The 68,393-nt window shown below is 54.0% G+C and overlaps 3 protein-coding genes across 9 annotated transcripts; all 3 read left to right on the top strand.

Moving 5' to 3' along the window:
* The first annotated feature begins 9,375 nt into the window (after positions 1–9,375).
* On the top strand, positions 9,376–17,264 carry ZP3 (zona pellucida glycoprotein 3). The gene is made up of 8 exons (XM_022588643.2): positions 9,376–10,180; positions 12,438–12,556; positions 13,268–13,371; positions 13,448–13,625; positions 13,721–13,838; positions 16,356–16,447; positions 16,584–16,711; positions 17,047–17,264. The coding sequence occupies exons 1-8, from the start codon at positions 9,872–9,874 to the stop codon at positions 17,262–17,264; spliced, it is 1,266 nt and encodes a 421-aa protein (XP_022444351.2). The 5' UTR covers positions 9,376–9,871.
* Positions 17,265–27,572: 10,308 nt separating this feature from the next.
* DTX2 (deltex E3 ubiquitin ligase 2) lies at positions 27,573–61,413 on the top strand. 6 transcript variants are annotated; one of them, XM_022588018.3, is made up of 11 exons: positions 27,573–27,707; positions 28,889–29,053; positions 39,982–40,338; positions 42,260–42,896; positions 49,221–49,321; positions 54,179–54,319; positions 56,689–56,762; positions 57,897–58,055; positions 58,743–58,904; positions 60,132–60,221; positions 60,870–61,413. In XM_022588018.3, the coding sequence occupies exons 3-11, from the start codon at positions 40,071–40,073 to the stop codon at positions 61,095–61,097; spliced, it is 1,860 nt and encodes a 619-aa protein (XP_022443726.1). In that variant the 5' UTR covers positions 27,573–27,707; positions 28,889–29,053; positions 39,982–40,070; the 3' UTR covers positions 61,098–61,413. The 6 variants fall into 6 exon arrangements, with proteins under 6 accessions (XP_022443726.1, XP_022443728.1, XP_030619559.1 ...); XM_022588020.2 differs by lacking the exon at positions 28,889–29,053; XM_030763699.2 differs by lacking the exons at positions 27,573–27,707; positions 28,889–29,053 and adding an exon at positions 29,101–29,746.
* A 2,865-nt stretch (positions 61,414–64,278) lies between these two features.
* On the top strand, positions 64,279–68,271 carry UPK3B (uroplakin 3B). Of its 2 annotated transcripts, XM_022588023.3 has the most exons (6): positions 64,461–64,593; positions 64,744–64,893; positions 65,131–65,368; positions 66,599–66,678; positions 67,417–67,546; positions 68,013–68,271. In XM_022588023.3, the coding sequence occupies exons 1-6, from the start codon at positions 64,512–64,514 to the stop codon at positions 68,170–68,172; spliced, it is 840 nt and encodes a 279-aa protein (XP_022443731.1). In that variant the 5' UTR covers positions 64,461–64,511; the 3' UTR covers positions 68,173–68,271. The 2 variants fall into 2 exon arrangements, with proteins under 2 accessions (XP_089751880.1, XP_022443731.1); XM_089895754.1 differs by having other exon boundaries at positions 64,279–64,893.
* Positions 68,272–68,393: the final 122 nt, after the last annotated feature.

The following is a 68,393-nucleotide window of genomic DNA, read 5'->3' as shown; positions in this document are numbered from 1 at the left end:
TTTATCCATTCCTCTGCTGATGGACATTTAGGTTGCTTTTGGTGTGTTTATCTAGGCAAGACGGCTGAAGTGGGAATCCGTTGCAACCCATTGTTGGGAAACGAAAGTCTCATTGTGAGATACATTTGCGCTACGACAAAATGCGGTTCCCACAGAACATGCAAAAGTGAAATTAGAGCATAGAAGAGAAGTGCCCAATATTTCCCCTAGAGTCACTGAAACTTCATTCTTTGATCTTCTTGTAGACAACGGCAGGGAGCATGTTTGGGGAAGCACAGGTGTTGAGGGAGAGTTTGGTATGACCAGAACTTTGGACCATTATGTTTGTCCAGCACTTTCTTTCAGAAGCAGCCTAAGGCCTAAGGGCTGCCAAGGCAGAAGCCTCCCAAGGGATGTGCCTTGTATTGGGAAACCAATGGCCCAGAGGAAACTTCTGGCAGCAGCTGCCACATTCTGAGAATCAAGCAGACCCTCTTGGGCAAAAACTGAACTCTTTTTCTTATGCAATATTTAAAGTTATTTTATTGTGACTTCCCTGGTGGTCCAGTAGCATGTTCCCAATTCAGGGGGCCCGGTTTCGATCCCTGGTCAGGGAACTAGATCCCACATGCCACAACTAGAGATCCCACATGCCGCAACTAAGACCTGGCACAGCCAAATACATAAATAAATATTTTTAAGAGTTATCTTATTTTATTTTTAAGTGGCAAAATACATTTAACAGAAAATTGACCATCTTAACTAGTTCTTAAGTCTACCGTTCAGCAGTGTTAATTATATTAACATTATTGTGAAACAGATCTCCAGAACTTTTTATCTCCCCAAAGTAACACTCTGTCCCCATTAAATAATAACTCCCCATTCCCCCTCCCCCAGCCCCTGGTACCCACCATTTTACTTTTTTAGGGCCTGTGAATGTGACTACTCTAGGTGCCTCGTATAAGTGGAATCATACAGTATTTGTCTTTTTGTGACTGGATTATTTCACTCAGCATAATGTCCTCAAGGTCCATCCATGTTGTAGCCTGTGTCAGAACTGCCTTCCTTTTTCATGCTTTTTTTTTTGGCCGCACCATGAGGCATGCGGGATCTTAGTTCCCTGACCAGGGATCGAACCCGTGTCCCCTGCAGTGGAAGCACGGATTCTTAGCCAATGGACCACCAGGGAAGTCCAGAATTTCCGTCCTTTTAAAGCTGAATCATTCCATTGTATGGATGGGCCACATTTTATTTATTCATTGAAGTCATCCTTGATTCTTCTTTTTCTTGCATTGTACCATCAGCATCCATTCCATCAGCAAATCTTTCCAGCCCTACCTTCAAAATATATCTGGAGCTCAACCTGTTCTTACCTTCTCCAAGTCACTCTAATACAATATGAATACAAGTCTCAACCAGAATGATTTCGCCCCCTAGGGGGCATGTGGCAACTTCTAGACATGTTTTTGGTTGTCACAACTGTGTAGATGCTGCTAAACATCCTATAAGGCAAAGGACAGGTCTCCACAACGAAGAATTATTTGGCCTAAAATGTCAGTAGTTCTGGGGTTGGGTAACTCTGCTCTGATACATGCCACCATCATATCTTGCCTGGACCACTGCAGTAGCCTAATTGTTTCCATGCTTGCCCCTCTAAATGTATTATCCGCATAGTGACTATCCGCATCGTTTTGACAGGTAAATCACATCCAGTGTTCTCCTGCTTGAATGACTCCCCATTAGAATATGATCTAAAATCTCACAAGGTCCTTCATGAATTGGTCTTTCTAAGCTCACCTCCTACCACTTCCTCCTTCATTCATTAGGCTTCAGCCCCTCCAGTCTCCTTGCCATTCCTGGAACATACCAAACCTGCTCCTGCCTCAGGGCCTTTGCACTTGCTCTTGGCCTGGAGCTGTCTCCCCCCAGATATCTGCACGACTCACTCCCTCACCTCATTCAAGCCTCTGCTCAAATGTACCTCCCTTGCGAATGTCCTTTCCTGATCACCCTCTCCAATTCAGCAGTCCTCCCATCACTCTCCACCCCCATGATCCTGTTTGAAAAGTCTGATGATCCTGTAACTCCAGTACCACCTCCCTGATTGTAGAAGGCGAGTAGGTGGTCTAAACACCAGTCAGTCAAGCATACACAGCCTCTTGGAAAGTGTTCAGTCTTTTTCTTCTGGTTCAAGGAACATAGTCTGGGTAACATGACCACTGAGAAAGGAAGACAGTATAAAGCCTTTGACCTAAGATCTCAGTGTCGGCAACGCAGCCATACCCAGAGCTGGCAGAGAATGTGCCCCACACGGGACCTGCTGGATAAGGAATAGAACATGGATTATAGTCCCCCCGCCCTTGCTGGTTTAGTGTGGACATCAGGGGTAAAAAGTCTAAAGGCCAGGTGTGGAGGAGACAGGCATATCCACAGAAGGTTGCTGGGCTCGAGAGCAGTAGCTATGAAAAGTGTCAACACACATACCTTTTTTTTTTTTTTTTTTTTTTTGGCCACACCATGTGGCATATGGGATCTTAGTTCCCTGACCAGGGATCTAACCTGCACCCCCTGCATTGGAAACGAGGAGTCTTCACCACTGGACTGCCAGGGAAGTCCCAACACAGATACTTTTTGATCCACAAATCCACTTCTAAGAATTGATCCTACAGAAATATCGAAGCAGGAATGGAAAGATAGATGGACAAGGAAGTTCTAGTTTGTAGCAGTGAAAAAAAAATTGCAATCACCTACATGTTCAGCACGAGGACTTTAGTTGCATAAACTGTGGCAGCTCCATATATGGTTCTATTCAGCCACCAGAAAGAACGAAGTGATTTTCAGCATTAAAGATGTCCTCTGCTTCTTACGAGAAAAAGCAGGTTGCGGAACAGTGTAGAATATGACCCCCATTTTAAGTGCATTTTTAAAATAACCTTTTTCTTTTGGAATAATTTTAGGTTTACAGAAAAATTGCCCCAATAGTACACAGAGTTCCTATAAATTCTTCACCTAGTTTTCCCCTAATATATATATATATATATTTTTTTGCGGTACACGGGCCTCTCACTGTTGTGGCCTCTTCCGTTGCGGAGCACAGGCTCCGGACGCGCAGGCTCAGCGGCCATGGCTCACGGGCCCAGCCGCTCCGGGGCATGGGGGATCTTCCCGTACCGGCGCACGAACCCGCGTCCCCTGCACCGGCAGGCGGACTCTCAACCACTGCACCACCGGGGAAGCCCTTCTCCTAATACTAACAAGAATCTTATACAACCACAATACATTTGTCAAAACTGAGAAATTAACGTTGATACCTTAATATTAACCAAACTCCAGACCTTATCTGGATACTACCAGTTTTCCCACTAATGTCTCTTTTTCTGTTCCAGGATCCAATCCAGGATACCACATTGCATTTAGTAAGTGTATTTTTAAGTGATTTTATATGCATATAAAAATTGTCTGGAAGGATTCACCACAAACTGTTAACAATAGGTGGGGGTGGGAGGGAGTGGATTTCATTATCCCTTTAGACACTTTTTTTTTTTTTTTGGCTGTGCCACGCAGCTTATGGGGTCTTAGTTCCCCGACCAGGGATCGAGGCTGGGCCCTGGCAGTGACAGCGCGGAGTCCTAACCACTGGACTGCCAGGGAATTCCCAACAATTGATTTTTTAAGGTAATTTTTAACACTCTGTAAGTAAAAGCCAGAAACATTGTACAAAATATTCATTTTCCTTAGCTGTAATCAAAGTCACGTACTAAGTCAAGAGGGCTGTAAATTTTGTATACCATTTGACGTTTAATAATGAAATAGTGAAAAGTTTCCCAGAGCTGCTTTCCTTTTATACCCCTAAATCTCTTTTCATCTCTTTCACTGCACAAAAAACGTGCCAAATCTCACCCCATCGTGGTCCCTCCAGCTAAAGTCTGGCTACAGAATTAACGCCATAGCTGTAGCGTCAGCGGCTTGTTTGTGGGTGCGTCTGGCAAATTCCATCTGTCCCACCATTTTGGTTCCTTATTCTTAATCACACACCAGCTATTTTGTCTTCCCAGGGTGATAGGAAGAAAGTCCTATTTTTAAAGCACCTGTTGAATATCTGATATGAATAGCTGGGGGAGAGGCATGTAAATCCTAACACTTGTTTGTATTAGAGTTATTGAGATGGGTATACCTCGCCGCCAACACACCCAACTGGTATTATTAACTTTACTATAAAGTGTCAGAGAGACAGTAAGGGTTAGAGACAAAAGACCAGGAGCTAGAGTCTGATAGATCTGGGATTGAACTTGGTTTGGGTGTTCACTGGTACATTGTGACCTTGGGTACAACTTCTCTTGAGTCCTAGTTTGCACATCTGTAAAATGCGGTCAGTGACACTTCCCTAGGTGAGTATTAGGGTTAGGGTACTCAGCCTAGTCCCTGTGTATTGTGAGTAAATGATGAATGGTAATTATTATTATTATAGCTATTTTATCATTATTTATGAAAGTGCCCTAAAAAGTCACCTTTCTTTTACGATTTGTGCTTTTTTGTTGGGGGAGGGCATGGGGGTCATATTTAGCAAATACCCTTCACCTCACTCTGCCCTGGGAGGTTGTATTTCCTTCTAAAAGTTTTAAAGTTTTGTTCTTTCACATTCAGCTCTTTAATCTCTCTAGAATTCATTTTTATGTATGAAGTAGAAATCCAGGTTTTTTTCCCATATGGATAATACTTGTCACAGCTTCTCTTACTGAGTTGTCCATCTGTTCCTTCTGTCATGTATCATATTTCCACTTATGCAAGTGGCTGTTTTGGGGCTCTCTCGTCTATTCCACTGTATTTTTTTCTTGTCCTACCAGCACCCTGCTTTCACTACCATGGCTCTATAATATGTCTTAGTATCTGTTAGGGTGTGTCTCTCACATTGTTCTTTTTCTTCAAAAGTCTTGGTTTCCCTGGCCCTTAGCCCTTCCATATAAATTTTTGAATCGTTTTGTCAAGTTCCACACACACACACAACCTGTTGAGATTTTGATAGAACTTATAAATTAATTTTGGGAGAATTGATATCTTTGAGGTTGCATTTCCCATCCATGAATATGGAATCTCTCTCTGTTTAGGTATTCTCTGATGACTTTCAGTAAAGTTTCATAAATTATTTCTCAAAGATCTTACGCATCTTTTTGTTTCCTACCTATAACCTCATACTTTGTTTCAGCCACTGCTTTTGGAAACTGGTTAACAGCCTTCTTCTGAGAACGAATCCCTTTGTCCTCTCACTTGAATCTGACCTAGAAAGGGTTTATTTTTAACCTTTTATTTTGAAATCCTCTTTACCCTTTACCCAGATATAGCAAATATGAACATTTTGCTACATATGCTTTTTCTATCTCTGTATGTATGTAATATGTATACACAAGTAATTTTATATATATATACCCATACATATATATACCCATACACATATATAACCATACACATATACACACATATGATACACACACATGTGTGTTACACACACACACATATTTACACATACATAACTTTTTTCTAAACCCTGGGTATCATCTCCTCACATCAGGAAGTATGTGATGTCCTTTTATCCCACCAAATAAATAATAATGTTTATTCAATTAATAGTTAGTTTGACAATGTGGCTAAAGTGCTATTTGCCAGATTTATCCACTGTAAAGTGGCCACTTATTCCTTTGTAATTTTTTTGCGGTACGCGGGCCTCTCATTGCTGTGGCCTCTTCCGTTGCGGAGCACAGGCTGCGGACGCGCAGGCTCAGCGGCCATGGCTCACGGGCCCAGCCGCTCCGCGGCGTGTGGGATCCTCCCGGACCGGGGCACGAACCCGTGTCCCCTGCATCGGCAGGCGGACTCTCAACCACTGCGCCACCAGGGAAGCCCTGTAATTTTTTAAAAAATTAATTTTCTTTCTTTCTTTATTTTTGGCTGCGTTGGGTCTTCGTTGCAGCGTGCGGGCTTTCTCTAGTTGCGGCGAGTGGGGGCTACTCCTCGTTGCGGTGCGCAGGCTTCTTGTTGTGGAGCACGGGCTGTAGGCGTGTAGCTTCAGTAGTTGTGGCACGCGGGTTCAGTAGTTGTGGCTTGCGGGCTTTAGAGTGAAAGCTCAGTAGTTGTGGCACACGGACTTAGTTGCTTTGCAGCATGTGGGATCTTCCCGGACCAGAGCTCGAACCCGTGTCCCCTGCATTGGCAGGCAGATTCCCAAACACTGCACCACTAGGGAAGCCTTTATTCTTTTGTAATTAATAAAGAATCCTTAAGGAGAAACTTCGAGACTATGTATTCTAACTTCTATCAACTAGTTTTGCTTTGTTTTTATTGTTTTTATTGTGGTGAAATATCCATAACATAAAATTGACCGTTTTAACCATTTTTAAGTGTACAGTTCAATAGCATTCAGTATAGTTGTGTAACCATCACCACCATACATCTCCAGAGCTTCCCCCCCAGCTTTATCAATATATAATTGACATAAAACATTGTATAAGTTTAAGGTGTACAGCACGTTGATTTGACTTTATACTGCAAAATGATTATAGGGTTAGCTAACATCTTCATCACAGCATCAGCTAATTTTTTTGGTTTATCATGGGATATATATATTTTAAATTTTTAATAGGTGATAGCGAACATTTTAGAAGAGTTAACTTTGGCTGCGCCGTGTGGCTTGCAGGATTTTAGTTCCCCAACCAGGGATTGAACCCGGGCCTTCAGCAGTAAAAGGGCGGAGTCCTAACCACTAGACCACCAGGGAATTGAATATAGTTCCCTGCGCTACACAGTAGGCCCTTGTTGTTTACCCTTATTTTTTTTTTAGTCGCGCTGAGCGCCTTGCGGGATCTTAGTCCTGACGGGTATATAATAGTTTGCATCTGCTAATCCCAAACTCCCCATCCATCCTTCCCCTACCCACCATCAGCTGATCTTTAACAGGCTCTAATGCTTCTTGCCTGAATCTATTAGTACCATGATGATTGCAAATGGTTATTTTCTGAATCTATCTTCCTTCCACGATCATTTGTTGGCATTGTATCGTAAGGAAGTTTCCCTTTTATGGGAAAAGTTTTCTCATTCGTGGGTTTTTATGTTTGTGTTTAGCATCAGCATGGACACTCACGAATTCTTTTTTTTTTTTTTTGCGGTACGTGGGCCTCTCACTGCTGTGGCCTCTCCCGCTGCGGAGCACAGGCTCCGGACGCGCAGGCTCAGCGGCCATGGCTCACGGGCCCAGCCACTCTGCGGCATGTGGGATATTCCTGGACCGGGGCACGAACCCACGTACCCTACATCGGCAGGCGGACTCTCAACCACTGCGCCACCAGGGAAGCCCAGGAATTCTTATTTTATTCAATGTGTAGTCCTTACTGTCCTTATTCATTCTGATGTACAGTTGTCCCCAATTTGGCCAGTCACCCCCCACCCCATTAATTTGACTCCTGTGTTCTTTTGACACGTTCTCATCATTTTGCGAGCATTTTAAAAATTTTATTTATTTATTTATTTTATTTTTGGCTGTGCTGGGTCTTCGTTGCTGCGCGCGGGCTTTCTCTAGTGGCGGCAAGCAGGGGCTACCCTTCATTGCAGTGCGAGGGCTTCTCACTGCGGTGGCTTCTCTTCTTGCGGAGCACAGGCTCCAGGCATGCGGGCTTCAGTAGTTGTGGCGCACAGGCTCAGTAGCTGTGGCTCGCGGGGGGTGCTTAGTTGCTCCACGGCATGTGGGATCTTCCCAGGCCAGGAATCGAACCCGTGTCCCCTGCATTGGCAGGCAGATCCTTAACCACTTGTGGGCATTTTCTGGCATGACAAGGTGTTCCAGATTCACCCTGTCTTTCCTGGCCCTAGCCCTGGAATCAGCCATTTCTCCCAGAAGAGCTGGGTCCTGCTTTTAAAGAGGAATAGTGTTTAGAAACCACTATCTGGGCTTTCAAGAATTTTAAAGAAAATGCTCTGAGCGGGTGGCCGTGCTTTGGTGCATTATGGACACCAGGGGGCAGCACTTCTCAGAAAAATGTAAAAGACCCAGAATCCGGTCTGGGTTGGGTTCCTGGGGGCTGGACTGGCCATGCTCCCTGATGGAGGTGTCTCTAGTCCTCCTTCTGGACAAGGGGAACACACATGCTCACCACCACCTCGTGTGCGTCCAGACTCTCCCCCATCCTCACCCAGATTCCCCCTAGCAGTACATGCCTCACCCCCGCCCCCGCACAAATTTCTGTCTTGTTTTTCCTGAAGCCCTCTAAGGGGGGGTTAACTCCAAGGCAGAGAGGGAGAGAGGCTGACGGATGTGAGGCTTCAGGGAGGCTCATCCCCAGCCCACCACAACCAACCCACGGCTGTGGGTAACAAGTTCTGAGGGGTCCCTTCCCCTCTCTCCAGCTGTCTGTCCCTCAGGGGCCTCAGGCCACAGCTGGCTCCCTCCCTCTGGGCCTGCTGGGCAGGAAACCCAGGTGGGAGGGTTTCTGCTGCCCTAGGCCACTCAGGCGAGCTTGGAGCCTGACCTCTCACCTGCTTCTCTCTGCTGGCTTCCTCCCCCCTCCCCCTCCCCCTCCCCCCACCCGTGTTGATCAGGTCAGAAGTTGTGCGGGCAGTCTCTCCCCTGCATTTATTTATTTTTCCACAAGTAGAGTATTAAAAAAAAAACACCAAGGAAGTACAGTTAAGCGACTTAGACGTATGGTTCAGTCACATTAGAAGCAAGCATTTGCTGGAGAGTACACACTTCTGCCCCTGGCAATTCAGTGCCGTGAATTTTTTTGTATTCTTTCTCCCCTCCTGAAGGAGTCTCACCCAGGCCTGGCACAGAGTAGGCCATGAGTACAGGCTGACCTTGTCTGTCAGTCCTTCTCTACCTCCTCCGCCAGGACTGGTGCAGTAGCCCCCTGACCCTTGTCTCCAGTCCTACCCCTCCCCAGCCAGAGCTCGCCAGATGGCGCATCTGCTTCAGTACCCTTCTGTGGCCTTCCCCGCCCCGCCCCCCAGAGCAAAGTCCAGCATCTCAGCCCAGCACCTTCATGATCCTGCCCCACCCACCTCCCCAGCTCCCTAAGCTGCCACTCTTGCCCCCTGGGGACCTGAGGCTCCAGCATCTCTGAGTTCCTGGGGTTTTCCCCCAAGCCCACCCAGTGCCCCATCTACACCTTTGTTCACACAGCTGCCTCTGCCTGAACCGCCCTTCCCTCCTACCTCCCATAAAGTTAAGCAGCGGCTCACAACATACCCTGGTCTCCTAATGATGCCTCCGATTCTCTCCTCTGAAAGAGCTCCCATCTCTGATAAAATTCTCCTCATCCTTCAATCAAGGCCTTTCTCCAGGTCCCCCCACCCCGCCCCAGCAATCCAGGATATCTCTTAGCTCCCTCTCTAGGCAATGAGGGCAAGGCCTTGCAAAGGGTGGACGCCTAGGGGTGGGAGTAGGGAAGGGGTGAGAAGTTATGACTGACCAGGCTGCCAAACCTTAATGTGAATACACGTCACTTGGGGAGATAGCAAACAATCAGATCCTGGCTCAGTCATCCTGGGCTGTGGCTGAGACTCTGCATTTCTTTTTTTTTGAGGGGGGGGAGCGTGCCACGCGACTTGCAGAATCTTCATTCCCCAGCTAGGGATCGAACCTGCCCCCCCCCCCGCAGTGGAAGCGTGGGGTCCTAACCACTGGACAGCCAGGGAAGTCCCAGAGTCTGCATTTCTAACAAACTCCCAGGTGATGCCGATGCTGCAGGACCGGGAACCACTTTGAGCAGCAGAGGCCTAGCCCACTGGATTGGCTGGGGAAGGGAGGCAACTGGGAGCCCAGGTGTGAGTAACCATCATCCGGGGTATAAGATGGCGGGGTGGTGCCTGCCCCGGAGTTGCCAGTGGGAGTGGCTTCGTAGGCACCATGAGGCCGAGCTATAGACTCTTTGTCTGCCTTCTGCTCTGGGGGAGTCTGGAGCTGTGCAACCCCCGGCCCGTCTGGCATGATGAATCCCAACATCTCATGCCATCGAAGCCACCCGCCGTGATGGTGGAGTGTCAGGAGGACCAGCTGGTGGTTACTGTCAGCAAAGACCTTTTTGGCACCGGGAAGCTCATCAGGCCTGCAGACCTTACCCTGGGCCCTGACAACTGTGAGCCGCTGTTCTCTATGGACACAGATACCATGGTCAGGTTTGAGGTTGGGCTGCACGCATGCGGCAACAGTGTGCAGGTGAGGCTTGGGCCCCCTCGGCAGCCCCGGCCTCGGTGGGATGACATGGGAGGGGGCCGGTGATGGGGAGTGTGGATGCAGAGCTGGTGTCAGGCGGGGCTGGGGTGAATTCCTTTCATTTGTGGGGTCGGGTGGCTGGAGTAGTTGAGGCCTGAAGCTGGGCCTCAGTGGCATGGGGATGCGGGGGAGTTCCTGCCTCTAGTTGCCTAAGCTGGGGAGGTGGGGTGCAGTCCAGAGGTGGCAGTGCACTTTGGGCCAGACTGGGCACTCCCGCTCCGATTCCTGAGGATTTATGAACCCCTGGAGGGCATCCAGGAGAGATGTAGCTGATGTAGGGGAGGAGGGTGTGATAGGATCCCCTGTGGGTAGCCCAGCACTTGTGAGGGGCCCTAGAAACTTGTATGGAAGAGATGAACTTTGACACCTCAGAAAGCTCGGAAGTCATCTCAGAAAAAAAACACACCAGAATTTTGGCATCCCTCATTCATGTTTAATGGCTTTGAAGGCTTGAACTAAAAGTGATGTTGAGGGAGGGGGCAAAGGGCATCGTGTTCATCTGTGTTGAAGAGGCTCAAAGTGGGTCGCATAGGAGCAGTCTCAAGTAGGGGGCATGTACAGGAAGAGAGCTGAGTAATATTCGGGCCAGATGCCTCCCAAGGAGAGTGGGGAGGGGCAGAGCCTCAGACTAGAGGAGGGGCCTTTCAGCAAGGCAGGGCCGGACCGGGCCCAGCTGGTGCACGATTCCCTGGACCGACTTCTGCTCCGGCTCAGAGAGCCTGTCCTCCCCTCTGTCATGCCCCCCTGCCCACCTGGCCTTGAAGCACCATCAGCCCCCGGAGTCCTCCTCTGGGGCTCTGGTCTCAGTGTGGTGCCCAGGGCTGTTCTTGAAGCCTCCTGGGCCTTGTTTCCCTGGGGAGAGCATAGGGAGGCCGCAGGAGTTAAGGAATAATCCTAATTTAGTAACTCCCAGCCTTGGGGCATTAGAATCACCTGGGGAGTGGTTAAAACTCCTGATTCCCACAGCCCTCCTTAAAGCGGAATGGAGGTGGGGACCGACATCAGTAGCTTTAAGATCCCCAGCTGACTCCACCGCGGAGCACAGCCAAGCGGAATGGAGGTGGGGACCGACATCAGTAGCTTTAAGATCCGCAGCTGACTCCACCGCGGAGCACAGCCAAGCGGAATGGAGGTGGGGACCGACATCAGTAGCTTTAAGATCCTCAGCTGACTCCACCGCGGAGCACAGCCGAGCGGAATGGAGGTGGGGACCGACATCAGTAGCTTTAAGATCCCCAGCTGACTCCACCGCGGAGCACAGCCGAGCGGAATGGAGGTGGGGACCGACATCAGTAGCTTTAAGATCCGCAGCTGACTCCACCGCGGAGCACAGCCGAGCGGAATGGAGGTGGGGACCGACATCAGTAGCTTTAAGATCCCCAGCTGACTCCACCGCGGGGCACAGCCTGATGACACCTCTCCCCAGGACAGTGTTGCCCAGTCTCGCCAGATGAGGATCCTGCAGGGACGGGGCGGCTTCCTGGGAACGCTACCTGTGCCGGTTCTCGGGGCCCGCACTCGGTTTAGTGATGCTCTGCTGTCCTGAAACTCTTTCCTTTTGAACAAGGAGCCCCACGTTTTCACTTTGCACTGGGTCCCACGTATATGCAGCCGCTCCACCTGGGGCCCTCGCTGATAGACAGTTAGGATTCTCCCCTGAAGTTTGAGCGGGCGGAGGGCAGGGCCAGGCAGCCGTTCGCTGGGGGGCCGGGGTCGGGGGGCAGGTGCTGCAAACTGCCCCAGCAGCACCTGCTTGTGCTCTTCTGGCCTCAGGCAACCGCTAAAAACCAGCTTCCCCTTCTGTGAAATGGGCTTGAGAATAAGTCAGAAGAGGGAGGGCGAGTTAGGTAGTAACTGCTGTGGCAGTGAGTTAAAATTCCTGGAAGTTTCTCGCCTCTTCCTGGAGGCTTTCTTGGCCTCAGGCCTCTCCTGGAAAAGGAAGTGTGTGTGTGTGTCATTGGGCTCTGCTTGGTGATGACACGGAGCTGATCCAGACTCCCTGCGATGGTGTCACCACTTTGGGGTGAAAAGAGGTGCGAAGGGGGTGCCTGTCCAGGCTCTCCCACGTTGTCAGCGGCAGAGCAGTCTTTGAGCCCAGGGCCTGTGTTCTCTCCACCACCAGCGGACGGCCCTCCTGCCCCTGGCCGGGCACATCAGGGCAGGTGATGCTGGGAGAGTTAACCCCTCCCCTTTCCCTCAGGTGACCGAGGACGCCCTGGTGTACAGCACCTTCCTGCTCCATGACCCCCGCCCTGTGGGAAACCTGTCCATCCTGAGGACTAACCGCGCGGAGGTCCCCATCGAGTGCCGCTACCCCAGGTCCGTGTGGGATGGGTCTGTTGCTGCCCCTGGCACAGAGGTCCCTCGGCAGGCACATCAGCCTCCTGGCAGCATCTAGCTGTGAGGAGGGGGAGGTGCTTGGGCTGCGGTCGCTTCCCTCAGCCCTGGCGGGAATGGAGGGCCTGCTGCCTCTGCTCTGAGCCTCTGAAATTGGTCCGGGCCACAGCTGCCTCTTGGTGGAAGCTGCGAGGCTGCCCGGCCACTGGCGCCCTCAGAGCTCAGAAGTGGTCTTTCAATAGCGCAGGGGTGGGTGCCAGGCTCTGACTCTGGCCATCACAACCTGCTCTCTCACTCTGGCTTTCCCGCAGCGGCTGAGCAAGGGTGGGGAGGCCCCAGCGTGAAGCATGTGCCTGTGAACTGGGGCATCGAGGTGGGAGGACAGGGCGACTGGTTTATAACTACAACACCTGGCCCTGTGCTGGGCGGAGTGTGAAGGTCTTGAACCCTGCCCTCCTATCTGGGAGTGGGGAGGGGAGATGGTGTTGATACCATGAGGAAACAAGGGATGAGGCATGTGTGGAACGGCTTCCCAGAACAAGATCCTGGAGAGGGGGGCCTCGGACAGTGGGCAGACACATCTGGGCAGAACCGTACACGCCCCAGAGGAGGGCAGCGTGTCACTAGTAGGGGCTGCAGCCCAGGGACCTGGAGCCCCGGGCCAGGTGTGGACGGCTGCTGTTCTCTTCCCAGGCAGGGCAACGTGAGCAGCTGGGCCATCCTGCCCACCTGGGTGCCCTTCAGGACCACGATGTTCTCGGAGGAGAAGTTGGTTTTCTCTCTGCGCCTGATGGAGGGTGAGCAAGCAGAGCTGGGAGGGGACAGCCAGCAGGGGGCGCTCTGGCAGACCCTCACCCTGGCCGTGCCTTGCAGAGAACTGGAGCACCGAGAAGACGACGCCCACCTTCCAGCTGGGAGACAGAGCCCACCTCCAGGCCCAAGTCCACACCGGCAGCCACGTGCCCCTGCGAGTGTTCGTGGACCACTGTGTGGCCACGCTGACGCCGGACTGGAACACCTCCCCTTATCACACCATCGTGGACTTCCACGGGTAAGGCTGGGCTACCTCTCTAGGCAACGCTTGTGCAACACGACCTGTGTCACCCTCCTCAATCTTTAACTGTGTTTCACTTGTTCTCTTTCAAGTTGTCTCGTGGACGGTCTCACCGACGCCTCATCTGCTTTCAAAGCACCCAGACCCAGACCAGAGACCCTCCAGTTCACAGTGGATGTGTTCCACTTTGCTAATGACTCCAGAAACACGGTAATGGCTTAAGAGCCTGGAATAAGGCTGAACTCATAGGGTCAGGGCTGACCAGGCTTACTAGCCGGTGTGGTCACTTACTAGCTGTCCCCTTAAGCAGTGATTTAATAGTTCTGCCCTATCCTAGTAACTTATCAAGCAGAAAAAGCCATGGGCTCTAGTGAGATCTTTGGGAAGGCACAGGCCCTAAGAGACCGGTGGAAAATCCGTGAAGGATGGAGAAATTCAGGGATCCTGGAAAGAGAACGAACTAGGAGAATAGGAGCGCAGGAGACCTAGCTGACAGCTCACATCGGATGAGCACCAACGAGGCAGTGTCTGATGGCCAGGTCACTGGCTTTGTCCTCACCAAGGTCAGCAGGGCCAGAACCCAGATGGGTTGAGTAAAGGACTTAATAAGAGCAGGTGTCAGCCTTCCTGGAGCCTTTCTAGAAGGGCAGGGGAAGCAGGGGTGAACTTTTCATGCTAGGTAGCCTCTCGAACTTGGTCATAGGCTAGACCTGTGACTTTTTGAAACCTGAGTGCATCAGCATCACCTGGAGGGCTTGTTGGAAGAGACCACTGGGCCCCCCACCCAGGGTTTGGTTCAGAAGGTTTGGAGTGGAGCCTGAAATCTGCATTCCTAATAAGTTTCCGGGTCCTGGTGATGCTGCTGCTGCTCTGGGGTCCACCCTTTGAGAACCGCTAAGCTAGGAAGCTCAACTTGACACTAAGGGTGGCAGAGGGGGGAGGGAGCTAAAACGTGGATCACTCGTGATGGCTGGGCAGGAAGCACAGGTAGGACTGGCCTCTAGCCAGAAAGTGCTGGTAGAATCTTACAAACGAAAATCAAGAAGTTTTAAAACAAGTTTCCTGAGATAGGATTGGGAGGATGTGAGATTTGGAATAGCTGGTCAGGAAGGATTAGTGACTAAAGCAAGGATTTTCAGCTCTGGCTCTGTACTAACCACCTAAGGATCATCAAAATACTGATACCTCCCATATATTTTCATTTAACTGAGGTGGGGCCTGGCATCAACTTTTCCAGTTTCTTAAAATCTTCAAAAGTGAAGCCAAAAGAATTTCACAGCAAACAGCTATGTACCTACCATCTAGGTTCTACCACCAGTATCTCACCATACCTAGCCACTAGTCTCTTTATTTAGAAATGCATCAGAAGCTATTTAAGCCCCCTGGCGCGTCCAATAAGCAGCTAGGTTTACAAACCGCCAAACCAGAGGCTTACGTGGCTGGCTGGCATTGAGGGACGAGCGGTGTGAATTTTTAGACTTCGCTGATGCTACCTCACCTCACCCAGAAGTTCTGTTCGGAGAACAGAAGTTATCTGCTACAGATAGTAGACAGATAGAAGGAAGGGCACAACTGAAGCTACTGGGAGATGTCCTGGAACTTTCTGATGGCAGGTCCTGGGTTGAATGGGGCTGGGGATAAAAGAAAATAGACTCGGGAAGGGTGCCAGTGCCCAGATCGGTGACCCTGGGGGGCCTAGGGTAGAAGATGCTGGTTGGGGTAGGGAATCGACCTCACAGGTGGTCCAGGGGTGAGGAAGGAGGGGGATGAGGCTTCACACAGGTGGTGGCCATCAGCATGGGTGACTCTTGAGCCGGCATCTGCCTCTCCAGGGATGGGGTGGGGGTGACTAAGATCAGAGGACGATCCTGATCAACGGAAGGCAGCCTTGAGCTCTCGGAGGGCTCTCCCTCAAAGGTGGGCGGGTGGCTTGGCTGATGGCGCGGCTATGGCACAAGAGGGAAAGCTAACGAGGAACCACCCTGGGATCTGAGGCCCCAGTTAGCATCAGCAATATGTTCTGGGAAGAAGCTGAGGCTCAAAGCGGTTCCCTTCCTGGAGTGGGAACACTAAGGGACCCGGAAGCCCTTCTTTGGTGAGGGGGCTGGGGTATGTGTGCAGATGGAAGGCAGAGGCAGCCAGAAGTGCAACCGGGCTGGTTCAAGTTTCCGAAACGGTTACCCTGCAGGCACGCTTGGCCACTAGGTGGCGGCCGAGGCTTGTGGTTCTGCAGAAGGCTTTAGGAAAGGCGGTGGCACCTCGGTTTCTTTGCAGGATTTGGGGTGTGTGTGCATGTGTGTGTTGAGACCCTGAAGTATGAAGGGGGACCTCTGACTGTGGGGACCTCTTCCAAAAGGATGCAGGCTGACCTGAGCTCTGGTTTTGTCAAAATCCCCCCCCACTCCAGCTGGCCAGGTGGGATTTTGGCCCTTGTGGACTCGATTTCCTGTCCCTGAGGTTCTGACTTAATGGGCCCCGGGGCTTAGGCATGCTAAGTGATTGGAAAAGTAGGGGAAAGACCAGAGGAATAAAGATGATGGTGCCGATTTAGAATCCAATTTGTGACTTGCTCTGAAGTTTGAGGAGGGTTAACCTCTGAGCCTGCACTATCCCATCTCTAAAGTGGGCTTCCCCTCCCCGTCAAGGGTTAAAGGTTAGAGAAGAACTGGCTTACTAGTCACTGCACTGCCTAGAACTCCACCTCGTAACAGCTGCTCTTATTTCCAGATATATATCACCTGCCACCTGAAGGTCACTCCGGTTGACCGAATCCCAGACCAAATAAGCAAGGCCTGTTCCTTCAGCAAGTCCTCCAATAGGTGAGGAGACCAGATTGGACATAACGGCTGTAGCAAACTGGCCACGCTCCTGTTGATTCCCCCAAGGTGCCTACTATCAGCAAACCTCTTCCTGCAGACTGCTCAGCCGTCTGACCCTTGTGTCTTTCCCTCTCAGATGGTCCCCGGTAGAAGGCCCTGTTGATATCTGTCGATGCTGTAACAAGGGGAGCTGTGGCGTATCAGGCCGTTCCAGGAGACTGCGCCACCTGGAGGGACAGTCTGTTCCCCGCAGTCGCAGGCATGGTAGGTCTCCAAAGGGCCTCAGGTCTATTGCCCTCCCCTCGGTCTAGGGCACCGGATGTCACTCTAGGGTGACACTTGTTCCCCATTTAAGGCTGCTTACCCCTAGGGGGATGCCATTTCGGTGCTAAGTGAGAGAGGCCCCAAGCCTTCACCCTGCTGTCGGCCGGGGCCATTCTGTAGTCATCCTGGAGTCATGACACATAATCAGGGGTGTGGGAGAACAATGCAGCTGTTAGAACTAAACCTACTGGTCTAGAACCCACTGAGCAGCCCCAAACCCCTAACCTGACTCCTGTGTATGGACTAAGGTGACCCTTGGATGTCTTGTCTTTCAGTGACAGAAGAAGCAGATGTCACAGTGGGGCCACTGATCTTCCTGGGGAAGACTAGAGACCACAGTGTGGAAGGGTCTACCTCCTCTCCCCCCTCGGTGATGCTGGGCTTAGGCCTGGCCACTGTGGTGTCCCTGACTCTGGCCACCATCGTCCTGGGTTTCACGGGGAAGCGTCGGGCTGCTTCCCACCCCGTGTGCCCTGTGTCTGCTTCCCAATAAAAAAAGAAAGTGACCTCTGGGGTGTGGCACAGTAACTAGATGGGGGTGAATTGGGAGGGGCTGTGTAGGGGCGGAGGGTGGACTGTAACAGGGTCGTGGGTGCAAGCAGCGAAATTGAAGTGCCATTGTGTCTTTAGCAAGTCTGTGTAGCAGAGCGGGTGGGGCTTGTCTTCCCAGGGCAAGTATAATCCCACATCTCCAAGGAGGCCAAGATGAGTGAGAGGTGTTGGGGGCTAAAGTAGGGTGGGCCCTGCCAGCCCCGCTTCTAGGGGGCCAGAGGGTCCTGGCTCTGGGCCCTATGGATCAGATGCCAGGGCTGGGGGCAGGGAGGAAAGGACTTCTAGTCGCCTTCCCTAATGGCAGCAGGCACGAAGCCACATGTCCACGTGCTAGAAGCTCAAAGGCCAGAAGTGATGGTCTAGGGCATGGTCACCTGGGACCTGAAGTTGCTGTAGGGGAGCCCTTCTGGGGGGTGAGTGTCATGGCCAAGTCACCAGCTGTGGGTGCTTCAGGGCTTCCTGTGACCGAGGGGAGCTACCTCTCGGCCTCCTCCACTTTCATCACTCCCCCCCAGAAGCTGCCGTGTTCCCCCAGTCCCTGGCCACAGCCTCTGGGAGTGCTCAGCAAGGGAATGGTGCCCCGGTGGTGCCCAGGAAGCTTGTGGCCCCTCTCCAGGGGAGGTGGCCGTGCTTCCGCTGTTGAGGGCTGTGACGTCCCCACCATTGGCTGGCCCTTAGCTCCCCAACCTCACCACCGGCTGAGACTCATTCTCACTGGGTGAAGATCTCCTTCACCGTGGAATCCCAGCTTTGCTAGTCACCTGCTGTGAGCCTGGGCATCCTTGGGGGCAAAACAGGGCTGGTACCTGCTGGGCAGGGCTGTTAGGCATAAACTGATTGGAGTCAAATGGCACTTAAATATGTTCAGAGCAAGATCTGTGAGATTCTGGGCCTCAGAAGTACAGGAAGGCCTAGGTCCTTCCCCTCCAAGCATGGTTTTGTGAACACCGTTGGGCATCACCTGGGGATCTGTGGGAAAGGCAGAGTTTGGGGCCCCATCCCAGACCTAAGAATCTGCATCTCAACAAAATCCCCAACTGATTCAGGTGTGTGAAGTACTCTGGGCCAGCGGAGTTCCATCAAGAAGGAATCCTGTCCCCCGCCCCCATCAGGTGTGCTGTACGGGAGTAAAAGACTCAGGGGTAGAAAGCGTGGGCTTCCTGGAGGTGGTGATCCTGGAGCAAATCCTCAAACAATGAGCAGGTCCTAGCTGGGCAAAATGGGGGAGGTGGGTGTGGAGGGAGGAGAGGATGGTGAGAACCTGTGGCTGTAGAAATAGAGGACCTGGATGTCCAGTAAGGGGGAGAGTGGAGAGGCTGGCCACATAGGGCTGATAACATGAAAAAGAGCCACTGAAGGGCTGAGTGCCATGGATGGGCCGTCTCTGTCAGGGAGATCGACCGAGCAGCCGAGTAAAACCTGGAGGCTGACAAAAAGCCAGCCTGGCTCCCTGCCACGGCCGGGCTGGCCGGTCACTTCATCTGTAAGATGGGACTGTCTGAAGACCGAGTAACAGAGCACTTGGTGGAATCCTGGGTCATGCAGCACGACCCCTGGGCCAGATGGCCTGTCTCACATCCCACCCAGCTCCACCCCTGCCCGAGCCCGTTTCCTCCTCCTAAGAATCATCCTGTTTCAGATGGGGGAGTTCTCGACGTCAGGATTATGGTGAGGATTCATGTGACACTTGGAATGCAGTGTGTGTTCAGAGCTGGTCTCCAAGCAAAGGCTACTCCCAGGACCCCCTGGGAGACGGTCCTCGCTACAACCACCCACCTGTTACTTGCCCTCATCGTCCTGGGTGTTGCAACATCTTGGGAACTCTTTTCTCATTCAACTTCTGCTGTCCTCAGAGGAAGTGGCTGCGTCTGGTGTGGGAAGGAAGTGTGCCGAGGACGTAACCTCAAGTGTCAGCCCCAGCTAGTTCCAGGAGGTGGGTGCCCTTAGCTCGGGCGGAGAGGCCACCTCCAGCGGTAATATCAGAGAACCCTGCCTTCCCGCCTCAAGGTGGAGCTTCCGTGGGAAAGGGAGGAAGATGGCAGGCCCATTGCTCAGGCCGCCTCTTTCCCAGGCATTTGGGGAAAGTCCCTATTATATCCTGGGAAACTCTCCGTGAGTCAACACTTTGAGTGTTTAAAACTGCACCCAGAGTCACATAGCACATCCTGTGGGCTCCAAGTGCACCTGTTCACTCTCTTGGGAGACCCCACACTCCACCCTCCTGGACCAGGTTGCAGCTCCAGCCTATGGGTGTGCCCCCATGGTAAAAAGTTTAAAAAATAAGACAACTTAATCTTAAAATTTTGCCTTCCTAATAGCCAGGGGTAAAAAGGGAGATATGAGGTATGTTAAAGAACAACGAAAAAAAATCATCCCACAAATATAAAATTAAAACATGTCAGAGATCTTGTTTGAACTCATTCATTGAGGGAAACTGCAAGATGGAAAAAACTGGTTCAAAGGAGAATCCAAAAAACAGATTTACAAAGGTGATCAGGAATGCAGTCATGAATTTGCTGATAGAGGCAAAAATGGCTTTCACAGACAGAAATCAATTGCATCTCTATGGGTAAGAGTTATTTGCATTACTATTGATTTTGTAAAATACCTTAGTCAAAGACTAGGAAAGGCACAGATTCTTATAGAATCAGATACCTAGGTGTTCTCTAACACCCTTCCAGATTAACTTTTTGCCCATTTCAAAATTGTCTTTTACAATTTTTCCTGACAGGTGTGAGACTTATCAGGTATTTTTATCAATGGATTCTGAGCAGCTCCTAGGGGCTAATGGAAGTTTCCAGGAGGAGGTTGGATATCACCAGAAAGATAACACTGTGTCTCCCAAGGGACCACCTGCCCTCAGCCTTCAGGTTAGGACACCTTGCTTGTCCACACACCACAACTAATCCCTTCTCTTGAGCAACTCAAGATTCCAAATGAGTGTTAAAAATAAAGTTCAGGGCTTCCCTGGTGGCGCAGTGGTTGAGAGTCTGCCTGCCGATGCAGGGGACGCGGGTTCGTGCCCTTGTCCGGGAAGATCCCACATGCCGCAGAGCGGCTGGGCCCGTGAGCCATGGCCGCTGAGCCTGCGTGTCCGGAGCCTGTGCTCTGCAACGGGAGAGGCCACAGCAGTGAGAGGCCCACGTACCACAAAAAAAAAAATAAATAAATAAAAATAAAGTTCAACTGAGTAAATTTAATCTTATTGGCTTCATTCCACAATTCATGAGTTCGGCAGCATTCCATCTAGCAAATAGAAAGGAGCTCCAAAGAGCTGTACCAAGTGAAAGGCTTTTATAGGCAGAAGGGGGTGGGAAAAGGAAGTTTCTAGCAAAGAGTGGATTGTTTCAGGCAAAGTCACCTTCCTATGGGGGACAGAAAGGGTCTATGGGGCGAATTACTTCAGTAGTGCTGGCCAGGTAATTCCAGATTGACTGGTTAAAGGTTACTTTCCTGGGAGAGGCTGAAACTGCAATTAGGTAATAAGTCTTGGTTTGCTGACATGCGGCTTAGCGCAACTGACTCCATTTTGGGCCTTATCTCCGGTGGCCTCGGCCTTGCAGCGGCTTGAAGCAGGGTTTCAGTTCCTGGCCAGTGATTGAGGTCGGGTCACGGCAGTGAGAGCACCAAATCTTAGCCACTAGACCAGTGGTCAGTGACAAGGCCCTGGCCCGTCAGCTGTGTAGAAATGAATTTCCACACAGAGACGGAAAGTAGTGAAGCAAGTAAAGTGTTTATTAGGAGAAAGAAGTGTACACGTGGATAGACACGCGGGTGGGCTCAGAGAGAGAGTGACACACTCGTGGCAGTTTGAATCACTCATATGGGGCATTTCTTCTGGGTTTCCTTTGACCAATCATGTTGCTTTACCTGGTTCTGAGTCCATATTTGGTATATCTCAGGGTCCTCCCTGTGTGCGTGTGTATCTCTTAGCCAAGATGGATTCCAGTGAAGAGGCCTATGGGTAGTCGACATCACTTACTATGAGTTGGTGCCCCCTCCCTTTTTGACCTCCAAGGAGCCTTTCTGTGCATGTGTAGTCAGGGAGGTCTCCTTTATTTCAAGAATAAGGAATATGTCGTCTATTATCTCTTATCTGGGCAGGGCCCAGCCTCCTCCATCATCCTGCTTTTATGGAGTTTCTGTCCACAGGGGAGAAACTGTTCAGCTTGGGGCCCATCTATCTCCCGCCTCAGGCTTGTTGTCTTTTTTTTTTTTTTTTTAACAGCAGGGTGCTAGAGCATTAATTTACAATAAGAACAATAACTGTGGGGTGGAGGCTAGAGATCAAGTGGGATTGCTTAGATTTAAAACAAACTTCTCCAATGAATTAACTGAGTTCACATCAGTTATTTCAGACTGGCAGCAAGGGAACTAGCAAGAAGGACAAACCAGTTCATCAAATTGGGCTCTCAGGGACTGGGAATGATATAAGATGGTGCTTTCAGGTGAGACTGCTTCCCTCCTCAGGGCTGCAAAACCACTGCGATTTTGTTGGCTGTGTAGGTCGCACCTGGGTCCTGAGCAAGGCCATCACCCAGAGATGCCAGGTGCTGTCAATTAATCAGAAATAATGAGCAAGGCAGCTGTGGCTTCTAATCAGACGAGCTCTCCGGAGTGTCAGATGGAGGCCCATTAGCTGAGGCACCAAGCGGCAAGATTCTGCCTTTCCAAGCAAAACATCAGAAAGCGCTCGAGCCCCTCAGTGGTGTCGCTGGGCTCTAATGTCTTGCCTTTTCCCAGGCTGAAGTCGATCTTTTCTTGCTCCAGCGTGAGCCAGGCGCTGGTTCCAAGATTGGAACCTTTGGAAGCAGTAAACCCTGACACCTGGAGTGGAGTTGAAGAACTTTGTTTTTTAATCTAAGTTCCTTTGGCCACCATCACTCCGCCTTCTATGGCCACTTCTTTCCTGGGCCACATCATTCATTCTCAGTTGCTTGGGAGCCCTCAAGGCCCGTGGGTGGCACAAATGCTAGCCTGTGGACCTTAAAAAAAAAAAGTCTTCCTGGGACTTTCTTCGTGGCACAGTGGCTAGGACTCTGTGCTCCCAATACAGGGGGCCCGGGTTCAATCCCTGGTCAGGGAACTAGATCCCACATGCATGCCGCAACTAAAAGTTCACATGCCACAACTAAGGAACCTGCCTGCTGCAACTAAGACCCAGTGCAACCAAATAAATAAATATATTTTTAAAAAGGCTTCCCTGGTGGCGCAGTGGTTGAGAGTCCACCTGCCGATGCAGGGGACACAGGTTCGTGTCCCGGTCTGGGAAGATCCCACATGCCACGAAGCGGCTGGGCCCATGAGCCATGGCTGCTGAGCCTGTGCGTCCGGAACCTGTGCTCCGTGGAGGGAGAGGCCACAGCAGTGAGAGGCCTGCGTACCGCAAAAAAAAAAAAGAGTTCTCAGCACAAGAAAAATTAAAAAAAAAAAGTCTTCCTTTCTGGGCAGACGATTTAGTACAGAGCCTCCGCCTGGAATGTTTCAGCTCCCACAAGGCATACCTAACCTACTCTACTGTGTGTATGTGTTGGGGGGCATTCTCATATTTTCGTGATAGAAAAAATCAGCATGAATGCATACTAAATAAAATAAAAATTCTCAGCTCATCCCTTACCTTCTTGGAGCATCTTAGGTTTCCTCTCAGAAAATATCTATGCCTCCAAGCCTGTGTGTGCATTTAAAACACACAAATGTACCCCAGAGTTCACTGTAGCACTATTTACAATAGCCAGAACATGGATGCAACCTAAATGTCCATTGATTGAGGAATGGATAAAGAAGATGTGGTACATATACACAACGGAATATTACTGAGCCATAAAAAAGAATGAAATAATGCCATTTGCAGCAACATGGATGGACCTAGAGATTGTCATACTGAGTGAAGTAAGTCAGACAAAGACAAATATCATACGATATCTCTTACATGTGGAATCAAAAAAATGGTACAAATGGACTTACTTACAAAACACAGAGTCACAGATGTAGAAAACAAACTTATGGTTACCAAGGGGGAAGTGGGGGGAGGGATAAACTGGGAGACTGGGATTGGGAGAGTGGGATATATACATTACCATATATAAAATAGATAACTAATAAGGACCTACTGTATAGCACAGGGAACTCTACTCAATACTCGGTAATGATCTACATGGGAAAAGAATCTAAAAAAAGTGGATATACGTATATATATAACTGATTCACTTTACTGTACACCTGAAACTAACACAACATTGTAAATCAACTGTAGTCCAATAAAAATTAAAATGCGCACACACACACACACACACACACACAAAAGTGCCCATTCTACTCTAACCCTCTGCTCTGAAAGTTCCTTTTTTACTTAACAATAGATTTTGGCTACCAGTTCCATCAGCACTTGTGAGTCTTCCTCATTCTTTCTGCCTAGCATTCCAGGGTTATTTAACCAGCCCCGTTCTGCTATGTGTATTGGCTTAAAGTTCAGTTTGCAAGTGGCCAATCCAGTTTCCCTCATTTCCAGCTTCCTGAGGGACATCCTGCTCCAGCCTCAGAGCACAGCACGCTCACTCTCCCCTGCCTAAAACTTCAAAGTCCCTTGTCCCCCGTTCTCCCTCTCGCTGTTGTCCTATTTCGCTTCTTTTCACGACTGGAACTCTTTACTTTTCCCCAAATAAAAATAGTCTCTCTTTTCAGGTTACAAAAATGGAAACTATTCATTGGGACACAGTGAAATGCTACAGGAAAAGTACAAAGAAAGTGACTATCACCTGTTCCTCCCGCCCTTTGGTTGTCACCGTGTTGGCTAGCGTCTTCCCAAGCGCACACGGCCACGGGCATCCTTACGTAAGTGGCATCATTCCACAGGTGTGGATTTATCCTCTGCTACCCCCTTCAATCTCCTCCTCCCATGTGTGGAACACAAAGATTGCTCTTGGAACAGCTGCCTATGCTTCCAGACTGCATTCCTAACCTCCATGGCCTCAGCTCCTGCCTCTCAATGGAAGCCACTCTGTGGTCACCAATGGCCTTCCAGTCCCTAAATCAGAAGTTTGGGACCTTTCTGGACATCAGCCGGTTGACTGAAAAATGAGAGAGCCCAAGACTGGGAGGCAGGAGCCCTGGGTTCTGGGATGGACTCCCCACCAGGGGACCAGCTGGTTGGGCCTCTCAGAGTGTCTGTCACCACTGAGCTCCCGCTTCGTGGAACCCTCCCCTTGGTTCTCTGCCATCATGTTCACCTGGTGTCCCCCAGTCCAGCCTGTTCCCCAGACACTTCTGCTTCTCATCTGTCCTTCAAAAGTCAGCATTCCTCAGCCCTGGACTGACATTTGCGCCTCTTCTGCGGTCTTCCCAAGTGATCTCAATTTCATCGCCTGTGACTCCAAAATCCCCATCTCTAGCCCAGATCTCTCCAGGGCCTCATACCTGGCTGTTCGACCCCTCCCCCACCTCACACTCTGCGTGAGGTTGACTGAATAACCTCCCCACTTTTCTAGCATGCTCTACCTAATGGGAGGACACTCCCATGCACCCAGTCTTCCAGACTGTGTCCTACTTCCTGTCCCTGTGGAACTTCGCCTCAGCCTTCCCCCTGGCCTCCCACACTGGTTCTCAACCTTGAGCCCCTGAGACTTCCCCAGAGCTCCAACAGTCTGCGTTTAGAGGTCCTCCCCTCTCTAGAGCCTAAGTTCCACAACCTTCCCAGCCAGCCTTTCACCATTGTTCTATCCATTTGAGTGTCTACGTGTATGTGCAGTGGGGTTTTGGACAAACACTCCAGTGTTTCACCGAGGAAAAAGGAAACACTTAAAATATCTTTTGGGTGTTGAAAGGCTTTTCTAATGCTTCAGACCATTTCATCTGCATCCCCACCTTTCCTGCAGTGAGGCCAGCCATATGGGGGTGCTCAAGTCTGGAGTCAGGCACTACCTCGATATAAAGACCAGCTCTCAGGGCTTCCCTGGTAGTTCAGTGGTTAAGAATCCACCTGCCCACGCAGGGAACACGGGTTCGAGCCCTGGTCCGGGAAGATCCCACATGATGCAGAGCAACTAAGCCCGTGTGCAACAACTACTGAGCCTGCGCTCTAGAGTCCATGAGCCACAACTACTGAGCCCTCGTGCCACAACTACTGAAGCCTGCGCACCTAGAGCCCGTGCTCTGCAACAAGAGAAGCCACCGCAACGAGAAGCCTGCACACCGCAGTGAAGAGTAGCCCCCGCTCGCCACAACTAGAGAAAGCCCGCGCGCAGCAACGAAGACCCAACACAGCCAAAAATAAATAAATAAATAAATTTATTAAAAAAAAAAAGACCAGCTCTCAGCTGTCAACTATGTGACCTTGGACACATTGCTTAAGCTCTGTGTCCTCACTTAAGCCTCAGTGTCCTCATCTTTCTATTTTATTTATTTATTTATTTTGGCTGTGCCGCATGGCATGTGGGATCTTAGTTCCCGGACCAGGGATCGAACCCGGGCCCCCTGCAGTGAAAGCTCAGAGTCTTAACCACTGGACTTCCAGGGAAGTCCTCAGTGTCCTCATCTTTAAAATGGGAGTAATGAGGGAAGCACCTACTAGGCGATTTAGACATGTTGTTAATGATCATGGCTGAGAAAACTGAGGCTCTGAGAGGGGAAGGGAAGCGGTCCCATCCTAATCTGTAGCCACGGCAGGCATCTAGTATAAATCACAGGTAAAACGCTACCCTTCGTTTCTCAATGGAGAGCTGGCTCTGGGCATAATTAGAAGAACCTGACTTTGATGCCTCCCCAGTCTCAAAGCCTATGTCCTCTAAGTCACCTCTGGGTGGTATGGGGAGCTGACCCAGGTCTGGTACCCAGCCTAGGGTACAAGAAACTGGGCCTGCTGCAGTTGTTTCTTCTCTTCCTTCACTAGCTTTTGGTGGGTTACTCCCCCTCTCTCCTCCTCTATAAAATGAAGTGTTTGAACTGAATGTTGGGGGAGGGCTCTTTCCCCATCTCCAGCAATCTGAATCTTCCTCAAATCCCTGATAAAGTATGAGTGACATTAGATTATGTAAGGATATTCAACTAGAGTTCAAGATTCAGAGGACTCTGAATCCCCTGGAACTGTATGCAAAATATATGTGTATACACATGTGTGAACACATCTGAGCATTTTTCTGGGAATAGTTTTCTTTAGCTTTCTACAGGAGGTCTATGATCCCAAAAGATTAGTCACCAGTCTGGTTTAGGCCTCATCACCTTCGACCCGAACAACAACCTCCAGACTGGTCTCCCCACTCCTTTCTCTATCCTCCACCCACCACAGGGGTACCCTTCTAAAATGCAATGCCTACTCTCATTCCCCTGCTTAATCTTCAATTGACTCCAGTGGCCTAAATTTCTTGCATGACATATAGAGTCCATCGTAATCTTACCCAGACATTTCCCCATATCCTGCCACACCCTAATCCATTTTCTCTGTCCTCACCCCATCCATGTACCCTCTGCCTTGGCCACACAGAACATTTCCCTGCTTCCTGAATGCGTCAGGCACTTTCACATCTCTCATCCTTTGCAAGGGATTCCCTGTATTCCATCTGGCAAACCCCTATACAGGCTTCAAAATCCAATTCAGATGTCACCTCCTTTGCGATGTCTTCCTGACCTCCCCCCCACATTAGGCACCCCCTTCTATGCTCTCACTTCTTTATCACATTTATCCTACTAGATTGTAGGTGTGTGTTTTTTTAATTTAATTTTTTATTATCTATCTATTTATCTATCTATCAGCTATCTATCTAACTATGGCTGCGTTGGGTCTTCGTTGCTGCACGCGGGCTTTCTCTAGTTGCAGTGAGCGGGGGCTACTCTTCATTGTGGTGTGCAGGCTTCTCATTGCGGTGGCTTCTTTTGCTGTGGACCATGGGCTCTAGGCGTGCGGGCTTCAGTAGTTGTGGCACGCAGGCTCAGTAGCTGTGGCTCCCGGCCTCTGGAGCACAGGCTTAGTAGTTGTAGCAACGGCTTAGTTGCTCCGTGGCATGTGGGATCTTCCTGCACCAGGACTCGTACCCGTGTCCCCTACATTGGCAGGCGGATTCTTAACCACTGCGCCATCAGGGGAGTCCTGTAGTTGTATGTTTAAGTGTCTGTCTCCCCAGCTAGACACGAAGCTCTCTTGGGATACATACCCCCTAAACAGGTGAACGTCGAGTTCAGCCCCGCCCCCCCGCTGTTCCACTGGAACTACGTTTCCCAGAAGGCCCAGCGTCCTGGGCATGCGCACTGGGACGCAAGGAAGCGACGCTGTTTCACTCTGGCTGCCTCTTCGTTAGGCTGGGAGGCAGAGCCTGAGCCGTGCCCAGGCCCAGCGGGGGCTGCAGCCTGAGCCCGGCGGTGTCGTCCGCCTGCCCCCCCGCCCTCCTCAGCCTCGGTGAGAGGGGCGGACAGGCCACCTGCTCGTCGCCAGGGCTGGGGTCCCGGGGACGCGGGGGAGACCGAGCCGATCTGGGACCGGAAGGGGGCGGGCGTGGGCGTGAGGGAAGGTTGGGCCAGGCCGGAGAAGAGCCCCGGGGTGACGGGGGAGGGGGGGGATTGTGGGCACCGGCCTTCGGGTAGATGTCCCGGAGGAGGGAGTTGGGGGAATTGGGAGACGCTGGGAGCTTAGCACCGGACCTGGTGGGAGGGTCAACGCCGGGGTGGAAGCCGAAGGGCTAGCGGGGGAGGGGCGCAGACACAGAGTTTGGTCCGTCTGTGGGAGTGTACCCTTTCTCACAGGACTTGGAGGCGGTGGTGATAATGCCACCGGCTGCCCTAGTTAGCGTTTGGGTTCTGCTGGGGTCTGCCTCCCGGTGGACGGCTCACTGGAGCCAGGGGCTGTACTTTAGGGGAGTTTGCCTCCTTAGTCTAACTCCTAACTCGCCTCATGTAGGGTCTGACTTCCAGGAAGTGCCTATTTCCTGGGACCCTGGGTCACTTTCTTGGGGAGGGCATAAGGTATATGCAGTGTAAAGGATTTAGGAGGCTTTTTTTTTCCCCCTGAAACTACCCTTTCTCAGCCAGCTGCTGTCCCCCACACTGGTTCCTCTTCCCTAAGTGCCAATAGCAGTGGAAGTAGTTTGTGCAGAGACGCTTGGACCCTTAAGAAACTCAAAATATTTCTGCATGCTATCCTAGCTCCTGTAGAGTTGTAGAAGGTGGTCTTTCGGGTAACCAAAATCAGGCTTTACTTAAACCGTCAGTATGACTATAACTAGGCTTCTTGTTCATTTGCCATGTGACCTTGGCCAAATTTTTTTCCCTCTCTGGTGTGTTGATTCCCTGGATACCTACACTGCAGATTGGCTTTCGAAGTCCTTTCAGGCCTTTCTGTGGAAGGGCTTAGTGTGTGTTTGTTTGTTTTGTGGGGTTGTTGTTGTTTTTAGCCATCCCCTTGGTTATTGAGTGGGCAGAGGGAGACTACTGTACCTTCTGCTCTGCCCAGGCTGTTGGAAAATGAATCTGGTGGTTTCCAGTCCCCAGCCACAGCACACAGACTGGACATCTGTGTATTCGTTTTCACTAACTCCTGTTTCTCAATTTAAAACCTGATCATCTTCTTCCTTGTTGGCAAAGGTGCCTTGGAATTTGTGTTGCTGAGTCAGCAAGCCTTTCAGATTTGCCCGGTTTTTGTTGTTTGAATTTTATATCAAGATGGGAACTCAAACAAGTCATTCCTCCTAAGGATCTGGTATCTCCATCAAGAAGGCACAGTTTGTGCCAGCTCTCCAGAGAGAAAAGGTGAGAGCCATGGGGACTTTACATTGCTGCCTTCCCAATCTGGTGTTCAGTAGAGAAAGTGGGCACTGGGGAGGGTGGAACTTGAGGTCCCCAGGATGAAAGTGAGCCCTGGGAGTTGATTGTTGATTGCCAACTGTCTCAGATAAATTTAGGTGGCTTCCTGCCAGCAGCTTCTCCTGTTTAACCAGTCTTAGAAGATGCTTTCCGCCTTCAGACGCGCTTTATGGGATGAAGGACACGAGTCACAGTTTCTGCATTTGAACTGGAAATTTTAGTTTCTTTTGTTAACTTGAACCTTTACTGGGTGCCTCCTTTTTGTCAAGCCCCATGCCCAGTGCTGGGGGTACAGTGACCAGGCGCAAAAGTTCTGTCTTCCAGGAGCTCATTGTTTGGTGGAAAAGATAAACCATAGACAGTGACAAGGTGTTGTCAGTGTGATACATGTTGAGGAGTGGATAATCACAGGGCGGAGCCCAGCCCACCCTTGCCCAGGAGGGAAGGTCCAGAAGCCTCCAGAAGATGATAGCTAAGGTTGTGAAGAAGGAGTAGGTCCCAGGAAGTAGGGGGCGGAGCCTGGCAGAGGAGTCAGTATACGCAAAGTCGTGAAGAAACCTGGCATGTCTGGGTCACTATAAGCAGCTCAGTGTGGCTGAAGCGACAGCGTGTGGATGTGGGGCCGAGAAGCCTGGAAAGGTAGGCAGGGGGCTGAGCGGGGGCTTTTATGGGTCATGCCAAGGCTCGGGGAACAGAAGGATTTTAGTACAATTCCAGGAAGGGCATTTTTTTTTTTTTTTTTTTTTTTTGCCGTGCCACGCGGCTTGTGGGATCTTAGTTCCCCGAACAGGGATCGAACCTGAGCCCCCTGCGTTGGAAGCTCAGAGTCTTAACCACTGGACCACCAGGGAAGTCCTAGGATGGGCATTTTATGAGCCATGGCTAGAAATGAGCCAGATGAGCTCCCTGGCTCGAAAGCATGGAATGGATTCGATTGTTCTCTTCGTGACTGTTTCCATACACCACTGCCAGCTTCTGGTAGGGGGAGGTAGACAGGGGAGTTTGCCCTCTGGCTGCTCTGGGTCTTGTGAAAGAGAGAGAACTGTAGAGGACAGACCGAATGCCGTGGAAGTTGGTAAGAGGGGATTTTTCTTTCAAGTGGGCACATCGCAGCATCCTGGAGGTGTTTAAATGGGGCCTTGAAAGTGTGGGTCAGCTAAGGATGGGTGGCCAAGTGGGTGGGATTCCGGGTAAAGTTGAGGCACGGAGCTGGGGAAACTGGCGGTATATGGGGTAGCAGCTCATCACTTACGCTTTTTAGGAGGGATCGGGGAGGGGAAGGTGTAGATGGAAGAGGGTACTGAGGAGAGATGCTCTGGCAGTTACTGTTGATAGGAAGGGACCAGACCGTGATGGGCGTTCAGCATCCGCCAGAACGTGAACGTTATTTCTAGAGCTCTAGGGGAGGTGCGGAAGAGAGAGGGTCAGAACTGCATCGGGAAGCTCAACCTCGCACCTGTCTCTGGGGTGGGCGAGGAGAGACAGGAGTTGGAGAAGCCAGCGGGCAGAGAGTGCTTGTCAAGGTGAGAGGCAGAAAGGTCCCAACCAGATGCTAGCAGCGGGGTCTGAGGAGGCGAGGAGAGGGCAAGCCGGGGCAGCCGCTGGGCTGGGGGAGAAGGCGGAGGAGGGCCAGTGCAGAGCCAGGGAATCCAGGAGGAGAGGGGCGTCAGCAAGGAAGGTGGGTTTGGCTTCAGACCTGTTGAAGGTACTGAAGAGGCCGGCAGGAATGGGGCCACGGGCGAGGGAGGAGCATCCCTCATTCATTGCACACACGCTTAGGAAGTTGTGTGCCCGGGCTTGTGCTTGGCACTTGGAGTACAGAGAATTAAACAGTCCCTTCTGTGTGTTTGTTTTAATTTTCACCTCAGGTAAACAGAGAACTAGATTAATAAACAGTGATCACCGTTCACGCCCAGCTTGCTTTCACTTGTTTCTGAAATTATGATTATTTTTTTATTTTTATTTTTTTAGCGGTACACGGGCCTCTCACTGTTGTGGCCTCTCCCGTTGTGGAGCACAGGCTCCGGACACGCAGGCTCAGCGGCCATGGCTCACGGGCCCAGCCGCTCCGCGGCATGTGGGATCTTCCCGGACCAGGGCACGAACCCGTGTCCCCTGCATTGGCAGGCGGACTCCCACCCACTGTGCCACCAGGGAAGCCCCTCCGAAATTATTTTTAATGTGTTGTAAGTTCCTGCATTTCAGCCATCCACAACAAAAGCCAGGATCTTGAAACAAAATACACACCCAATCATTTGATCTTTCCTCCCATTCCCATCCTGAGATAACCATTATCCCCTCACTTTCATTTTTATGTAGTTTTACGGTACCTGTGTATTCCTAAGGCACTTAAAAAAATATCGCTACAGTTTGTCCATAGCATTGCATGTCATCTGATTCATTTGTCTTGAATATTGAATAATATTCCATGGTGTGGGCAAATCACAGTTTATGCATCCGATCTTCCGTTGATGGGTACCTGCTCCTTTCCAGTTTTGCTGTCACGCGTGGACTGCTCTGAACATTTCCGTACACGTTTCCTGTTGCACATATGCAAGAGGTTTTCTTGGGTATGAGCTGAGGGGTGGTATTTTGCTGGGTCATAGGGTGAATAAATGTCCAACTTTCGTAGTTGTTACTAGACTTTTTCTGAAGTGATTGTACGAGTTTTCACTCCACCAGCAGCAGAATGTAGGCCTTCCACTTGCTCCACACTCTTGCCAACACTTGGTATAGGCTGACTTTTTTTTATTTCTGCCAATGGAATGGGTATAAAATGGGATCTTTGGGATCTTCATTTCTGTGTCCCTGAGCCCTGATGTCGAACATCTCTTCATAAGTTTATTGGCATGTGTGTTTCCTGTAAATTATATGTTCACTTTTTTGCAATTTTTCTGTGGGGTTCCTGGCACTTTAAAAAGAAAATTGACGTGTAAGAGTTCTTTATATATCCTTGATTTTAATCCTTCGTGCTTATTGTGAATATCTTTTTCCAGCTTTTAACTTTCTGCTTTCTTTGAGGCATGTTTTGTTGAACAACCATTCTTAATTTTAACACAGTGAAATGTATCTCTTCATGTATAGTCAGCGTTCTGTGCCTTGTTTGAAAAATCTTTTCCTGACCATAATCCTTGCCTTTTAGGAGTCTGTGCCCTAGTGGAGGGGACAAGTAGATAATTGCACTCAGATGTCACATGGACATTGGTGGTTAGAAGAGGCCACTTCTCTGTGCAGGGCAGGAGTGGATGTAGGAAAGATTTCACTGGGCAGAGAGTCTCAGGCTGGGAATTAAGAATTGAGTAAGTGGACAGGTGGGATGGGTACTTTTGGTGGGGGGTGAGGGGCATGAAACAGCCTGGCCGGTTCTGGGCTCTCACTGGAGTTGCCGATGGCTGGAGCAGAGGGCTTAAGGGACTCAGGCAGGACATCTGAAGAAAGATCTGGATGCTCTGCGTGCATGGAATTATTGAAGCCATGGGAGCAGATGAGAAGGTCACAGGGGAGGGTGGAGAGAAGAGAGGTAGGCCAGGGCCCAGTTGCCTGATGCAAGGAAAGGTGTGGCTCTGGGAAGCAGGTTGGGCTTCCCTGGGGGTGGCCCTCTCCACATGCTGCCTGCCGTGCTGTTGGATGCTGTATTTCACCCTCAGGTGTTGGGCAAAGACTGACATGTCTACAGAGGGCAGGCATGTCATAGGGGAGGCTGGCCAGAGGCATAAGCACTCTCCCACTTTTCAATAGAGGAACGGGTTCAAAGAAGTATTTCTCAACTATAGTTCAGTGGGACCGCAGTGAGGTCAGCAAACCGTGGCTCATGGGCCAAATCCAGCCCACAGCCTCTTTTTTTTTTTTTTTTGTGGTACACGAGGCCTCTCACTGCTGTGGCCTCTCCTGTTGCGGAGCACAGGCTCCGGACGCACAGGCCCAGCGGCCATGGCTCACAGGCCCAGCCGCTCCGCGGCATGTGAGATGTTCCCGGACCGGGGCACGAACCTGCATCCCCTGCATCAGCAGGCAGACTCTCAACCACTGCGCCACCAGGGAAGCCCCACAGCCTTTTTTTGTTAGTAAAGTTTTACTGGGACACAACCACGCCAGTTAGTTTATGTGTGGCCTTTGGCTGTTCTCACACTACAGTGGTGGAGTTGTGTAGTTGCAACAGACACCCAGTGTCCTACAAAGCCTAAAATATGTACCTTCCAGCCCTTTATAGGAAAAGTTTGCCGGCTCTGCCCTGGAGAGTTGTGGTAACTGTGGTAACCTTGAGAGTAGTACCAGCCACCACAGTGGTGCAGCTCATCGTTGCTGGCTGCATAATGAATCTGGGTCAGGCCTGCAAATGTTGCCAGGTTTTCTGGTTTTCGAGAGAAGCTGGAAGTCTGGATTTTTTTGTTTTTTTAATGGTGGATATTCCAGTTTTTAAACATTGGCTCAACTTGTAAAAACTAAAAACTGTGTAGTAGGTCAAGCAGACACATCTGGCAGGCTGATTTGTCTACATCAGTTTATCCCTCTGCAAACTGATTTGGGTTTGCTTATACCTGTGGCTTCTCAGGCAAGTTGTTTATCTTTTGCCTCACTTTTCTCATCTATAAAATGGAGATGATGCCCTTTGCTCAGGAATGTGAGGACTAAATGAGGACACTTATACTTAGCACGGTGCCTGGTACCTAGTAAGCTCTTGGTTGGTGGCCACTGGTGTGATTATGGCCACTGTGCCTGCCACTGCTTCCGCTGCTCCCCCATTCTGGCCCCAGGATAGGCTCTGATGACCTGTGGGTGGTCAGGTTGCTCCTGGCAAAGAAGGAGCAGCAGGCTCTTGGTGCTGGTGGAGGAGGTTGCCCACTGGGGAACTGTTGGTCACTGGGGCCTGCCCCCTGGCCACTGTGTGGCTTTCTGAGCCCCATTTGGAATGTTCTGCTCTGACCTGCCCCTGGAGGGCCCTAGTCAGGCACCAGCCAGGAGGAGTTACTTCCCTTCTAGCAGCCCCACGTGCAAGGAACAAATCATGTGTAGTTCCTTCCATCTCTCAGAAGCCTAGTCAGGCCTGGGTGGCACCAGCGTAAGCCATCTCTTTTCTAGACAAAAGCCCTACCTTGCAGCGCTCCCCTGTTGTAATAGTTTGGGCACCTGGATGGTGTGTTTTTTGCACTTCCTTGGAACTCGGGGGTGGGACATGGTGTCTCTTGGCAAGGAGGTGCCGTGGTACTTTGACAGGCCTGTTAGTAAAACTCCACTGGGACGGGAGCAGCCGTCTGAAGTAATGATGGTAAGTAACAGTGGTGGGGTTTGTTTCATATTTACGATCTTTTGAAAGTGGTGGGCATTGTAAGCGGTTTGTTTCTGAAAAGTAATAGTTTCCCACTTTAGAAAATGTGAAAAGTTCAGATATATAAGGAAGTTGAACCAAAGGTCTCTAATAGTTTCTGCACTCCAAGGCAGTCCTTAGCATTTTGGTACCGTTTCTACTGCGTTTTCTCTCTGCTTCTCTTTTACCGAGTTAAAATAGTGCTGTGGGGAGTATCTTTATGTTGAAGTTTTTCTCTCATCTCCTTTGATAGATTTTTTAATGATCGTGTCAAAGCAAGTGAACATTTTTAAACCTCTTGATACGTGTTACCAAACTGTTTTCTGGAAAGGGTTTATCCGTCCCAGAAGTGTGACATCTCAGGGTACTCTCGCCAGCACTGAGTACTGAAATTATTTTTACTGCTTTGACAGGCAAAAAAATAATAGGCCATTGTTTTAAATTTGTATTAAAAACAACATGTCTAGCAAAGTAGAACATTTCTTTGGTGTGTTTGTGTGCAGTATTCGACTTTCCCATCTCCGTGGGAAGGCTTTCTGACAGTGCCCGGGTGGCCGGCTGCCCTGTAACAAGTCTTTGAAGGTCATGCTCTGCTTACCGGTCATGCGCACCGTGTCAGCTGGTGGAGTGTGGAGTTGCAGGCCCATGCTTCTTGGAAAGCACCTGAAAGTGACGCAGCATGGAGCTAGGGTTTGAAGTCCACCCAGTCTCACTGGTCTCCAATCTGTGCCCCTCAGAACGCCTCTGTCCCGCACAACAGCTTCCTGGACCTCTCAGGAAGTAGGAATGGAGGGCAGCCCTTTTGTTCATAAGAGCACCCCACTCTTCTGCGTTTTACATATCGATGGGCAGCGTATGGTCACATTTGGAAAAGGGTTCTGCTGCTTATGAGAGGCTGGAAAACCCATCCAACCGCCTGAGCAGTGGAGCCCAGGAAAGGAGAGGTGACTGTCCCAAGGTCACCGAGCATGGAGCCAAGGGTGAACTGCCCAGCTCAGGCCTGGGCCAGGCCACTCTGTATTTCGGTGGGCTTTGGGGGGAGGAAACGGGTCCTCACATGTTGGCAAATTGACAGTCGCCCAGTCTGGGCACCAGTTTAAAAGCCATGCTCGGGGCCTTCTTCCCGGAGGCCGCAACTGTAAGGGATCCATTTGTGTGGTTCCCCTACCCGGAGGCCCACAGTCAGGCAGGATGAGTTTCACTCAGATTCCTGCGTCAGCTCAGGTCTTGTTCTAAAGCTTTTGTAAATCCCCTGGGAATAGAAAGACTCTTGGACACATGCAACTTTTCTCCTTTGTGTGAAACCCCTCTCTGGTAGGACAGTAGCGTCCCTCTGTGCCTCGGAGCCGTGGGGCTGTGCACAGGCGTTAGTGGCTAAATCTGACAAGAGAATGCAAGAGAAGTCAGGATGGTTTTTCTCGTGGTCAGAGTTGTTGATACTTTTTTTTTTTTTAATTTTGGCTGTGTTGGGTCTTCATTGCTGCGCGCGGGCTTTCTCTAGTTGTGGTGAGCGGGGGCTACTCTGCGTTGTGGTGCGCAGGCTTCTCATTGTGGTAGCTTCTCGTTGCGGAGCACGGGTTCTAGGCGCGATGGCTTCAGTAGTTGTGGCACGCGGGCTCAGTAGTTGTGGCACGCGGGCTCTAGAGCACAGGCTCAGTAGTCGTGGCGCACAGGCTTAGTTGCTCTGTGGCATGTGGGATCTTCCCGGGCCAGGGCTCGAACCCGTGTCCCCTGCATTGGCAGGCGGATTCTTAACCACTGCGCCACCAGGGAAGCCCTTGATACAGTTTTTTAAAAATAACTTCGGTTCGATCATAATAAGTAATATGATCATTGTAGAACATTTGCCAGTACAGAAAGAGGTAAAGAATAAATATCCCATAACTCCATCACTCCTAGTAAAATGTCAGTGTTGTTCCTTCCCACCTTTTAAAAATTAGCTTATATTAGAACCTGGTGTCACAGACTGGCCGTCTGACCTTGAGTAAATTCTTAATTGCTTTTGGCTTTGGTTCTCATGTCTGTAAAATGGGGATAATCTTTACCTTCAAGGGCAGTTGAGGGTTGAGAGAGCTGGATGGCAAGAGCACCGGACAGAGTGCGTGCCACATAGTAGGTGCTCAGTAAATGGCACACCCGCCCGCTTGAGAGCATATAGTGTATATGGTTACATATCCGGTATTTTTAACTTGTCAACAGCATTATCCTAGGTCTGAAAGCCTTTTAAAAACATTTTTCAAGACTCGTATTCCATCATTGGGGTGTACCATAATTTATTTAAGAATTCCCTTATTCCATTATCATAAAGTGTTTAGGTTGCCCCCAGACTAAGGCTGTTTTCCCATGGCCAATTAGAATAATAACAACTTTCATAATTAAGAGCACCCTAAATAGGCCCGTCATTAGGAGCCGAAACAAATTAGGTTTTTGAACTGCAGCTTGGGGATGGCTGAGGCTGTAACAGAGAATGGGTGCATTGACACGGCCACTGCGTGTGCATGGTTGCTGCGTTCCAGGGGAACATCAGTGGGTGTTCTGGGCATCGCGCCAAGTGTGCCCCAGGCGCCTGGAGCAGAAGGTGCTCCTCTCTTTTGGCGTGTGTGTTTTAGACCCTCTGGGATATTAGGCATTTGACGAGCGGCAGCCCCAGCTTTGGGTCAGCCCCAGCTCTGCCCTCAGGGAGTTCCTTTTCTGGGGGGTGGTGAGAGCGGGGACAGATACTGAAACCAATAAATGCAGTATGTTTGGATAAATGGAGAATGCAGTGAGGACGCACAGGAGGATGGGGTCAGCACTTTCTGTTAAAGGTGTGGCTCAGAGCGGGGTGCTGTGGCTGAGTCTGGAAGGATGGGCATGTTTGCTGGGGGCTTAGGCGCAGAGAGGATGGAAGTCTGGACATGGGCACCAGCAGGATCAATGTCTGGGAGGTGGGAAATGGCTCCGAATGTTCTGACACTTGCTAGAATTTGATGCATGTGGACAAAAGGTGGAGGCCTTGGTATTAGTGGGGACAGTGGCCGGTCGTGGAGGGGCCGTGTGCTGTGTCTTTCTCATCTCTGGGTCTCTAGTACCCTGACAGAGCCTGGACCGTCGTGTGCCTGCGGTCTGTAGGCCAAACACGTTCATGAAGAGCTTAGCTGAAGTTCTCGAGTGTAGTTCTCAGGCTGTTTGGCAGAGTTATCCGAGTTGGTTCATCTGGGGGTGTGTGGACATGCTGGAACATACCACGTGCGCTGGTACATGGGAGGCCCCTGCTGCCCGAGAGATGAGTGACGCCTGCCAGGAGGTGCCGGGGGAAAGTCTGGGCTCAGGAGTAATTGGCCCTGAAACCAGTCCTGTGATTTGTACCTGGGTGTGGGTCCAGAGACCTCTAGTTGCAGGTGCTGAGCTAATAAGCTCGCCAGCCATCTCGAGGGCATCCCGGGTCTAATCGTCCATGGCGGGATGTGTGCTTCTGTTGGAGCGGTTGGCAGCTCAGGGGTGGCCCTGGCCCCACTATGTGTGCTCAGAGTTATTGCAGGCCTGACTCATCGCCCGTGTTCTCAGGCCGGGTAGCTCAGTGCCGCCCTGGGCCACCACTCCTCACCTAGACATGAGGGGTGGGAGGTGCTGGGTTGGAGGGGAGCAGGGAAAGGGAGGGAGGCCAAGATTGGCTGATATCGGCTGTGTGCCTGGAGCTGTTCTGGGTGCTTTATACACACCTATCCATCTGAATCCCCTAGAAAAGCACTTAGAATAGAGGTTGATATGTCCACTTCCAAGCGAAATCGGGCTTGGAGGGCTTAGGTACCTTCACCAGGTGACACAGTGAGTAGAGTGCAGTGGGTATGCGGCGTGTGGACACCACAGCCTGTGCCTCTTCCCTGTCACCTGCTGCTCCAGCTCTGCCTTCCTTGTGGGGCAGGTGGTATCGGCCTTCTCACTGAAACCCTGCGGGAGTACAATCTCAGGGACAGCAGCGAAAGCCCAGGCAGGGTCCCAGCCTCATTAGTGGCCATGAAAGTGAGTCACCAGAACCACTGGGGGCTCGGTTTTCTCGTCTGCAAAACAGGGACAAAATTCAACGTCTGTACTTAAGGGGATCGTGTGGGCATCGGAGCAGGTGATGTGACTGGCAACCCTGTTGGCACCAGGGCCCTATGTGGACGTAACAGCTGAGGGTGCTCACAGCTTGAGATGCAGGCTCCTCTCTCCCTTCCTCCCCTCCCCCCACCACTTTCCCTTTTCTCCCTCCCCCCTCTCTAAGTAAGTGGGGTGCAGAGAGGCTGAGAGGCTTAAGCATCCATAGGATTTTAACGTTTATTTAGGCGGAGCCCAAGGTAGAGCTCGTGCTGAGCTTTCCTCGCTAAGAAAATGGGCATTAGAGCCAGCTGATCTGGGTTTGCCCTCTGTGCTACCACTTACCAGTGTATGTGTGACCTTCAATAAGACCTTGACTTCTTTGTTTTCCTGTCCATAAAGTGGGAGAAATACCGCCTTGTCAGTCTGTTTGGCCCCGTTCCTCTCTCACCCTAGGAGCTTCCACAGACTCCCTTTCTTCTTCAAACAGCTGCAGGCACATAGAGTCTTCATCTGCCCCCATTCAGTCGTGCTTTGAGCTAATCCGTATATAACACGTGCTACATGACACGGCCTGTGCTGGGGCTGGCGAGGTGGCTGTGGACAAGGCCGGCTCGCTGGGTGTCTGCCTTCTGAGGGGACAGAAAGACAGGGACCGCCATATGTGTATGTGGGCGTTAGAGTTCTGGTCGGGGCCGTGGAGGAGAAGTTCATGTGACAGATGGCCTGGGAAAACTCTGAGTGATGCAACTGGGCGGGAGTGACTGGGAGAAGAATGTCTTGGGAGATGGGTGTAAAGTCTTTGCAGCTGACCGCTGATCAGCAAGGCCCAGGCCCAGGGAGTGGGGTGCAGGGAGGCCAGAGAGGGAGGGCTTCAGCATCCATAGGATTTTAATGTCTATCTAGGGTCTGCCCTCTGTGGGTTAATGGTGCGGGAAACCAGGGCAGCCTGGAGACCTGGACAGAGCTAGGACCCGCCCATGCTTAGAGTCGCAGCTCTGGCTGTCCTTGAGCCCCTGGTCCTTTCTGAGACATAGTTTTTTTTTCATCTGTAGCATAACAGGTGTTAATATGTGTCTCACAAACAAACCTGCTTTGGAAACCTGTGTGGCGTCCTCACAAAGGTATAAGGGGTCATGATGGCCTCAGTCCACAAAGGATTGGGGTGACTCATGAAAATACATATAGTACAAGAGGATACACTTAGTAGTTGGGCCAGAGGGAAATTATCGGTAAAAGGACAGAAGCAGGGCTGATGATTGGCACCCAGAATTCACCCACTGTGTCTTCCTGGACATTTGCAGAGGTAAGGAGGCTGCTTCATTGACTCCGAATTCTTCCTGGCTGCCTGAGCAAAGAGACAGGATTAGGTACTTGGTTCACGATGCCCTTAAGGTATTAGGGAAAAAAGTGACTGCGGAAAAGCACGATTTTTCCCACCCCCCGCACTGAGACTAACTCTGGCAGGGCCACCGTGTGTGTCGGTAACTGCGTGTCTGTCTTGTTTCAGGTCTCCTGGAAGCGCTGGGCAATGAACCTGAGACTGCAGCCCAGAGTGGTCTGAAGCCGGTGGGGAGAACAGAGGGAGTCCTGGGGAAGATGGCCATGGCCCCAAGCCCTTCCCTGGCTCAGGTGTACACCAGCCCAGTGGCAGTGGCCGTGTGGGAATGGCAGGACGGGCTGGGCACCTGGCACCCCTACAGTGCCACTGTTTGCAACTACATCGAGCAGCAGTTTGTCCAGCAGAAGGGCCAGCGCTTCGGGCTGGGGAGCCTTGCCCACAGCATCCCCTTAGGCCAGGCCGACCCCTCACTGGCTCCTTATATCATCGACCTCCCCAGCTGGACGCAGTTCCGCCAGGACACTGGTAAGGCACTTCCTGCCTCGAGTATGTGTCCAAGTGCCTGTTTCGGGCTGGGCGTCGTGCTAGGTGTTGGGGGTCACAGAATTGACTCTCAGTGTTATCCTGCCCCTGAAATGCACACGGTCAGAAGGCGGGTGGTGGGAGTGATAGCAGTGTGAGATGTTCCTTAGTGGTACGGGGTGCCTTGGGAACACAGTGCAGAGGCCGTTCCAGCCCCTTTCCCCCTTGTCTCCCAAACCAGAAATGCCTGCTTCCACCCGCAGGGATTTGAGGGTCTCGCTGGCAGCAGGCAGGCAAGCAGGCCGGCCGGCATGGGGGTGGCACACCATGCTAGTTAAGAGGGCCTGGCGACGGGTTCCAGCTCCTGTATGAGGGCTGTGCCATATGGGCAAGTTACTTCACTCTCCTGTGCACTCATGTTTCTTTCGTGTGTGTGTGTGTGTGCGCGTGTGTGTGCGCGTGTGCGTGTGTGTGTGTGTGTCTTTTGCTCAGTATTACTGAGAATGGGGCCACCAACTTCTTCCCAGAGCTGTGCACTATCCCTGTAAATCAGTGGTTTTCAGCTGGGGGCAATGTTTGGAGACATTTCTGATGGTCAGGACTATGGGGTGGGGCGCTACCAGCATCTAGTGGGTAGAGGCCAGGGATGCTGCTAAACATCCTACAATGTACAGGACAGCCCCACAACAAAGAATTACTAGCCCAGAATGTCACTAGTGCCGAGCCTGAAGACTCCTGCTCTAATCCCTGTAGCAGCCTCCTCGAGGGTATGAGGACTCAGGCTTCCAGGCAGTGGATGCAGATAAAAGTCCCTGCCTTCATGATGTTTGCAGTCACTGAGAAAGGCAGCGCACAAGATAAATGAATCGAGAACTGTGTATGAGTTAGGTAGCAATGAGTGTTTATCAGGGAATGGATGTGTGAAGCACAGGGAGAGGTCGTTTTGAAGTTTGAGCTTGGGTGGCCTGGTCACCAGGAAGGGCTGGGGACAGATAAGGAGGGAGGGGCAGGTCTTTCAGGGCTTTTCCATCCCTTGAGGGACTTCGACTTTTCTTCTGAAAGGAGGAACCCTGGGAAGATTAGGGCAGAGGAGTGACGTAATCTGATTTGGGGGTTAAGAGTATCCCACTGGCTGCTGAGGTCGGGAGACCAGGTAGAAGGTAATCGCAGTGATCACCTTTTGACAAGTACTGTTGGAAGCATGGCCCAAATTGTCTTTCTCTCCTGAATCGTCAGGTTTGGTTTATTAATATAAGCTAACCACAGGTGTTTGCTAATAGTTGCTACCTGGGAAGTCCAAAGGAATCTAAGTACATCCATGTAAGAGAACTGTGTAACAGTTAATAAAGAGTTTTACAAAGTTTTAGAGACATAATAAATACTTATGGCATAATACATGAAAACAGGAAAATTTTTCAGTATGATTGTCAGCTGCACCTAAACATACATGCCTAGGAGACTAGACGGGAAGGAATATGTTACAATATACGATATACGTCGTGTGCTTTCCTCTTGGTGGTTGGATTATGGATGATTTAATTTTCTTCAGACATTATGTTTTCAGTTTTTTAAGTCAGGCTACGTAGGTTTCATCCTTAGGACTATTTTGAGCCACAGCTGGTCTTTGACCTAAGCGTCCAGCATCCCTCACTCCTGCTGAGAAACGCTGGTCCCTCTCTGCCACTTGATCCCTTTGATCCACGGTTTCTTTGCATAGAGAGAGCTCTCTACCCTTCACCCCAAATTTGGAGAGAATAGTCAATGCCAGCCTTTAGGTCAGACAGCAGCATGACCATATATACACCGTGATCGTGTTGTTTTATTTTGGTTGTAGGAAAAAAAGAATTTTTAAACTCCCTTTTTTGGGGAGGTGGTGAGTGGCTAGCAGATGAACTTTATATGTGCAACGCTCCTTTTAAAACAGGCACCATGCGGGCTGTGCGGAGGCACCTGTTTCCCCAGCACTCGGCCCCGGGCCGGGGCATCGTCTGGGAGTGGCTGAGTGACGACGGCTCCTGGACGGCGTATGAAGCCAGCGTCTGCGACTACCTGGAGCAGCAGGTGGCCAGGGGCGCCCAGCTCGTGGACTTGGCTGCCCTGGGGTACAACTACACCGTCAACTGTGCCACCCACACGCAGACCAACAAGACTTCCAGCTTCTGCCGGAGCGTGCGGCGCCAGGCAGGGCCCCCGTACCCAGCGACCACTGTCATCGCCCCACCGGGCCACACGGGAGTGGCCTGCTCTTGCCATCAGTGCCTCGGCGGCGGCGCAGCCGGCCCCGTGTCAGGCCGCTACCGCCACTCCATGACCAACCTTCCAGCCTACGCAGTCCCCCAGCCACCCCACAGGACCGCCGTTGTTTTGGGGGCCCACCAGACCTTTTCTCCGTACAACAAGCCCTCACTCTCTGGGGCCAGGTCTGCGCCCAAGCTGAGCACCGCCAACCTCTGGGCTGGGGCGCTGCCCTCCCTGGGGAACCAGCCCCTCTACCGCTCCAGCCTCTCCCACTTGGGACCTCAGCACCAGCCCCCAGGACTGTCCGCTGCTGGCGCAGCCAGGTATCTTGCGTTACGCGGACGGTCGTTTTGTCCACCCGCATGCCTTGTTAGCGGGCTTGGGTTTCTGCTCTTCTTTAGCTGGGAAGACTCCCCCCAAATGCCCGCAGACTCGGCACCTGCCTCCTCGGCTGTCCCTGCTACGTCATCCCCTTTGCACATGCTCCAGCGCTGCACGTGTCACGTGGTGCTGAGGTGCCACACTGTCCACAGCCTTGTGTCCCGGGGAGCCTACCTGACTTCTGGCACTTGAGTGCTGGTAGTTGCCCCATGGGTTAAAACCAGTGATCCTTTCATTGACCCAGGAGAATTGGGCTCTCTGAGCAGTTAAAGATTTTTTTGGCTGTGCCTGTGTGCCACATAGCTGGGGCCGGGTACCTGAGGACATTTCTCTGACTCCATCTATGTGCCTGGCCCTGGAGTCACAGACATGGAAGGTTCAGCCCTCTCCCTGAGCCCCCGGCTTCATCCAGGGAAGGCTGTGAGCCCAGCTTCGGTGCTTAAAAGTTGGTTGAGGAGAGAGCAAAGTGCTGAGCGTGTTGGGGGTGGCAGCAGGTGACATAGGGCAGCTGCTGTGCTGGTACAGTCCGTCTCATAGGGCACCCTGAGATGATGAAATGGGCCCCGTCCAGACCAGGTGGCACTTTAAAGTGGGGAAACCCCTGAGTGGCCAGTGGTGGGTGCATCTGGGATGCTCAGAGACCTGTCACTGATCAGGGGCCTCATCATCGATTATTATTGAGGGTCTGGGGCCTGGAGAACATTTTGAGAACTCAGAGTGTTAGCCGGGATGGGGGCCGATTTCTGAGAGAGGGTGACCTGGGCGGGTGGTGACTGGATGTGTAGGCCTGTGGCCTCCCTGTTTCCCAGGGAGTCAGCCTCTTGGTGCCACATCACTCACCCAAGCCCGCCCACCAGCCCACCTGACCACAGGGAGGGCTGAAGCGTCCCAGTGTGGCCGAGACCTCCTTGGCAGCTTCTCAGGCCTCTAGTATTTCTTCTAGTTAGGTTTCAGAGGACCCTTCCAGCTTCGATAAGACAGTGACAGCTGTCACTCACCAAGCACGTGTTATAGCCGGGCCCTGTTCAGCAGGCTGTGTGGGTGATTTCGTGAATCCTCCCAATGGCCATATGGTAGGGGATGTCCCCAGCTTACAGGGGAGAACATTGAGGCTGACGAGGCTGGCAGCACAGCCAGGAAGTGGCAGAGCTGGGATCAAACCCAGGCCCCTTGTGGAGCATGTGGAGTTTTTTTTTTTTGAAAAAAAATTTTTTTTAATAATTATTTTTTTGTATTTTGGCCATGCTGCGTGGCATGTGGGATGGTTCCCCGACCAGGGATCAAACCCGGGCCTCTACGGTGAAAGTTCTAAATCCTGACCGCTAGGCCACCAGGGAACTCCCCACGTGGAGTTCTTGAAGCTGTCTAAAAGGCAGAGTGAGAGGAAGGCAGAGGGCGTCCTGAGGGGTGCGCGCAGAAGCCGCCAATACACAGAGGAGGGGATGGGCCCCCTGGGTCCGGGTGTCTTCCTACGTGTCCTCCAGGAGTTGGAGCACGTGGATCTGAGATCTCTCTGGGAATGGGGAGCACAGGGAGGTATGGCCTGGGCCTTCTCTGTGGGCTTGCACAGAGACATAAGCAAGCTGGGCTCCATGCCAACCCAGTCCCTCCCAGTGCTCTGTGAGGCCCCTCCCAGTGTTCTGTGAGGCCCCTCCCAGTGCTCTGAGGCCCCTCCCATTGCTCTGTGACGCCCCTCCCAGTGCTCTGAGGCCCCTCCCATTGCTCTGTGAGGCCCCTCCCATTGCTCTGTGACGCCCCTCCCAGTGCTCTGTGAGGCCCCTCCCAGTGCTCTGAGGCCCCTCCCAGTGCTCTGTGAGGCCCCTTCCAGTATGTGAGTCAGTCTGTTCTAGAGAAAAACATGTCACGTTTGCCAGCCCAGAAGGATTATCAGCAAGGTTGGAGCTGCTTTTATGACTGGGTCGGCTTTGCCTAGCCTCCTGGGGCTTATGTTCTTACAAATTAACTGGCAAGTTTCTAGATGGTTCTAGAGCTGGGATGCTGGGATTGAGCCAGGCGACTTCATGGGCTTTGTTGCTTTCTTTTGGTATGGGGCGCCCATCAGTCTCCCCTGATATTTCTTTGGTCTCCCCTCCCCAGCCTGAGGGCCCAAGAGGCTACTGAGGTGGGTCCCGTCAGTGCCATCCAGGCCAGTTACAGGATGGAAGGCTGCCGGGCCAGACGGCCTTACCTTTGCTGCTGGGTCATGCGTGTTGCCGCTTACCCTGCTGCCCTGCGTTGTAAACCAGGAGGGAGCTGGGCCAGCAGGCTCTGGCAGGTGAAACAGCCTCAAAGGGACCTGCCGCCTGAAGGGGGTGTTCACCTTGACCTCCTGCAGCTCTTCAGGAGCTGGGAGGGGTGACATTCACTCGCAGGGGCCGGTGTTCTCCTAATTTGTAGTGTGGTTCTCTGCAGTTAACCCTTCTCTAATGGCTGTTGTAGAGCCAGAGGGGGTTTAATAAATCCCTGACCTCTTAACCCAGCAGGGCCAGAAGGATTTGAAAACACCTGGCACCTTAGTCTTCTAGCGGCTGTGATAAAGTTCTCAAAGCCAAGTGAATGGCAGCAGCATCAGGTGAAGGTTACCGCGTGTGTGGAGGAGAAAGTGTTTACTGGTAGCTGTTGGGAAGGACATGTGAGTCAGTGAAATCAAAATTTGTGGAACCCATGTGGTGTTTTTTTTTTTTTGTAACCCACATAGTTTCAAATCACTTCTTGCTCAATCTGGGTAAAACCTTGGCTGACTGATTTGCCTGTTGCCCCAGGAGCCTTTCCGAGTAGGCAGTAAGCCATCGAGAAGACACATGATTTGTCACTGAGCCACTGGGTTTAAGTAAATTTCCTAGTAGCTGAAGTTTATCCCTTTAAGCACCAAAACTTGTGTTTCAGTGATGTTGGATGGAAGACTTTCCAAAATGTGTCACGCACAGGTTCTGTAATAGAGGGTGTGCCGGCTGGCTTAGCATTCTGATGGCTTGGGGTGGTGATTAGGACCAGCCCTCCATTGCAGCTTTGGTGTGGCTAGGCCTCGGGGAGCTTAGTCCCTGCACTAACCCGGCCTAGGAAAACGGCTCTCAGCTTGCTTTCGTCAGCTCTGTTCTTGCTGCTGCTGTTCTCTCAGCCTCTGAAAGCACCCCACTCCCTCCCAGTATCGGCCAGGCTCTTCAGACTTGTGGGATTGGGGTCCTGGGTTCCAGTGGGTCCTTGCCCCTGACTCGCCGTAGGCCCTCGGCTGCACTCTGTTCTCTTTCCGCGTCTCTCTTTTCCTCTCTGAAGGTTACAGAATTGGGTCAGTTTCTGAAGTTTCCTTTTGCTCTGATAGGGCTGTGGTTTTCAGGACTTGTTGAGGGCCCTGCAGCTCTCCCGGAGCTGCCTGGCTCCGCTCAGACCTAGGAAACAGTGGGCACTTGGATCGTGCTGCAGATTGAGCCTCGCAGACACCCTGGGGGCCTTTGGGAATTGTTCGCATCTTACAGAGAGAGAAAGTAAAGCTCAGGGGACTCGACATGCACCAAGGCACCCAGCTTTTAAGCGCTGCGGGGGCTGGAAGGGGGTCGCCAGGTTCCACATCGTACGCTTCTTGTACTGCGCATGCTCAGAGGTTCCCCGGTGGGTGGCAGCTCGCGGGGAGCTGGAAGAAGGCTTTGTGTGCCTCACTGTCCAGCCTTCTAGCTCTGCCCCGTTTGGGACTGTCCAGTCCTGTCTGCGGAGAAGACTAGAAATCTTCCTGTCTCGTGTTCCCAGCTCCACTTGGAAGCTCCTGGAGACGGTCCCAGACAGGCAAGGCAGGGAGGGCCTAGTAGGTAGAGCCAGGAACCCAGCAGGTGGGACGGGTGCATGAGGCAGGTGAGAGGGAACTCTCGGAAGGGCACTTCATGGGCATATGGTGCCCCCACATCGGGGAACGCTCTGCCAGTTTGAGCCCTTTAGGGGACGGTGCAGGGAGATCAGCGACCTCTGAGGTTCTGTCCACCCCTGAGAATCCCCATCTTGGGACCCACTGGATCCTTTTACTGCTCTGTTCCTTCTGATCACAGCAGAGAAATGCATGGGGGAGGAGCTGGGGAAGGTCGCAGGGCAAGTGACAACATCGTGAGACCCCTAAGCAGATTGAACTTAGCCATGGTTCCTGGTCCCAGTTCCAGGGTGAGCTGCTCATTGGAAGCCTTACTGCCTGTCTGCTTTCTGCTCTAGAACCTAGGCCTTCTCCCTCAGATACGTGCCTCTCACCAGCAAGGGAGGATCGTGCTTCTCGGAGCCCCGCTGGGCCAGTGATGCCCAGCCCACCGAGTAGCCCAGTGCAGTGGCAGAGCCAGGCTTCGGCTACCAGCTTCCTGGTTATGGGCTGAAGCTTAGTGCTCCCTGTCGGGTTAGCTTGGGAGATGAAGGATGCCTCCAAGGGCTGTATCTTCTCAAATTCTTCACTTCTACAACCTGAGAATTGAAGAAACAGGCTCAGGAAGGTGGCGCCACGTGGGGCGTGGCTTCAAATTAAACGGAGTTTAGCAGGGCCAAAACCTTAGCCCTAGTGTCCTACACACCTAACCCCCCCCCGCCCCCCACATCATCAGAGCGCCCTGATCCAGTTCCATTGTCCTCTTGGGGCTGAGGGTAGATAAGGGTGGCAGGAAGCATGGCCGCACAGGTTATTCTGTTTGGGGAGAATAGTCCAGAAATGAAAACCAGTACCAGCCAGTGTGAAATTTTCTGATTTGGGTCAGAACCAGCAGCTCCCTATTGTGTCCACCAGTGGGACCCGTGACCCCAGGCCAGCAGTAGGGAAGGATCTGGGCAGCTTCCAGAAGCATTTGCCGTAACCAGGTGGTTGCTGGTTTGCCGACCGTTGTAAGGGTGGCACGGCAGATTGGAGGCGTCCGTCGTTTCCTGAGCACCTTCCCAGCTCCTGGATCCAGGCTGGGCCCAGTGGAACAGAGAGGAACATGCCCAGGGCCTGTCCTTGGGGAGCTCCAGTGGAGGGACTGCGTGGACGGGTTTCAAAACCCTTCCCACTGCGTCACCTTGAACATGGGCAGTGCTGGATTGGAGGACGCAGTCACCGGGAGGGGGAGGAGGTAGCAGGCATGGCGGGCCATCTACGCCAGCTGTCCCCAGGGCAGGGCTCCCTGAAACCATAATGGCACGGGTTTATTACCGTTTAAAAATATAACGGCTTAAAACCAAGTGAGAGACCTGGAATTAGTCACTGTGGGAAGCAAGACCTTCATTGAAAAAAAAATTTCCTGTAGTTTGAACTAATTTGGGATTTACAGAAAAGTCACAGAAATAGTACAGTTTCCCCACCGCCCTTACTTGACTTCTCGCGTTAACATCTTTCGTAAACATGGTGCGGCTCAGAACCAGAGAGAGGCTCACCACTGGTGCAGGACTGTTAGCTAAAGACTTTTCCCACTTCATCGGTGTTTCCTCTGCAGTTGTCTTTCTGTCCCACGATCCCGCTTTGCATCCAGTTGTCATTTCTTCTCCTCCACCTGTTCCTCCTCCTGTGGCCTCCTGTCGAATGGCCCTTAATTTGGGTTCGTCAGACGTTTTCTCATGACTGGACTGAGGTTATGCTGTTTTGGCAAGAACCACAAAAGGGGTGTTATTTCCTTCTCGGAGCGTCTTCTCTTGGGGTTCCTGATGTTGGTTGGTCCTGTTACTGGTGGTACTGGTCTGGACCACTCAGAGTGGTTTCTGCTGGACTTCCGCTCTGCAGGGAGCCACAGAGCCCTCCTTTTGATGAAGCTGGTGAGTTCATAATTCTTTTAGGTTTGTCTTCAGAGTCTCTGATTGTCCAGGAGAACGTTTTTTGACAGCCAAAGCTTCATTCTCAATACCTTGTAAAAAGATGAGGTTCATCCCCAGCAGTGTTCTTTCGTGTCGCTGCCCCGTCCCTGCCTACGGTTCCTTCCCCTCCCCAAGGCCCAACTTGGAGTTTGACTTTTGTCGCTTGATTTTCACAGGGGAAGTGATGGCGGGCCGGCCTCTGGCTTAACATCAAGTATTCAGATTCTCTTTCTTGGTTAGTTTGGGTCTGAGAGGAGTGAACATCAGATCTCTTTGCTCCTCCTTCCAGATACTCTTCATCAGGATCTTTTCTTTAAAAAAAGAAAAAAACAGAAGCCCTCACTGTACAGAGGCAGCTGCGGGAAGTGAAACCACAAAGGGGCCCCGGCAGCGCCCGTGGCTTCCTCACTCGGTGTTTCTCCGGCTCCTGTTTCTGCTAAGTCGGCTCCGCACATTAAGCTCTGCCCTCTCTTCTCCCCAAGTGCCTCCCTGCCCAGCGGTCCAGTGAGCAGCCCCAGGAGCGTCCCTGCCACGGTGCCCGTGCAGATGTCGAAGCCCAGCAGGGTCCAGCAAGCTCTCGCAGGTAGGCAGGCTGCTCCCTGGTCCAGGTTCCAGAACAGACTGTGTCTGGCAGGACCAGGACTTGGGGGCAGGGGAGAATGCGTGGGGTAGGGGGAGGAGATTGTGGGGCAGGGGTCTTGTTACCCTGTGTGTTCTCATGGAAACCCAGAGAGGCTCCTTGGGGGGCGGTGCCTTTTTTCAGTGATGGTGTATCCCCCAGCAGGTGAGCCTGGGTGCCTGTTCGTTTGTCTCGGTGTCGGGGCGGGCGGGGGGGGGGGGCGGTGCGGGTCATGCCTAATGATGGTGGGTGCCCTGGTGTGGCCTTTCCCCATCTTTTACATTTTCACATCGCCTTGAATTATGGTTCAGGAGTCACTTTGCTGTCCCCAAATGCTTTAGGCATTTCCCTAAGGGGGCCCCCTGGGGAACTCATAGAACTCTTGGCTGGAGTTAACATTTTGAGTAAGTGCTTTTGTGTCTCTCTAGATCTTTTGTTAACCTTACACCTTTGAACTGTTATTTTTTTTAATTGATTAATTATTTATTTTGGCTGCGTTGGGTCTTCGTTGCTGCGCGCAGGCTTTCTCTAGATGTGGTGAGCGGGGGCTACTCTTCGTTGCAGTGCGCGGGCTCCTCGATGCGGTGGCTTCTCTTGTTGTGGAGCACGGGCTCTAGGTGTGCGGGCTTCAGTAGCTGTGGCACGTGGGCTCAGTAGTTGTGGTGCACGGGCTTAGTTGCTCCGCGGCATGTGGGATCTTCCCGGACCAGGGCTCGAACCCACGTCCCCTGCATTGGCAGGCAGATTCTTAACCACTGTGCCACCCGGGAAGCCCCAAACTGTTTTTAAAATTCCTCTTGCGGGTATTAGGAAGCCACTGAAAGTTATTTTTTAACTTATGGGAAATGTAAAATCGTACCTGAAGATACACTGAGGAGTCTGGTGAGCCTCCATCATTTAAAGATGGAGGCAGAGGAGTGAGCTAACCAGACTGGGTGTTGGGTGAGTCACTGTGGTAGCACAGGGGGGATTGGAGGGGACCAGGCCTAGAGGCAGGGAGACCCTGTGGACCTGGACTTCATGCCTCAGGTGGGCCAGCCACTGACTAGGGCCGTGGCCGTAGATGGAGGTAAGGGCTTCTGACTTGGTGGTTGGATTGGTTGTGAGAGGGAAGGAATAGAATGAGGCCTGGTGTACAGCTGCCGACAGAGATAATAAATCATCATAATTAAGGAGGAAGGACTAGGGGTTTTGCATGTGTGGTAACTCATTTCATCCCAATAGCAACTCTGTGGGGGAGGAACTTTGATTCCCATTTTATGTTTAAGGAAAGTGAGGCTCAGAGAACTCCGCAAACCTCCCCAGGGCCAGCCAGCCAGCCCTTGGCAGAGCTGGGATTCAGCCCCAGGCATTCTTGGCCTCAGAGTCTGGGCTTCTCTCTGTGAGGCGATGGGGCGATGGGTGGGGTGATGGCTGTGGCTGTCGACAGGCGGAGCTGTCCCAGAGGCAGGGAGGTTTGGATGAGCAGTTCAGAAGAGCGGCGTGGGGTGGAGTGGGGCGGCCCGTGCCCGCCCCCCGGGAGTGATCTTACGGAGACCCGGTTGGATGCCGGGAAGAAGAGCCCTTGAAGGACATGGAAGGACCAGTCAGAGAGGTGGTGAGGACGGTAGAATGGGGCCGGGAAAGCCCCAGGAGGGGAGGCTTTCAGTCTGTCAGCTGCTCAGCCATCAGCCCTTTGCTGGGGCAGAGAGAACAGTGAGCAAAAATGTGGTGACTAGGAAGTCCCTGCCCAGTTTAGGTCTTCTCGTGGCATCCGACGCCACAGGTGTTTCAGGCCTGTGTGTGTGTGTGCGTGTGCGTGCGTGTGGTGCTGGTCTTGTTGGAGAGAGGTTGTGGGGGAATGGGCCCAACCTGCACGCGCCCAGCTCCGTTCAGCTCTGCGGTCACTGAGGCTTTAATACCAATGCCATGATCACCTCTGCACACAGCTCAGAAGTGGTCTGGGTGCTGAGGAGCTCTTGAGGCTGGACCCGCTGCAGGCCACATCCTCTGTGTCCCCTGCCGCCTGGGCTCTCACAGCGATCCTGGAGGCAGGCAGGTATTTTAATCTCCATTTACTTGTCAGGGAAGCAGACCCCAAAGGTTCAGGAACTGGGTCCCAGTGAGGAAAGTGTAGTAGACGAGCCAGCGGCCAGACACCGCCCCGCCTGAATATGTGGCTCTGGCTCGTACCTGAAGCTGGGGCCGCTGTGTGGGGCACCAGGGAACCAGGGATCCTGCGCCCACCCTCAAGAAGCAGGGTCTGGAGAGACCTCTCAGCTGGGCTGCAGTTACGGATTCGATTATGGATTTGGGAACACGCTCGCCGCATTGAGGTGAGCACCTGGGCACAGGGGTCTGCAGGTAGGTCTCCAGCCCGCGGATGTACTGCAGAAGGGCTGTGCGCCCCTCTCGCTGGTGGAGGATCCACGTCCGTGTCAGCCAGCCGCCTCAGGTGCTGGCTTTGCTGCCTGCAGCCCGGCCAGGGCCTCTTCTTAAGGGGGGTGGGGAGGAGTGGGCCTCCGAGACCGGGGCCAGGCTCCCACCCTGCGAGGGAGGAGGAGTGTCTGCATTTTACGCTACCAAGACCTGCCCAAGACCAGTCAGCCAGTGGGGAGTGGTACTGGCCTTGAGCCCAGCTTGGTAAGGCCAGGGCCAGCGGAGGGTAGGCTTGGACCTGAGCCCTGGTCACTAGACGGAAGGCCAACGCTGGACATCAGAAAGAGGGTGTCTGTACATCTGCCCATGTGCAGGACCTGCCAGGGGCTCCGGCAGATCAAGACGAGAGCAGGAAAAGCCGTGGCTATCCGAGCTGTTATGCCGATTTGGGGGGGGCTGTCCCTGAGCCCTTGCTATTGGGGAAGATGTGATGGCCCCTCTTGGTCCCCCCCCTCCCCCCCACCGCCCAATCCTGTCCAGTGGATGCCGCTTTTGTGAAGTGTTAGCTCTGGGGTGATTTTCACACTTTTTCATAAGAAGGCAGACCTGCAGGGCATGGGCTGCTTGTCTTTGGGCGTCTAAGTTAAGACTTCGCTGTCTGTGTCTTGAATTCGGAGGAGCAGGTCCTGCATTGAAAAGGGTAGGAGCGTTGTTCACGCTGGCCTCTTGCGGGGCTGATGTGGTGGCCTCAGGGATGTCTGCTCCCCAGCAGGCAGGGACCGGGCACCTCTTGGAGCAGAGTGAAGGAGACGGAGCAGGAGGGGGACGTGGCTGTTTCAGATGGGCAGTCAGGGAGGGGCTGCCGCTCAGGGAGGGGCAGCCAGTGCAGAGGGGTCTGCTTGATGGGCGGGAACTGGTGCATGTTGGGGCAAGTACAAAGCTCCAGGGTTCTCCTAAGGGATTGTTCTCTTTTTTTCCATCTATCTGCCCCCTGTGACTGCTTGTCATTTGGCCCACCCGATGTTTAGTTCCAAGGGAACCCACAATTTGAGCCCAGGAACAACCTTGGGATGCTGGTGGCATCGAATTACCTGATGAGCGGGCACCCAGTGTCCAGCCTCGGTCTTCTGATGTTCACTTTGGTGTCTCCTGCGGAGTGGCCACCACAACGCACCCTGTACTGCCCAGGCTGCCGGCCTCTGCTTCTGTCCCTGACTGGGCGCATTTGCCCCGCTGAGAGCCTTTGTTCTCTGGTGGAGGCCACAGTGGGCCCCAGTGGACCCCGAGGCCAGATCTCTCCTCACCGCTCTGGATCACCTCTGGAGTGGGCAGCAGGTCCACCTGGCTTGTCTGCTGTGCCCAGACCCCTTGCCAGATTCTGAGCACCTAGAAAGCCCCCCTAAGGGAGGTGCCCGAGGGGAAGCCCAGAGCTCCCTTCCCTGGGGGAGGAGGTGCTTTTGAGCCTGACTAGGGACAGGGAGGATTGGGTAGAGGGTGCTGTGGACAGCAGGGTGGCTGAGAGTGTGGCAGGAATGGGGACTCCAGCGGGAGGACGTGCTGTGTTCCAGGTCCTTGGGGAGCGCGGGTGAGGGTCCGGCTAGGATGCGTGTGGAGCGCCAGGCTGAGGAGTGAGGCATCCCTCCTGCAGGCATCAGGAAGGAGGGACAAGATTGGACAGTCCACTCGGCGCGGCTGCCTGCTGCGGCTCCCTCACGCTGTGGGCTGCGCCTGTGCTCCCACCCAGGGCAAAGGGGACCAGAGAAGGAAGCCACGGCCTGGGACCTTAACTGCTCCAGAGAAGCGGCCACAGGGGCCATGGGGATGCCTCGGTTGGGGAGCAGGCCCGGGGCAGCATTCCCGCTGGCCCGCCCCGCCCCGGCGATGGCGCTGAAGGCATCTAGGCGGGCCAGGTGTGGTGCGCAAAACAGGCAGCTCCGCACGGGGGCAAGGTGAGCAGGAGCTGAGGGGGCGCAGCCGAGGGGGCACAGAGCGAGGACCGTGAGCTCCAGCCCATCTGCGTTTCCATAGCTTGGCTGCGCCCTTCTGTGTCGCCCGTCTGCTCTCCTTCCTCATGCCTGGCACAGAGAGGCGCCCACCAGAACTGCTGAGGAGGCTTCCTGGGGTGGCGTTCTGCCCTCTGCCCTCCCGAAGCAACAGACTCGCCCCCTGCATGCTCCAGGCACGGGCTGATGGGTTGGTTGCTTGCACAGACCCCTTTGGAGCTTGGGGCCAAGGCTCCCACAAGCCAGGCATTTCACTGGTTCCCGACCCAGAGCTTAGCCCTGCCGGCCCGGATAGGCCCTGGCAGCCTCGAGCAGCCGGATTCCCCGGGGAGATCGGCAGGTCCTGATGGCCGTTGACAGTGCCAGCTGGACACAGCCGGGATTTGTGGAGGTCACATGCTGAACGACTCCTTCTAACGTTTCTCCCCTCTCTGCATGTCTGATCTCGCACCCCGTGTAGGCATGACGAGTATTCTGATGTCAGCCATTGGACTCCCTGTGTGTCTTAGCCGCGCACCCCAGCCCGCCAGCCCTCCCGCCTCCTGTCTGGCCTCTAAAAGTCACAGCTCAGTTAAGAGATTGAGGAAAATGTCCATGAAAGGTAGTTCCTGCTCACAAATACTGTCTGGCCTCTGCTAAGTCTCCTCCGAGTCTTGCTGCCTCTGACTCTTCTGCACCGAACGCTCTTCTCTGACCACCACGGCCCTCCGCCGCTTCCTTCAAAGGGCCAGCCCATGTGGGGCTACTTCAGGGGGTCCCCCGATGACCACTGCCCTGGCCGTCACACGGCCAGGGAGGAAGGGGTTTCAGAACCGTTGGAAGGTGCTGTGAGTTTTAACGAAACTCAGGTGGAGGGGCCTGTGGGTAGTAAGTTCTAAACCTGCCATTTCTAAAGCCAATGATGGCTCTGCTTCCATCGTTGGGCCAGAGAAGTGTGACTGCCCCGGTGACCTTCAGGATGGTGTGAGAGGGGGCATGGCTCTGGCTCCGCCAGTCCTGCGTTTCCAGAGCTCACGGGCTTTGTGAACTCACACAAGCCTCCCGTTCGTGAGCGGAGCGCCTCCTACAGGGCAGGTTGCTTGTGGGAGGGATAGGAAGTAAATCGCTTGGGAAGCGCCTGGCAAATAGTAGTAGTACGGTGGTTGCTCTGATCCTGTTCACTGCCTGTCTAACCCCTGCCCAACGGGGGAGAAGGGAGGCCAGGGAGGGGCGGGGCTAACCCTGCCCAGCCCCACCCCACCCCTAGCAGTCGCTCCTGCCCTGCTCCCCCTTCTTACTCTGCCTCAGAGGCCGGCAGCTTCCTGAGGCACTCGGGTTTGCCCCGGGAAAACAAGGCTCTCAGCAGACGCTCTGGCCTTCCTGGGCTCGGATGTCCCTTTCGTGGGGTAGGCGGTCACCTGGCAGGCCCCCTTTGAGAAAAGTGGCTCCTGGAGAGTTACCTCCAGTTCTGAAAGGCTGCCTGGGCACAGGCAGGCAGGGGAGGTAGGGGTGCTGAGCCAGGCCTCACCGAAGGGATCCCAGGATCCAGCTGGAGACTGGTCTGTCCCTAGTCGACGTGGCCTTCTAGACCAGTCTTTTCTAGAAGGCCTCCTCCCCTCAATCAGAATAGGGTCCCAGCCAGCAGGATGGCCACCCGGTGCCGGTGGGGACTGTGCTTTTGCCTGGCTTTCTCCCCAGCGACCAGAGTCAGGGTCCTAGAAGTCTGTGTGTATGGGGGTGCGTGTGCGTGTGTATGGGGTGCGTGGTCTTCCTTTGCCTCTAGCTGTTTTTCAGGTCATAGCAGCTAATGCCCTTACAGTGATCACGGCTTTGGTTGGTATTGGGTCCACTTTTTAGATGAGAGGACTGAGACTCAGAGGTGACCTGATTTGGTCCCAGCCCAAGAGCCAGAATCCAACCTGACATCACCAGGTCCCTGCCCCTCTGCTCCCCTCATAACTGTCACCTGGCCTTCTCTGGTCTAGAGGGAGCTCAGACTTGTAAGTCTTTGCAGCCACAGGCTGATGGCCGTGAGCTTGGGTTCACACCAGAGCCCCGCTGGTCTCAGGGTCTAGGACCAGGAGCTCCCCCTGACCTTGAGACAGGATGACAAGCCCTGCCGGGATCACTCTCCCCAGGCTGCGCTGGTCTCCCTGGTCCCTCCCCTGTGCTCCGCTTTGCTGTCCCTCTGTGATTCTGCAGCTGCCTCTGCCTGGAGAACCCCTGCCATGCTGATTCTCTTTCTAGCTGGGGGCGTTTCTTCTCCTTGGGGTGGGGCCTGTTTGGTGCAGGGCCTCTGCTCCGGGCTTCCTGCACAGGTGCACACAGAGGAGTGGGAGGTTTCGGGAGGAGGGGTCGGGGACAGAACTGTGGGCAGCTTAGGAATGGAGGAGGCATGTCACTGACACCCCACAGTCCAGGGACAAGCCCAAGAAGACTGTGGTTTGCTGTGGCCGTGTGGCCGTCATCTGCAGTTGGTGTGCACACAGATGCCCCCATGGGGTAGGCACACACTACACACTTGACTCAGAAAACTTACTTCTCTTACCGAGACTTTCTTACAAGAATGATGAAAGCTGAGTAAAATAACACGGCCAGAATGTGCTCCAGAGTATCTGTTTTAGAAGCTGCTGTTTGACTCTTCCACATGTCCTCTGAAGCCTGGGACAGGTTTCCTGAGTGAAGGTGTGCAGGGCCCTGTCGTGGCTCCTGAGGGCTGTGGCCAGCTGCTGTCTCTGCCCCTCTTCCGTCTCCTCCAGGGCTCCTGGGGCCGGGCCCCCGGCGTGGGCCGGGAAGGGCTCAGCCGGCAGAGCTCCGGAGCATTCTGCGCCTGGCCCAGGTCTCTCCTCTCCTGCACGCTAACCTTCCCCTCTGAGCCGCCCTAACATCCCTCCCAGCAACTTGGACCGCTCACTGTCGTCCTTTCTCTCTCGTTCCAGCATCTCCAGTTCGTTCTCCTCGGGACACCACTTATGTTCTTCTCTCTTTTAGGAGGGCCTCCAAAGCCAGAGCCAGAGCAGGTGATAAAAAACTACACAGAAGAGCTGAAGACGGCCCTGGATGAGGTGCGTGTCACGGGAACCACGCTGCTTTTGGTTTTGTTTGGAAATGAGGGGTGGCTTAGACGAGGACGCCAGCCTGTCCCCTGCTGGAAGGTGCTTCCTGAGGAGCCTCTGGCCTCATCCAGAGAGCCATCCTGCCCGCCTGGCTGTTGGGAGGGCCGGTCGGGGTTCCTGTGGTTAACCCAGCCTGCCAGACCCCCGTCACGGCTGCACCTGGACCTCTCTCTGCTGAGCCTCGCTTCGGGGCTATGGCACTTTTCTCCGATTTGAATGGAGAGTCCTGGAGAATCTGGAGGGGTGGGGGTCAAGGTCATTCGTGCCAGTCCAGAGCCGAGGACTCTCTTCCCTCTTTCTCCTGCAAACTGAGTGCATAGGAGGCATCTGGTTGGTAAAGGTTTGGACAGAAACCTGAAAGTCATCCTCCCGTTGGCCCCTCCCTCCAGCCTGCTCTGCCCTCCCCCTTCACAGCTGTCTGTCTGTCTCTGCCTTTGTGCTCACCCAGCACAGCTGGGCTGCTTTGCCCCCCGCCACCCCCCTTCCAAGCTGCCGGCTACACAGCCGACACGTGGCCATGATGACTTAGTACCCGCTGCTCACAGCCTCTCAGCTGGGCCCCCGATGTGTAAGACGAAGAAGCCCCAGCCCCGAACGTGGCCGTCAGGGCCTCCCGGGATCTGGTCCTCCCCCCACCTCGCCTTGTCTCCTGCACCCTGGTCGCCCCTTGCCCTGCAGGTGCGCCGCCCCTCCCAGCGGAAACGCTGGCTCCTGCTTCAGAACGCTTTCTTCTCTCTACCCGAGGGCCCGTTCCGTGCTTGTGCGTCTGACAAGTTCCCTTTCCCTTGTAAAGCCCAGCGCTGAGGGCCCCTCCCGTACTTACCTCTCTGCCTGGCTGTTCTGGCCGCCGTCTCCGCCTGTGCTTCAGTTGTTACACCGGCCCCCATGCTTGGTGCCGCCTGCCGTCCCCTCTGCTGTGGTGACGGTGAGCCCTCTGTGCTCCCAGCCTCCGGAACAAACAGCTGTCAGATTGAGTTAGACTGGGGTGAGGCACTTCAGCAGACGAAGGCCGGTCCTACAGGACCCACCCCCTGTGGCACAGGGGCCGTGGGTGAGCATTCCCCGGGTTGGGTCTCCCTCTAGGACTGCATCATCTGTATGGAGAAGCTGTCCATGGCGTCCGGCTACAGCGACGCGACCGACAGCAAGACCTTCGGGCCGGTGGCTGTGGGCCGCTTGGCCAAGTGCAGCCACGCCTTCCACCTGCTCTGCCTGCTGGCCATGTACTGCAACGGGAACAAGGTACCCATGGCCCACCAGGGCCAGGGGTGGGGGTCGGGGTCTCCTTCCCGCAGCCTGTACCCGTCATGTTGCACTTAAGCAGGTGACTGGGGCTGCCGTGTGAGGGGCCCAGGGCCCGCTCGGAGGCAGCCTTGAGATGTCTGCAGCCCTGGCCCTGCAGCAGGATGGGCCTGGGGGTGGCAGGCGATGCCTGGCTGCCCTGCCTTTGATGTAGTTCAGCCGGAGTGGACAGGTCAGGGGGACGGAGAGAACGAAGGCCCGTGGTGGGCCTTGGGGCCTGGCCTTTACGCAGTGTCCCCGTGCCATCGTGTACCAGCCAAGATGCCAGCTTATCAGTCCACCGTTCACAGGGTTTTCTTTTTCATCTTAAACATGACTCGGCTGTGCAAGCTTTTGCTCATAAACCTCATTTTCTTACCTGATGCCAGTCTCTGGGTACCTTGTCCCTTTAATGAAAATTGCATGAGTTTCTGGGTTAAAACTTATCTTTCCAAGGAAGCTTCTAGAATCAAGTTTCTTTGCGAGGAGGCTGCCTGGGAGTTGGGCAATGCGCCTGGGACCCACTGTGTGACTCAGGGCCAAACCCGTGTCCCTGTGGGCCTCTTTCCCATCTAGCCAGCGGGGTGGCTGGCCTGGGTGCCCTTTCAGGGGCCCCGGCTCAGTCCACGGCATTCTGCCTTGTCCCAGGATGGAAGCTTGCAGTGTCCTTCCTGCAAAACCATCTATGGGGAGAAAACTGGAACCCAGCCCCGGGGGAAGATGGAGGTGTTCACGTTCCAGGTGTCCCTCCCCGGCCACGAGGACTGTGGGACAATCCTCATAGTCTACAACATTCCCCATGGCATTCAGGTAAGGGGCCCCGGCACAAGAGGAGCCTCCTCGGATCTTTCTGGAATCAGCCCTTCTCGGGTGCTGTCCTTTCTCTCCCGCCCCCTCCTAGCAGTCTGCGCACCCTGGGTCACTGTGAAGGTGCCTAGGCTGCCAAGTCAGGCCACCAGCAACCAGGAGGCACTGGTGCTGGGGGCTAGAGCCAGCTCCTAGGGTTGTGGAAACAAAGAGGTGGCCCTAGCCCTTTCCTGAGCCGGGGAGGGCTTCCTGGAGGCAGAGGCATCTTCGTTGGACTTGTACTGGGTGGAAGGCCAGCAAGCGTCTAAGCAGGAGGAGCGCTTTTATTGGGCCGGCCAGCCAGCGAGCCCACAGGGGCAGAGCACAGGGTGGGGAGGGCTGGCTGGCCTGACTGCTCTTGAGGGACCCGCTCAGTGGCCTGATCCAGGCCTGCGTGGGGCGTGCGGGGACAGGAACCCAAGCTCATTGGGGACCCAGACGGGAGCCCTGGCCCCTGAAGTCTCTGCCTTGGACCAGGTGGGGGGATCTCAGAGCCTGGGCAGGTTGGGAAGATACTGGGTAGTGGGGGCCAGGAGTCTGACGGGATGTCACTCGGTTTTGTCTAATTATGTGCTTCCCCTGGTTTCCCTCCAGTTCTCCGTGGCTCAAAGTGAAATTTAGAAACACTCCAGACAGCAGTAGAGCCACAGAGTGGGAGGGGACTTTGGAGTTGTACATGGCGTGTCACCGTGTGGCCGAGGGCACAGCAAGGGCTGTGCGCGGTTCCAATCGCCAGCCTCTGTCCAGCCTGCCGCCACTGTCTCAGGCCCCACTCCGGCCACTTCTAGAGCGAGAGTGGAGGGGCTGTGTGCCCGAGTGAGGGTGTCAGGCGGCAGGCCCTGCCATCCGGTCCAGAGAGCCCCGTGCCCAGAGGGCCTCCAGCGAAGCAGGCGCTTCCGTCCCAGCCTCTAAGGGATCCGGGCTCTTCGGGGAAGTGGAGGGAGTTAGCCGGAGTGTCTGACGCCGGGCTGAGCGGCCCGGGTTCAGGGAGGGCAGTCGTGGGTGGGCGCCGTGTTCACGGTGGGTCTTCAGAGCGAGACGTGAGACGGCAGTCGATTTGGTTGGTCACTTGAGCGCAGCAGTAGCCCCACCTGGAAGGCAAAGGGGTGAGGCTGGGCACCCGTGTCCGAGCACCTCTGCAGCCGGAGGGCCCCTCGGCTCCCACTCCCCGCATCTGTGTGCCTCCTGCAGGGCCCAGAACACCCCAACCCTGGAAAGCCGTTCACCGCCAGAGGGTTTCCCCGCCAGTGCTACCTTCCGGACAACGCCCAGGGCCGCAAGGTGAAGGCCCGGCCGACGCCCCTGGGAGCGGCCCCCCCTTCCCCCCGGCTGGCAGCTCTGGGCCCAGCTGTCTGTGTGCAGTGGGAGGCCGTGGGGTGGGGAGGGCCCAGCTCGGCGGCCACACCAGATCTGCCTCTGCTCACCTTACTGCGACAGGCAGAGGAGGACGAGGCCTGGGGGCCGGCTGGGGTGTGGGCCACCCCTTCCCGGGGACCTGCTGTACGTTAGGCATCCCAGGTGCCCGGGGTCCAGGGAGAGACGAGCTGACCTCACAGGTGCTCCAGTGGGAGGACGGGATGGGGAGGCGCTGGGGCCGTTCTACCTGGGTGGTGGGGGCAGCGGCCTGCAGAGCCACCTCTGCACTGAGACCTGAGTTGGGACTTCCCAGCTCTCCGAAGGCCGGGGAAGAGCGTGCCAGGCAGACAGAAGAGCCGGTGTGGTGGCTTTGGGGTGGGGACAGCTCCGAGGGTGTGAAGAGGCTTAGGGAGGTGAGGGGGTGTCGGGGTGGGTGTCTGCTCTCCAGGCCAGCCCTGGGAGCTGGGGTTTGTTCTAAGCGCTTGTTCACGGCCACCTTCTTCCCCCCCTCCCTGCCATTCCCTCCCCTTCCCCCTCTTCCTGCCTCCGCACCATCCCCTCCCCCTTGGGCAGGTCCTGGAGTTGCTGAAGGTGGCCTGGAAGAGGCGACTTATCTTCACAGTAGGGACGTCCAGCACCACGGGGGAGACCGACACGGTGGTGTGGAACGAGATTCACCACAAGACAGAGATGGACCGCAACGTGACAGGCCACGGCTACCCCGACCCCAACTACCTGCAGAACGTGCTGGCCGAGCTGGCCGCCCAGGGGGTGACTGAGGACTGCCTGCAGCAGCAGTGAGCTGGGGGCGCAGGCGTGCCTCCCCTGAGCCCAGGCTGCTCCTGCCTGCCTGTGCCCACCCCCTGGCCCCCCAGGCCCGGGCCTGCGTGGGACCTGGGCGAGCCTGGGAGTCATACTTGCGAGGGCTTTGGATGCAGCTACCTCAGTGCGTGGGCCCCTCCGTCCTCGGTGGGCCGCGTTGGGCCATCGGTGCTGGGGGCCCTGCAGGGGGTGAGGAGAGACTGCCTGCTGTGCCCCCAGCCAGGGGCAGGCCTGGGTCTGGGTCAGCTTCTCATACCTCAGATGTTCTATTTGCAATAAATGCCCTATAGCCAAAGTCAGCGGGCCCTGGTGGGTTTGTCAGTGGAGAGGCTGCGTGTGTGTGTGTGTGTGTGTGTGTGTGTGTGTGTGTGTGTGTAAAATCTGATGTGTGAAGGCCAGCACACACATGTCCTGCTGCGTCAGAACAGGAAGGGGCCTTACAGGCTGCCCATCCAACCCCCTAAATGAAGAAACCAAGGCTACAGTGAGGCCAGGAGCCGGGCGCTGACCTGAGCTGCCCCCGGGCCCCGCCCCAGTTCTCCTTGCAGTGCGCAGTCCAGCAGCTCTGCCAGGGCCCCTCCCATCTCCTTCCCCAGGGTTCTGGCTTTCTAAGCACTGCTCACATGGGGCAGGTGCTGCTGTCTTCATTCTACAGGTGAGGAAACAGGTTCAAAGGTACAGTGACAGCGGTAGAGCCGGGACTGGAATCCCGGACAGGATTAATCTGACCCCATCCTCAAAGTTCTCATCCTTCCCAACCTTCTTAGAAGGAGGATCCAATACTGGCAGGCTTGCTGTCTGCCTGGCGGGGGTGAGTGTGGCCTGGGGCTGAAGAGACACACACCCGAGTGACATAAGGGATGTGGGGGAGGGGGTTTGCGGGAGGGGGTTTGCTTTCACAAGCCCTTCTCGTATAAGAAAAGGACTGAAATTCTATGTTAGGACGCACTGGTACAAAGGTGAATATACGTTAGAGCATTTTCTTTCATCTAGAAGTTCCTTTTTTTTTTTCTTTCTGATTTTAAAAGAAATTTAAGCATTTTTGTGGACCCCTAGCAGTATTGTGGGCTCTGGGCACTGTGCCCACTGCCTCGTGGAGAAGTTGGCTGGGGAGGGCAGGGAGGCCTCCATAGAGAAGCTGGACCCCAATCCTGTTTGGTTCCACGGTGAGACTCGCTCCACTGCTCACAGGGCACAGGAGTTGGGTGGGCACCCGAGTGCCACCCTCATGCTCGGCTCCCACCATTACAGCACAGTGAGAGTCAGAATTGGAGAAAATGTTCGCAAATCTTATGCCTGATAGGGGTCTCGTATCCAAAAAATATCAAGAACTCTTACAACTCAACAATAAAAAGACAGATCCCCAATTTTTTTTAAATGGGCAAAGGACTTGAATAGATATTTCTCTGAAAAAGATACACAGATGGCTGACAAGCACATGGAAAATGCTCAACGTCATTAGGGAAACGCAAATCAAAACCACAAAGTGATACCACTTCATACCCATTAGGGTGGTTATTATTTTAAAAAAAGCAGGGAATAAATATTGGTGAGGAGGTGGAGAAATTGGAAACCTCATCCACGGCCGGTGGGAATGTAAAATGTAGCCACTTTGGAAAACAGCTGGGCAGTGCCTCAAAAAGCAGTTACCATATGACTCCGCAATTAAAACTACCAGGTAAATATCCAAGAACTGAAAACATGTCCACGGTAACACTCATAATAGCCAGAAAGTGCCCATCAGCTGATGCACGATAAACAAAACGTGATGTATCCATGCAACGGAATGCCGTTCAGCCAGAAAACAGAATGAACTGTTAACACGTACAACATGGATGAGCCTTGAAAACATTAGGCCAAGTGAAAGAAGCCAGACAGAGAAGGATGCACTGTGTGATTCACTTCATATGAAATATCCAGAAGAGGCACATCCAGAGAGACAGAAAGTAACTTAGTGGTTGTCAGGGGGAGAGGGAATTGGGAGTGACTGTTTTAATGGGTACAGTGTTTCCTTTTGGGGTGGTGAAAAGGTTCTGGAATCTGGTGATTTATGGCCAGTGAATTTTAAGAGGAAGTCTACAGGGGCTTCTAGGAAAGCTTATGTTTTTCTGATAAAAGAGAGAGATTGGATAACACCTCCCTGCTCCTCCTTTCTTCCTACTTTGATTGAGGATATGATGGCTGGAGCCACAGCAGCCATCTTGCTACAATGAGAAAAAGGCCAAGAGAATCTCAGAGACATTGACCCTATCGTCATTTGACCAAGCCCATGCCAGCAGCTGTCCTCCTCCAGGATTCTTGTAAATAAAAATAAATCCCTCCTTGTTTAAGCAAAACAAAAGCAAACAACCCCCCCAAAAAACCAAAGCCCCCAGAAAACAAAAACCACTGAACTGTACATTTTAAAATGACATGGTATGTGAATTATATCTCAATTTTTAAAACACATATAGGGAATTCCCTAGCAGTCCAGTGGTTAGGACTCCACGCTTTCCCTGCCGAGGGCCTGGATTCAGTCCCTGGTCAGTCAGGGAACTAAGATCCCACAGGCCGTGTGGCACAGCCAAAAAAAATTAAAATTTAGATATTTAAAAAATAATTAAAAATTTAAAAATACATGTATAGTGAGAACCCGTGGGAGTAATGTAAGTAGGGCAGGTGTCCCCAACGCCCAGGCTGAAGACCGGTACCCATCTGTGGAAAAATTGTCTTCCACAAAACCGGTCCCTGGTGCCAGAAAGGTTGGGGACCACTGAAGTAGGGGACTTGCTAGCTGTCAAGGGCTCTACAATCCTTTCTCTGAGTCCATGTGATTCCTTTGGACGAAGGAACTGGGGAGTGAGGGAGGATGCGGCCTCGTGGAGGAAGGGCAGGGTGCAGAGATGGCAGCGGGCCAGGGGCGGTGATGGGGCTGGCATCAGACAGGTTGGGGCTGCCCACTTCCTTCCCTGGGTGGGGATAGAAGGCCAGAGGGAGGCTCCTGGCACCTGGGGTGCAGGAATCTCTGGCATGTGGCCCTGAGCCCTTGTTTCCAGAGATCAGCCCTCCTCCCCAGGGCTGGGAGGCTGGGTGGGACCCAAATTCAGACATGGGCCTCTGGGGTGACCTGGCCTGCATCTTGGGGGTCCAATGACCTCTCTCGCTCAGCTCCAGCGGCCCTGCTCCTGCCCTCCTAACTGGCCCTGGCCTGCCCCACACCGGAGCCCTGCCCAGCTCCCTCCCCGTGGTGGGCTGGGCTGGGAGGAGGAGTGAGGGTGAACTTACATTTTCAGGTCTTTCAAGCCCTCGGCCAGGGGGCAGCCTGACTAACCAGCTCCTCCAGGCCCGCGGTGTTGGGGGAGGGGGTGAGGCCGAGCCCCAGGCTGTGGATGCGTGGGTGCTCTGCAGGCCATCATGGGGCTCCCCTGGGGGCAGCTGTGCCCTTGTCTGCTGCTCCTCGTGGTGCTGGTGTGGCCCCAGCCCTGCATGAGCCTGGGTGAGTGGGGGTCCCGGGATGGGTGCCCCTGGCCAGATCCAAGGGGCTGGGGCACCTGCCGGGACCCTGGGAGCCCGCCCCCTCCGATTGGGAGAGGCAACCCCAGGGGCAGTGGGCCCTGGGCCCTCACCCCTATCTCCATGGCCGCAGAGCTCATCCCCTACACGCCGCGGATAACAGCCTGGGACCTGGAAGGGAAGGTCACGGCCACCACGTTTTCCCTGGAGCAGCCGCGCTGTGTCCTGGAAGGGCACGCCAGTGCTGCCAGCACCGTCTGGCTGGTGGTGGCCTTCAGCAACGGTATGTCCTGGTGCAGGCCTGGGGCTGAGGAGAGCTGCAGGGGCCCTGGGAACCCCTCACAACTGGGTGTGGATTGGGAGTTTGGGCTTTATCCAGAGAGCGCTCTGAGAGGTGACAAAGCCTCATGTGAGGCATGGAGGGCCAGGGCTGGAGGCCTTGGACCCAGCCAGGGGCTGTGGCGAGGTCCCATCCGCTCCTCCCCTCCGGCCCCAATCTGTTTGTCCCTCACTCCTGCAGCCTCCAGGGACTTCCAGAGTCCCCAGACACTGGCTGAGATCCCAGCCTCCCCGAGGCTTTCGACGGATGGCCACTACATGACGCTGCCCCTGACCCTGGATCAGCTGCCCTGTGAGGACCCAGTGGGTGGCAGGGGGGGCGCCCCGCTGCTTAGGGTGGGCAATGACGCCGGCTGCCTTGCTGACCTCCAGCAGCCACCCTACTGCAACGCCCCCCTCCCCGGCCCTGGACCTTACAGGTGGGTCACCCAACCTGGACCTTGGGAGAAGGCTGTGCTGGGAGAGGAGGGGTTTTGGGGACCAGGGCTGCCCCCCCACCCCAGCCTCTCCCCAGGCCTCTGTCCTGGCCCGTCCCCTTCCCGGCTGCAGGCGGAGCAAGCCCCTCCCCTTCACAAGCCTGGGTTTCTTCCTTTGTGGGGTCCGACCAGCTGGGGGGGCAGACAGAATGTGGCCCTTCCAGGAGGCCCACGAGGAGGAGATGGGCATCGCAGAGCCGGTGGGGTGGGGTGGGGTGGGGGTTGGGGAGGAGTCTGCAGGCCCCACAAGGCGGGAGGGGAATGCTGCAGGGCCCACCGTCCCTCCCACAGGTAAATCTGGCGGGAAACTAAGCCTGGGGCTGAGGGTGGAGCCGGGGTGGGAGAGCAGGTGTCAGACGAGGGGACAAGGCCAGAGGTCCTCGGGGAGACTAAGTGCGGCTGGGGGAACCGGCAGGGGGCGCAGGCAAGGCGGGCCGGGGCGTAGGCTCCACCCACGCCTCCCTCGCCCTCTCACCCAGCCCGGCCAGGTCCCCTCCCCCTCCCCGTGGCCACTCCCTGGCGCGGCCTCCAGTTGTACCTGCAGCCGCATCACTAGCGGCCCCCGGAGCCGTCCCGTCAGTGCCAGCCTGCTTGCGTTCCTTGCGGCTCGGAAACCTTCCAGAGCTCCGCCCCCCACCCGCGGACAAAGATACTACCGAGGCTTCGCACGGCTCCCGGTGCCCCCCGAGCTCAGCCTGCCCCCTCCCGTGATCCTGGGCTCCGAGTGCGCCCTGATCACAGCCCTCCCTCCCTGGCCTTTGCCTGGGGTGCCCGCCCTTATAGGGGGGACTTCCAAGGCCTCACAGACTCCTCACAGCCAGCAGTTCTCTAGGAAACCAGGGCCCCCCAGCCCCATGCGCCCCACTGAGCCACCCTGAGGCACCCTGCATGTGACACTTAGTAATCGGGGCCACCTAAACCAGATAGAGTGTCTGGAGAGCGACGGGTCAGATGGTTTGGGGCTGCTGGCACAGGTCACTGTGGCCAGAGAGGTCTCCGGGGGTCCTTAGAGCAGGGCCAGGCTTCAGCGGTGCTGATGGGCCCCACCCTCCCCTATACATGGAAAGGCCCACAGCCTGGCCGGCCAGCAGCAGCCGCCTGGGGCCTGGCCAAGGTGGGAGCCTCGCCCAGGGCAGGCGAGGCTCGGAGCCTCACCCTTCCTCCTCTCCCCAGGGTGAAGTTCCTCCTGATGGACTCCAAGGGCTCACCGCAGGCCCAGACGAGGTGGTCCGACCCCATCATTCTCCGTCAAGGTAGTGCTGGGGGAGGGGTGCTCCGGCTCTAGCCTGCCCCGTGTGGACTGGCCGCCCTCTCCACCATGGTCGTGCTCAGCCGGCCCCCACCCCATACAGAACCTCGTGCTGGAGGCTGGGGCACCGGGTCGACCCCATCGGCAGAGACACCGGCTCTGTCCACCCCAAAATGTTTGCCAACCCTCGGGTGCCCCGGGCCCCAGCCCCGTCATAGACAGAAGCAGTCTTCCCCTCCTTCAAGGAGCCAACCCTGTGCCCAGCACTGCCAGGTGGAGGAGAAGGGCCTGGGCAAGAAGGAGGCTGGAGTCGGTCAGGGCCGTGGGTCCCGGGATAAGGAAACTGCACGTGAAAGGCTGGAGTGTCCCACATGTGGGCGCCCGGGAGATGGGCTGAGAGGCCGGGCTGGTGGTGTTGGTGGGTCTTGTCATGTGAGGGCCTTGAATGCCAGGCTCCAGGAGCAGGGCAGTCCTGAGCTCTGCTGCCACGCTTCCTGCCACAGGCGGGGCAGTGGGCAGGCACATTGGTGGGAACAGCCCAGAAGGTGAGACCAAGGCAAAGGCTGGAGCGATGGCTGGTGGTCCAGGCTGGCAGAACACAGATGCCTAGCTGAGAGGGACAGATGGATGGGCTCAGGAGGCTGGCTGGGGATGTAAGGCAGTCAGCCTTGGGTGGGAGCATGGTGGGGAGGTGACCGCCCTGGGGTCCAGGGGCAGCCTCTGATAGCCACTGTGTGTGCAGGGAAGTCCCCAGGCTCCATTGACACGTGGCCAGGCCGGCGAAGTGGCGACATGATTGTCATTACCTCCATCCTCTCTTCTCTGGCCGGTCTCCTGCTCCTGGCCTTCCTGGCAGCCTCCAGTGTGCGCTTGTGAGTGCTGACACCCCCGAGGGCCCCTCTCTCACCCAGAACCCCTTCCCTCTCACTGGTCCCAGCACCTGGAAGCCCTCCATGAGCCCTGTGGTTCTGAGGTGGGCGGTGTCCCTTCCAGGGATGTGCAGGGAATTCCCCGCCCCCCCAATATCTCTCACCTGGGAGGTCAGGGAGGTGGTCCAGCAGCTCCTCTGACGACAGGTTCAGAGAAGGGGCCACCTCGTTCTGACTGGGCCCTTCTCCTCCCTGACCTTGTTTTCTCTCCAATGAGCCCTCTATCATTTCAGCGAACTGACACCCAGGTAGTCAGGGTGGCCACCTGGAGGAGGCACACCTCCAGTTGGTTCTACAAGGGAGGAAAGGGAGATCAGAGGCTGCAGGGGGAGGGCTCTGGGAGTGGAGAGCTCGGCAGCCTACTCCACCCAGCAGGATGACAGCTGCGCCTCTTCCTCTCCCTATCCAGCTCCAGCCTGTGGTGGCCGGAGGAGGCCCCAGAGCAGCTGCGAACCGGCTCCTTCACGGGGACGCGTTACATGACCCACCACATCCCACCCAGCGAGGCTGCCACGCTGCCCGTGGGCTGCGAGCCTGGCCTGGAACCCCTCCCCAGCCTCAGCCCCTAGCCTGGCCCATACAGCTGGGGCTGGGGCCGTGGGGGACCTGCACCTACGTGCCCCTCCCCCATCGCACCTCCCCACCCTGCCTGAAATCCATCCCACCACTAGCAGCCCTGCCTTGGGCTTTCCCAGTTCCCCCGCTCCAGGCAGTGAAGTTGCACTCAGGGGAGGGCTGTGGTCAGGCTGGGCATCCAGCCTCCGCCTCCATCTGCCTCAGTTCTGCCTGC

Source organism: Delphinapterus leucas, chromosome 15 (assembly GCF_059928025.1).
Source record: "Delphinapterus leucas isolate spDelLeu-1000000601 "Yukka" chromosome 15, BTC_Dleu_Yukka2, whole genome shotgun sequence".
NCBI lineage: Eukaryota > Metazoa > Chordata > Mammalia > Artiodactyla > Monodontidae > Delphinapterus > Delphinapterus leucas.
Note: the sequence above shows the minus strand (reverse complement) of the source record. Positions and strands in the feature narration are given on the sequence as shown.

Coding starts and splice junctions, on each gene's coding strand:
- UPK3B (XM_089895754.1), top strand. CDS start 64,512: ATGGGGCTCCCCTGGGGGCAGCTGTGCCCTTGTCTGCTGCTCCTCGTG. Junction 65,369..66,598: donor CCCGGCCCTGGACCTTACAG/GTGGGTCACCCA, acceptor TCCTCTCCCCAG/GGTGAAGTTCCTCCTGATGG. Junction 66,679..67,416: donor CCCCATCATTCTCCGTCAAG/GTAGTGCTGGGG, acceptor CTGTGTGTGCAG/GGAAGTCCCCAGGCTCCATT.
- DTX2 (XM_030763699.2), top strand. CDS start 29,722: ATGTGGGGCCGAGAAGCCTGGAAAG. Junction 40,339..42,259: donor GCAGTTCCGCCAGGACACTG/GTAAGGCACTTC, acceptor CTTTTAAAACAG/GCACCATGCGGGCTGTGCGG. Junction 54,320..56,688: donor GAGGAAAATGTCCATGAAAG/GTAGTTCCTGCT, acceptor TCTCTCTTTTAG/GAGGGCCTCCAAAGCCAGAG.
- ZP3 (XM_022588643.2), top strand. CDS start 9,872: ATGAGGCCGAGCTATAGACTCTTTGTCTGCCTTCTGCTCTGGGGGAGT. Junction 12,557..13,267: donor ATCGAGTGCCGCTACCCCAG/GTCCGTGTGGGA, acceptor TTCTCTTCCCAG/GCAGGGCAACGTGAGCAGCT. Junction 13,372..13,447: donor CTCTCTGCGCCTGATGGAGG/GTGAGCAAGCAG, acceptor CGTGCCTTGCAG/AGAACTGGAGCACCGAGAAG.